At 46.2% G+C, this 72,089-nt stretch overlaps 1 protein-coding gene across 1 annotated transcript; it reads right to left on the bottom strand.

Moving 5' to 3' along the window:
• Nucleotides 1-41,088: 41,088 nt before the first annotated feature.
• On the bottom strand, nucleotides 41,089-48,121 carry SAT1 (spermidine/spermine N1-acetyltransferase 1). Its single transcript, XM_069637271.1, has 6 exons — nucleotides 47,778-48,121; nucleotides 46,885-46,936; nucleotides 46,705-46,788; nucleotides 45,717-45,818; nucleotides 41,956-41,996; nucleotides 41,089-41,603 (listed from the first exon to the last, which is right to left on the bottom strand). Exons 1-6 carry the CDS (start codon nucleotides 47,841-47,843, stop codon nucleotides 41,433-41,435), a joined length of 516 nt encoding a protein of 171 aa, XP_069493372.1. The 5' UTR covers nucleotides 47,844-48,121; the 3' UTR covers nucleotides 41,089-41,432.
• Nucleotides 48,122-72,089: the final 23,968 nt, after the last annotated feature.

Here is a 72,089-nt window from a genome sequence, read left to right as displayed (position 1 = left end):
TTGCTGACACAGCCTGCGACCATAAGACCTGAGCTGACTTCAGCCGCACCAGGGCTCTCCCATGGGAGGGGGAGAGAAGGGGGCAGGGGGGACAGTGGAACTCGAAACTTTCCTTACTGTGGCCGTATACAAGCAGAGTTTTCCTTTAGGATGATAGTGAAAATAGGGGCAGAACAGACTAGAAGTGCTAATCCCAACAAAAGGCAGACCAGCACATTTTATGTATACATTATTTTCATGAAACGTGCAAGTTCTGACATGAATGGAGTTCCTTTTCGCAGGATAGGGGGTCTAAACAATTCCCAATTGTAGGTAACGTTGATATAAGGAAAATAATACATTTAAACATTGAAATAGAAGAGTCAGCCACCTTCCTCAGCCCTCAGCTTGCCATTAGGACCTGTTTGTCTAGGGAGGATAGTTCAGGGCTCAGGGGCAATGTGCTCGCCTTGGAAGCAAGACGACATGGAGCACCACAGGTTCGATCCCCAGTTCTGTGCTTAGAAACCTCTGGGTATTAAGCTCACGTTATAAATATATAAATAACCTATCATATCATATCATTATGCCGTAATTTCACCGATTCTGCTGATTTTTCGGTGGTGAGTTGGAGGATTTACCTCCAGGATTTTCCTGGAGGCAAATCCTCCTCTCCATGCCCAAACCCGTAATTTGGCGTAGTGGTAAAGTTGGCGGTAATGCCGTTACCGCCAACTTTACCACTTACCGCCAAACTCGTAATGAGGCTGATTGAATTTTTCTGCAATGATCAGGTACCTGTTCAGCAGGCTGTCACACCCCAACTGTCCATTCTGCACCAGCAAGCTGTTTTACACCTCCCCTGTCCACCAACACAAATATCACCTAAACAGCATCAGGCATCAAGCCCTCTGTTTTTTTTGCCAAGTAGTGGACAGGGGGCTGTGGGCCAATACTACTTGGCCCCTCGTCTACTAGAAGTAGAACACATTATGCCCCTACCCAAACTCTGAGCACATTTAAGACGGTTACCAAGGACCAATATAGATGGTGGCAATTTAGTCATAGTATATGCCCAGTGGACGCCAGGGGATTTTAGAAATGTGACAAATGATTTGCCAAACATAAGAGAAGAAGCAGAAGGATTTATAGAGAAACGGCAGACTGTCATCCAATGTTACTACTTGCGCAGACATGAATCAGCAAATGGAAGTAATTTTGCTGATTGAAGTTGTTTTTAATAAGACACAGCAATGCCAGAATTACGACAATGATTAATTAAGTGAAACAACTGGACAGCAATGAACCTGGGTATAGGTGCACCATTCAACCCTGCAAGAAACAATGTATTTACAACAATCCCTGCGGATTTCCTGGAAGAAATAAAACAGGGATACCATTCACAATTGTAAACAGAATAAGGTACTCCCTCAGACTTCTTAGACAGAGAAAATACAATGTGTAGTCTGTCATGTATAAAAGCATAAACACTGGGCAGGAGATGATAGCGTTTGCTATTGCCAGAGGTTTCCAAGGCAATATACAGCAACAACTGAAGGTCATTTTTGCAAGCTGGCAAACTAAACCATTACACAACTGGTAGCAAATCACCACATAGCTTTCTAAGAAAATAGAAAGGAAATTACAGAAGCCGGGTTTATGGCATAGTAGCTGCAAAGCTTCCATGGAAGGAAAGAGCGTTTGCCAGGGGAAGTCTGAGAGGGCAGGTAAGGGGCCCAGGGAGAGGGGCAGCAAACACGTCTCAGGGAAAAACACAGAGCAGTTGTACCATTTGCAATTCTTGCAAACAGGAGGGACACTGGCAAATTGAATGTCCTATAGACAACATTGACATTTTCGACACCTGTTCCTTAATCCAGCTCAATGTCCTCAGCCTTAATGCAGCTGCCTTTTCAATACAACCCATTACAATGACTGCTCAAAGGGAAGACCCATATTAGAACTGCATGGATGGAGGAAGGATAGCTCAGGGGCAACGCATTTGTCTTGGAAGGTATTAAGCATGTTATAAAAGAACACTTATAATTATTATGAAAGTAACATTGTCATGAAGCCTTTCATTTCTGTTAATCAAACAAGGTCCCTTTGTGCAACGTGCAATAGAAGGACAATCTGTTACATACCTTGTAGAAACTGGAGCTAGCCGATCGGCTCTTTAAATACTTTTCTGGTTTTCTCCTGCTCCTCTTTCTTCTGCTTCAGTCAAAGCTGTTGGTATTTCCCGTTAACCTGCTGTACATCCTTTGGCTGAACCTAGATCTGTTTCACTGGATCCTGTAGCAGACAAACCTGCCTTTCTGTTAAGTCCCTGTTCACTCGTTAACATGTAGGAAGAGATCTTGTGCAAGTTAAACTATACCATTCATTGCACACCCAGGGTCGGACGGGGCCATAAAATTGTCTTGGGCACCAATGAAAAAGTGGCCCACAGATGAAATGGCTATTCATTCATTTTGTGACAATGTTTGAATAGTAACCACGGGGGAGTTTTTGGATTAAGTGTGATGCAAATTGTGCATTTTAACGAATATTTATTCAACAACACTGGTCCAAACTACTAGACGCGGATTGAATTAACATATCAAACTGGCCCAAATTGCCCCAAAAAGTGGTCCACACCAGTGTTTTGTGTTTTTGGTTCAGCCATGGGCATAATACCCTATAGGCCAGACCGAGACTGTGCAAACCTGATGGGAGTGTTTTGAGAAGTTTCCCTAAAAACATAAACATTGTACTTGCAAGACAGTAGGCACCACTCCAACTGCCAGTCCCAAATAATGCAAATCTCACCAAATATGTCATTGATGTGCTATTCCTAGTCTGAGACTGCCTTTGGTCTTAGCATAACAAAAAAGTAGGTTGCATGCACAACATCCAGTCTGTTAGAATCTGGGTAGGTATCTCTAAAACCTTTCAAAGGACCCCAGCACCCAATACATCCTGAAGCAGAAGAAAGGGGTTGCACCAGTCATTAACTCATTATTGCAACAGGGAATTATTTGCCCAACTACCAGCCAGTGCAACACTCCCATTTTATCAGTGAAGGGACGAGGTAAAGACACAGTAAAATGTATGCAGGGCCTATGTGTTGTAAATTCTGTGTTAGTGCCCTCTTTTAAAGTAGTTCTAGATTCTGCCACTATTCTTTCCTGTATTCTGCCTTCAGCCACCTGTTTCAATATTGTAAATCTATATTCAGCTTTTTTCTATAATGATTCGCCCAGACTACATATTTGTTTGCTTTCAAATATCAAGGTTTACAATACATATGGACTAGGCTACCATAGGGTTACACAGAATATCATACCTTGCTTTCCCAATTAAATAAAGGATCATGATAACATGTTCCCTGGAGAATCTGTGCTGGTACAATATGTAGACCTACTCTAAGCTTCGTCCACTAATGAATCTTTTACCCACCCTATCCATCAAAGGTTACAAAGCCTCTAAACAAAATGTAGTCATGTCAGTTACGAGTACATTATGGACACAATACTTCTGTAAGTACCAGACATTAGAAGGGCACTTGTGTTTTGCCATTGTTAAAATACCCAGATCTACAACTATTATCTAGATCGGATCATTTCTGGGAATTAGTGGATATTTTTGGCAATGGATATTAGGTTGAGCAGTCCTTGAAAATCCATTACAAGATCTCACATGCATAGATACCCCTGAGCCCTTACAGTTGTCACCAAAAACAGAAGAAAGCATTCACGGATATTAAACAGGCCCTAATCAGCACACCAGATTTCCTCCATGTTGCAGGCCTGTATTGGCCAGTGCTCTTGCAGTATAATGATCAGAAAGCTAAGTTTGAGGTTCACCATTCATTATTACAGTACTGCAATGTCACTTCCTTGTTTCTTCGAACAAAAACAAGCATACGTCAATTTTCCAACTAACAAAGTATGATTTTGATAACCAATTCTCACATCACTTTCATCCACAGTTCTGTTTTCATTTCTACTTCTTTATTGCCAGGTCCAACAGACAGGGAACTACATGACTGTTTTTGTCACCTTTAATCTGACGTAACCTAGGAAAGATCTTCTTTAAGACGCCATTACAGCACCCAGATTTTATTTAGCAGATGGTTCACACCTTTGTGATGATAAATGCAAGTTGGTTGGTGGGTATGCAGTGGGTTCCGCTCAAACCATAATAGAAAAAGCACAGCTTCCCAATTTGTTTTTGTTCAGATAGTTGAACGTGTTGCCTTAGCAAGAGCATTTACATTATCAAAATAACAAGCTAACAGTCGCACCACTCCAGCCAAGCACACCCATCAGAAACCCAGTAAACAAGTCTTCAGATCATTTAAGAACTTCCCAGTGAAACCTCTCAGGGAAGACCTTTCTAGTCTCCACCTTACATGGGCTGATATCCCACAGACGAACCAGGATTAATGCTGCACTTCTCCAAAAACTCCCCACCACCCCCACAATCACCATTCCCCAGTTAAAACCGCATCATTAATCTTAAACTGTCTGCAACCTGGTACCTTCAAGATCTCAACCTCAAACACAAAATGATCAGAAAACAAGAAAAAAAAGACTGCAGCAATCCTGCAGCACATCCAACCTCACCCTGAAAAGGAACTCTGTGCTACAGTCATGACGACTGATAACCACTCCCAAGGACAACTACTACCAGAACTCCACAACCAAGGCCAACAACCAAAGCAATGTTTTCTTCAAAGCCTTCATGCATGGCATCAGCGCTCTTCCCAAAAAACCTGTACCGTATCCCATCAAAACATCCATTATCAACACAATCTGCATGATCCATCAGCACAGACACCAATGGCACAAGTAACAGCACACAAAATCCCACTTTGCAATCCCACCATGACATGGAAAACCTTTAAGACATGATGGACGACTTGACTGCCACACTAGCATACCTCTAGGTCACATTGTATCCAATGACATCCTCTTTACTCAAGACCCTTCGGACTGAAGCACTCATCCCTTACTTGGCAATCAACAATTGCTCGCTCACTCAAAGGCACCTGTCCCTCAAGACTTGATAAATCCATCCTCGCCCCTTCTTAAAAAACCAACACTGGACCTGATGACCTCAGCAACTACTACCCCATAGCCCATCCTCCCTTCCCGAGTAAGATGCTGGAGAAAACGGTAGCCACTGAACTCCAACATATGAATGCCAATAACCTTCATCAGTCCTACTAATCCGTCGTCAGACCTGAAAGCAGCACAGAAACAGTTATTATCAAGGTGATATGTGATGCCCGTAACGGTATCTGCAGAAATGATCAAATTTGAAAATACCTACTGCAAAAAAATGACAAAAAAATGTTGGTCGAATTTGTAAGAGATTTTTTGTAAATTTTTAGTAAAAGAAATTAGATTGGGGTGGGCTAAGGGTTTAGCTTAAGGTAGAGGAAAGTGTGGGGGGAGGAGTTGTTGAGGGTCTCCCCCCGCAATATTTTCAGAAAATTAGACCAAAAACAAATTCTGTCATTTTGCAGCTGGTATTTTCTTTAAACTCGTTTTACGGTAATCGGCCCTTAAAAACCTGAAATGATGGCTGTCCTGCCCCTCTGGTTCCACTCAAACTCCCAGCCGCAGTTGAATAAGTAGACTACCAGACACTCACAAGCATTCTAAATACAACAGGGGTACCAGTAAGACCGTCTTCAACTGGCTCAAATCCTACTTGCTAATTACCACACATTTCTCCAAATGGATTCCACCAGACCAACTCTACTCATCACATATGGAGTCCCGCGAGGATCCATCCTCTCCCCCTTAAACTTCAACCTTTATATGAAATCGTTCTGACCCCTCCTGGGTGCACACAGCATCCACAAATATGCAGATGACACAGCCCTACCTCATGATATTCTCCATCTAAGACATTCACAGGCTCAAGGCTTGCTGCACATTGATCCAGTGTTTTGCCGACGCACAACCCCTCCAAGACCGAATTCGTACGGCTGACCAACACCACTGTGACATGCAGACCTGGCTCTCCCCTATGAACCTCAAGAGCTTGATACCCCAAGTCCCTTTGGATCTACATCAACAGACACCTCTTTCAAGGAGAACGTATCAAGAAAGAAACTGCTTGGTACCAACTTTCACTCCTGAATTTTTCCGCTGGGATGAAGGGCTTGATTTTCTGCAGATGTGATGTACAAGCCTTGATCCTCTCCCACATGGTTGTAGGCAGTGACAACTCCACGAAGGTCTTCCTGTGACTGCCCTGGCACCCCCGAGATGTGTCCTAAATGCTGCAGCATGACTCAAAGTACTCCACAAATTCGACCACATCACCCAGACTCATTGGACTGCACTGGCTCGCCTGTGCAAGCACATATCACCTTCAAATCCTGCTGCATCATCTACAAGGGCAGTGCCGTTAAGTCTCCAAGCTACCTCGCTGAGAAGCTCATCATCTCATGAGTCCTACAACCCAACAGAAGCAAGGACATATGTGCAGATGAACTCTGCCTCTGCTGGAAGGAGAGAACCAGAATTAAATCCTTCTTGGTTGACGCACCCGGACTCTGAAATCTCCTCCCTGTCAACACCAGACTTGCCAACTTGCTTCTACATTTCAGGAAGGAGCTCAAGACCTCCTCTTCATGAACTTGATCCTCCTTAACACCTATGTCTGTATAGCCTGCACTCCCCACCTAGCCTGAGACTGAGCAGTCTGCTACCAGGTTTCCTCCCCTGTTTGAATCCCTTTCATTATAGGTCTGACAAAACTCATGTCCATAGTACAGAAGGGAGAGGGGAGCTAGGCAGCCACCTACTGTCTCCCTTAAAATAGTGGAGGTCAGCACAGGTCTTGCAGTCTCGGCAGTCTCCGGCGAGTCGAGGTGAAACTCAATCTAAACGAGACGTGTCTGACTGGTTGTACAGGCATGCGACTCGGTCACCCACCGAAGTCAGCGGTCTGCAGTGGTGGGTTGCAGCCTGGATGAACAAACAGTAAGTGTGTTGGCAGTATTTTGTGGGAGACCATTTTAATTGCAAGTTCTGAAACTTGCCAGCCACCACATTGCTACAAAGTGGATTGTGAAGACGTTTTACACTGTTTAACTTTCGAACACTTCAAACAATTCAAAATTTGCTAAACCTGCACAAAACAACAAATTAGCCCCCCAGCATGTACAAACTGCGTAGTGGCAGGCTCATGATTACGGAAAAGGGTCTGGCTGCTCTAAGAGAAGCAGAAGAAATGGCTTTGTTAGAGGAGGTGTCGAGAGATCAGTTGAACCTGGTAACCCAAATCTGTGGTGGGCTCGCGCTGGATAGGACAGCAACTAGCACACATCTAACACTAGCAACTGATGAAATGGAGCAGGGCAAGGGGGGGCGGGAGGTCAGTGTATCTTTCAATCTGAAACTGGCTCCCCCGACAACTGCTCAAACCACTGCAACACGCCGGCCCCCCACTCCACCCCCACGACTGTAATGAACTGTTCAGATTATTGGGGGAGGCAGTGGTCTAACAAACAAGGTTATGAAACTGAGGCGGGGGCAGAGGGGGTAGTGGCGAACGCATAGCGGCAGATGCATATGAGTCCATCATCCTTGATCATTCCTTCATCCAGCTATGCAAAAACATGGGAAGAATAACTGATGCAGGCTTCAGATCTGCCATTCAAGGGAAACCAAGTGGTACCGACAGTGCGGGGCAGGGCGTTGCAACAAAAGAAGTAGTGGTGAGTTTGCCACAAGGAAGGAAAACAGATCCTTCCTTTGTTAGCGCTAAACCTACATTAAAGTTGCCAACCAACGCAGACTACTTCACCCCTCGAAACACGGACCTGTGCCGCGATTCAAATATCCCCCCAAACGGACGTACTGGGACCTGCTTCAACCCTGGCATTTCATCATGTACTGGAGTCTCTACTAAGATTATACAATAACATCAAGGACACCATAGTGGAGACACAAGGAAGCTGGGTTCTGTGGATCTAAATGTTGAGCTACGTTTGAACTAAATGAACAGAATACAGACTGGTCTTAACCTCAATAGATTGTAAAATTAGGGCTCCAAGGGAACAACCACAAAGATCAACAGTCGTCACCAGTGTAGCTCAATTGTACAGGTCTCTGAGGACATCTAAGCTCAGCAGCTAGATCCACTACCCAGTACTTCATGGGACCAGATTGAGGCATTCCATAGTTATGCACCTTTACTGGAGTGTTGTTCAATAGGGGAAGTTCATACAAAAGCCTAGGAACATTCAACATCAGCAACAGTAGAGACGGAAGTACCGGTCACCGATGATAACCCTCAAATCGGGGTAAACAATCAGTTCTATCAGATCAAGTAAAGAAAGCAGCGGAAAAAAATGTAACGGGAAAGGAGAAAAAAAACACCTCTCAATTTAAACAAACAATCTACCCTCCCAATGTACTGAACCAACGAAATAAAACAAGTCAAAACAAAGCAAAATCACTACGTTTCTAGGAAATCCATTGAAAACGGTACTAACAAGAAGGGCGGGTTGAGCCAGTCCAAAATAGCACGGCAGGTTCAGTGGTTTTGGTACAGGTGCCAATAACAAAAGCTATTGACCAAACTACTGTTGTGGTACCGGGAGCTCAGCACCGGGTGTCTTCGGTAGTAGAAGTTCCACAGCAGACACAGCAGTTGAACTTCTTACGGAAGACAATTGGCTGGGAGCTCATCACCAAAGTACATGGTGTTCTTCCTATGAACAGAGGCTGGATGCTCAAAAGCTTCCAGGAATCCCAGTGCTGCAGAAGACAATACGCTCAGATGACATCGAACGGGTGGCTCTCTCAAAACCAGGGGCTGAGAGGGTGGTTTGTTACTTTACCTCAAATCTAATAGCACAGATTGTCGGGAGGGAAAGAGAAGTACTGCATTCATTGGGTTATAACCTATTTGAGCTTAACCCTCTGGAGGTAATATCGAAATTCCTGGCGAAAAACATACAATCATTATTGACGGAAGTAGAGGGTCTGACCAGTAAATCACTCGAAGGGGTGGTGAATTCGACGACAGAAGACTGGTCTTGGCTGGAAGTGGCCATTAACATGATTAACAAAGTCAAGACTGTGAAGAACTGCCTTTAACAGAGGTCTGTAAAAGGTTGCTTACTGGAACGTTTGTGGATACTCAATTTTAATCAAGGATGCTAAAAGTTGTGTGGATGCTACAAACGTAGCCCTAACTAAGAAACAATGTCCACGTGTCCCTTCGAATTGGAGGGCTTTTACACTTATTGCAAAAAAGCCATTAGAGGCAGTGGGGGTCGTCCGGAGGCAGGTTTGGCAATAGCGGTGGACTTGAAGTTAGAGTACAAACACTACAGGGTGCAAACTCAGAGTAATAATCTCTTAGCCGTCAGTGTAACATTTCCCTTTGCCAAAAAAAGAGTTCTTATTCATTAATCTGTATTGGAACCACACCAAACACATTTTAACTGATTTACATGAGGAAGTGCATGAGCTCCTAACAGGGTGGCTGGAGGACAATAAACCGCACACAATAATATTGGGGGTGGGGGACTAAATTCAAGCTGTGTAGATGGACTTAAAAGGAAACAGCAGGAGAGGGGGACTTTGACGTGACCAGACGTGTCAGCAGGCATTGTGTGGGATCACTTCCTAACGAACTGGGACAGTCAGGGCTTCTACAATTGGAGCAGGGGCACAAGCAGATCAAGGATAGATCATTTCTATGTTTCACATTCTTTTAGACCTTTGTGTAACCAGTGTCCTTGTCTGCTTGTAATAGTGACCATACCCCTCTACTACTAACACTGCAAATACCAATAGATCTGGCTTCAATTAACCTTCAGTCCGCCTTGGTAATATTGGCCGGGGGGAGGGGGAGGAGCATAGCGGTTAAATGGAACTCTGACTGCATGCAGAAACTTTAGTACCGTCTTTGGTCAAATGATTTGTAAGGTGATAAATATGGATTAAAGTTGTTCGGTGGATAGGTTTAACGACACCTTGACATTTTGCCTAGAGGCCCTTGTAAAGAAGTGTAACTGCAGGGGAAATAGGCAGCATCGGCATTACTATGACAAAAGAGTTGTGGAGGCTAAGAGGCAACAAAGAAAGGCCTTAAGACTCACAGGAATCATGCCCGGGGTAGATTATAGTTGAGAAAAGAACAACATTTTGGCACAACACATGGACTTTGTAAAATAGATTAAGTTAGAAATGCACAACAGAGAAAACAAGTACTTCTGAAAACATTGGTGGAAAATACGGAAGGGCTTAGTTCAAGGAGGGAGTCTTCAATACCTGCTCACGTTTGGGAAGTATACTAAAAACACAAATACAGTCGGCCAAAGGGGGAAGTGGATTGTAGTGCTCTAGTTTCAAGCAAGACTGAATCAGGGATCGACCCATGCAATGAGGATGATATCCTCTGGGCAATCGGTCGAGAAAAGGTTATATAAAAGCGATCCGCAAATCTGGCTTAGACCACTCAGTGTGCTATTCAATCAGGTCTACACTACACTCAGGGGTGCCTAGGACGTGGATGGAATCAATTATCATTCCAATCTATAAACAAGGCAACAGTGCAGATCCTAAAAAATGTAGGCCAATTGCCTTGTTAGATGCATCGAGTAAAATCTTTGCATCTTTACTTCTATGGGATCTCAAGCAACAGATCTCGCTTTCTAATACAATCTCTTACTTTCAGATGGGGTTTCGTACAGGGATGGGGACATCTTTCAACACAACTATGTCCCATCTGTTGGCGGCAGTAAAGAGAAGTGTTGTGGGGACAACTTATATGGCTTCAATTGATATGTCAACCGCCTTCGATACTGTCAGCAGGAATAAGTTGTGGAATAAACTTCTTGCCTGGAACATTCCCTTGAAGACCATACAGCTCTTGGTGCTTCGCCATGAGGGCACCTCCCTGAGAGTGAGGTTGAGCAGGGCCGGGGTCTTGATTGGATGCCGGTACTTACCTTTGTTTTGTTAAGGCAGGGTTGTAATTTGGCCCAACCCTGTTCAATCTTTACATCTCTGACCTGGATGGTCTGTGAAACTCAGCAGTTACAAACCCGGTCAAAATGGGTGCATTAAGTTTAGATTGGCTCGCTTTTGTGGGCGATCTCATCCTATTTGACAAAACCCCAATAAGGCTGCACAGGAAGATTAATCTCTTTTACCAATATGGACTGGATAACAACTTGATGGTGAATGGTCAGAAATCAAAGGTAATCATTTTTACCACTAAAAAGCACCCCAAAACATTCAATCGGAAGCTTGCTGCAGAAATAAGTGGAACGAGTCCAATCAATGAGGTAATTTGGGTACAATCTGACAAATTCATGTTCTACAGTTCCATGTAAACTTTTTTTGAAGAGCAAATGTATCTCACTCCTTATCAAAATGAAAAGAATATACTTCCATCTGTGTAGATACTCCCCATCCTGCCCTTTCTAAAATTGTATTTGCTTAAAGTCAAACCCACAATCTTATATGGTCTTGACATTAATACTCTCGTTGACTTAGGCCCTTGTAAACTCCTTGCAGGGCAGGTTATGGAAAAAAAATGTTGGGCAAACTTGGTACCTAACGCTTGTAGTGATACACAAAATTGCAAATTTGCCAATCAGGGCTTTAGATGACAGCATTAGCCACTGAAAGCCAATAGTTTATTCAAAGTATGTGCCAAAAATGCTGAGAGTAGTCTGTTGTAGCACTTCCATTACGCAGTAGTGAGCTACAAGGAATATGCAGGCCTAGTAGGGGTGGTAGGTCACATTATGCATTGTAGATAGACAGGCAGGGCGAAGGCCCCAGCTCTGTAGCTAATAGACATTATTGGAGTGTTTGGAACATTATGGCACCTATATAGCGCTTAGATAGCCAGTCTTAAGCGCTATGAACACTAAGCTATGAGTGTATGCCTTTTAGAGCTTGCTCACATAGGCTTAATTCATCTCGACTTTCTAACTGTAGCCCTGCATGGTTTTGTAAACTAATCTTCCTTTCTCTGGGAAGGCACTGATAAGACATTCCTGAGCTGTCGCGCAGATGGGCTCCAAGCAGGGAGGGGCACAGGAAAGGAGCACAGTGGAAATTCACAGAGTTGGGTTTTTCCATGAGCAAGCCTATATTTTGCACAGGGAAAGTTCTGGAACTGTGCGTCATGGACTGACAGCACGAGATTATAAAAATGCATGCCCACATGACTCAGGTGGGAGATCGATCTGTGGACTTGGTTCGAGCAAGATCAAGTGTCCGGAACCTGTTCCTCTGTCGGCACCCTGCAGCGCTGTCCTCTGAGCGGGGCTGGCTACAGCTAGCTTATGAGGGCCAGGGTCTCCCAGTGCTGATTGAAGGGGCGTAAGACTGTGTTTCTCTATGTTTCTCTAAGTTCTATGTTTCTCTATATTTTGTATTTCTCTAAGTTTGTGTTTTGTAATCTTCTCTAACTTGAATCCCAAAATGTTGCTGAAATTCACTGTTTAGAATAAATACTAAAACTTTTTGAAGGTGTCATTTGTCACTAGCATGAGTTCACTGCTCAGCACAATAGAACCTGTATTTTGGGCTGAATTGGGTAATTTTTGCTCCAAAGGGCTGGTACCGAGGAAGATTTGCCCAATATCAAGACAACGCTGTTATTAGGCATGAGTTTGTGTTAGTCTCTTTGGCAAGGAGGGCTTTGTGGAGGAAGCTGTCTGAGTTTGCAAATGTTTATCTCCACCGGCAAATTCGCTTTACCAAGTCCTTGGCCAGAACTCAATACTCGCCTCAGCGGGCACCATAAATGATTTTAACCAAAGTATGTGTAACATCGTACAGCCGTTTGGGTCTTCGAGTGAAGAACTTGCTACTACACTTGGTGTTGTGAAAAAGAAGTTGATTGTTTTTGACTGGGTTGAAACAACTGATTTGTTAGCTACATACTCTCTGTATAGAGAGTACGCCAACTTCCCCAGGAAGAAAAGTGAAACACTGAAATATATATCTCTTTTTCCTTGGCCCAAAATATGTGTTGCATACTTATGGTTCTGATGAAACCAGTTTCCAACCTTAGAACGAAAAAAGCAAATGGGACAAGCAATCTCAAGACACATTGTAGATTTTGTCCAGGGAGTTACGTGAAAGAAACACTGAAGCACCTAGTCCTACACTGCCCTGAGTTTAGCGATTTCAGAGCTCGGTTTTTAGATTCATATGTGTTGTCTGAGATGATGTGGGTTAGGTTGATTTGGGGAAACAGTGTACATCTAATTTTATTGTTATATGCATTTTTTTATTGTAATGCAAAAACTGGAAAACAGTTACATTTTAGTACTTCAGTAAATGAAGTGTAATGCAATGAGCTGTCCAATAGTGGAAGAAACTTTGTGAAAGGTTTATATATTGTTTATAGACTAAAACACAATAAAACATATAAAATGGGAACAACCCATGCCCCGCTCCAATCTGGAGACTATTGGACAAGTAGCATATTGTGACAAAGTCACTTTGAAGAGGCTAGTGGATGGGGATTTGTGACCCTTGGGGCTAAAGACCAACGCCTGCTCAGTGATGCTAGCCCCTGGGCATCTCCATCACACCACTAGCTTGTGTTGTGCATCACTAAATTATAACAAACCATAACCAAAGTGCCCAAGTTGTAGCATGCAGTCAAAAAGCAAAACATATGGAGCACAGTAAATGCAGAGAACATGTCCATGGTTACAGGACTTCACACAAGCCACACATTGACACCCTCTTGAGCCATGAGCCAATCCACAGCACAAGTAAAAGCACACAGGAGTTGTGGCTCCTTTTCCTGAGGGGAGCTTAACCAAGAAGGGAGTGGTGATGAGGAGAGTGTTGGTGAAATAATGCAAGGAGGAAGCGTTTGGAGCAGAGAGGGAAAGAAAGTATAGGAGGCAGAACATCAATTTAGAGGACAATACGATTATCAGAGGAGCGAGACTGGAGAAGTGGAGGCACATCAATATAGGAAGCAAGAAGAGGAGGAGAAACAAAGAAGGAACAGAGGAAACTGAGTGGGAAGAGGAGACACGAACAAAGAGCCAGAAGAGGAGACCTGAATGTAGTGGCAGGGAGTCATTCGGAGGAAACAGTGAGTTCCAAGACTTACACCAGCTTGGCAGACAGACTGTTAGGCAGAGTTTGTATGCCGTACCCTTTGGGACCACTACACACAACTAAGACTACAGGTATAAGCAAAACCAACCTTTGGTATAAGTCTGTACTACACAGTTTTTGGTAGCGAGCTGAGCAACCAGGCTTATCTCAAGAGGGAATGTGAGCTGTAAGGGTGTTACATAGAGGTCTACAATCACAAGTATTCAGATAGACTCTTATACTCAAGATTTCTTGTTAAAACCTTTTAACTGCCATGGGTTTCCCCCCCCAGTGCCAAGGCCTTTTTTGGTGATTTCGGTATTTCACCATGCAAAGCCTTCTAACATTTACTCCTTCATTAACCCCTTAAGTGCCAAAGACGAGCTATCTCGTCCATGGCACTGTGGAGGTAATCCCAAGGACGAGATACCTCGTCCTTGGCACTTAAAGGGTACTTATACATTTATTCAACAGTCAGTTATTAAACATTCACTAGAAGGAGGCAATAGTTATACACAAATATACTACAGTACTATACACACTTTAGTTTCTGAGGCATTCAACACTACTTTGAAGTGGGAGCAAAATGGCATAAGTTAATAGAACATGAAAAGACTACAAATATATGTTAAACAGTGCAAATAGTTTGAGTTCACCAGAAGAGTCAATTCAATAGGCCTGGGACAAAGTCAATGGACAAGAGTCTTGGATAGGTAAAAGCGGTTCTGGTAGTTAAACGGAAAAGTCTTTGCCAAAGTTCTCATTAGTAGTTTGTAACGAAAAGAAGATTATGTTGGGTCACAAGCTGACTAGGCCTGCAAGTTGGGAAAGTTTGACACACTTTCACCGCGAGAGGTAAGCACTCTGTCGGGTTTTCACAATCCCTTAAAGTGAAGAAAAAGATGCAGCTGAAGACTTCTGTTCCTGGCAGTTCCTGCAGATCTCGCTGTTCCTGAGCGTTAGTTGTGGGGACAAGAGGGAGGACGTCTGGGGACTCCTGCACTGCACGGGATAGTCGAAAAAGCTGGCAAATGGCAATTCTTCGGTTCCGGTTGCTGTAGTCAAGCACACAAACTGGTGTCCTACTCCCTGGTTAACCTTAACCAGCTCTGAGATAGGTATCCAGGTGGCTTAGTGTCGAGTTGATTGGTGCCACCAACTCAAAGGAAGAAGTCGTCCTTGAAGGGCTTCTCTGTCGAGATGAACTTGGCGATTCGGACCTGCAGCAGGGCTTCACTGGGCAAACCAGTGGTCTAGGAGTTGCAGCAGCCGTCCTCTTCCAGCTCGTCTTCGGTTTTTTCGTTCCAGTGGTCGACTCTGCCTTCCAAGCCAAGAGACTCACCTTTTATTTGGTTCTCTTCCTTTCATTCCAGCCTAGCAGTCACTCACCCAGCAGGGTGGCTGTCCTTGCCGGACATTCAGCCAGCCAATCACGTCAGAGTGCATTTTGCTCTCCTAGGAGACTAAGGACAGGGAGTTTCGAGCACCTCCCTCACTTCCTGCCCACCGCAGACACTCAGGCGCCAGAGGCGGTCTTCAGTCCTGAAGCCCGTCAAAGGCGACGAAACAAAGGGACCAAACCTGGTTTGGCGTGCACAGACAAACTCAAGAAAGACCTTTCCAAAAAGAAACAGCAAAAAAAGAAGACCGGCTCCTGTTTTTACATAGGGGTCACAAACGCCATCTTGAAAAACATGGCTCCCGCGATTTAACGCTACCGTTGTCCGCAGTCAGGAAAAATCATGGTAGTTCATTGTAAAACCACTGCCACCAGCCATTTTGATAGGAAATGGTAGCATTTGTCTGCTACATGAGTATCTAGACACAGGTGATACTAGGTAAACTCTAAAACTCCATAATCAAAGAACACAAGAGTAAAACACACATCAAAACACATGAGAGAGTGGGGATAAAAAGGGTCACACTCTCTCCAGGTAAAAATCAAGTCCTCAAAATCCAGAAAAGTTGCTGGGGGTCTCTAAGGTTGAGGGAATTAGCACATTTATGATAATTCTCCCTACCACAGACAAGGGTCCAGAGTCAAAGTGGAAAGAAGAGATTACAGTAAGGGCCCTCAACCACTACCTACCCTAGGTTGAACAGGTCTAAGATGAAGTATTGCTTCTTTCCTTTCACTTTGAAGTTATTAGGCAACTGTGCGCACTGTTGGTTACTTTTAAACCTCCAATAATATACCCTTTGGTCATGGGGGCAGGGAGGGTGTCAGGACTCCTCATGAACAGATGCACCAAATCGTACTTGCTGGTGGAGCCTGGAAGCCGAGTCCAGGAAAACCAACAAGACATCCAGACTAATCCTGCACCAGCCAAGAACAAGCCAGACCACTTGGTAAACTATACAATCCCAGATATTGAGTGACTGAACTGTCCAGGGTGCAGTCTGAGCTAAGGGAGGAAGGGAAGGATGGACAATACATTAAGGTGAGGAATCTGGTAGGAAAGCAGACTGCCTGCTGTATATTTCCCAACCGTGTCAATGATTGTTTAGTTAACCCTAATCCCTGCATTAAAGGAGAAAATGACTACAGAACTCCATAATTGTGTCCAGTAATCCGTTGATACCTCATTTGTTAGTGACAAATCGATTCTGCCCTGCAGAAGTACAAGGAGTAGATGCTAGAATGCCCACTCAACCCTAACACTACTACAAAGAGCAAACACAATCATAAAGGTAAAACAGGCACAGTTAAGAGATATACCTCCTTTGCTTTTTGCGGTAACATGGGCCGAGGGAAGGCTATGCTCTTAAAAGGGGTGTGAATGTGATTCGGTAGTAACCCAAACAGCAAAGCATAACAGTACATAATCAAGATGCTCCCCGAGTGTTGTTGGTGGCGGTGGCTGTAGCTTTGGCATATCGTGGAGGAAGGAGGAGCGGGTTCTACCCTGCCTTTGTGGCGGGACACAGTCTTTTCATAAATACTCTTTTCGGCACAGAATGCTGCAGAGTGCTTGTTGGTTACGGCAAACTGGACATTGAAATATTCTTTAATATCTTTGAGTAGTCCATGTAAAACCTGTGTGGTAAAAGTTAGCGGAATACCGGTGCATGGTGCAGAGCTTTTGGAATCTGCTTGCACCCTGTAACTTCCTGATTCCCCAGTGGAGCCTTCTACTTCGGCAGCAGTGGCTGCCACGATAGTTTCAGAAAAGGGAAAAAAAGCTGTGAAAAATCACTTCCTTCTTTCCATCAGTGGCTAAACAGCACGCGCTTACTGTGTCAGAAAACCCAGCTTTAGATGTGGAGCCAAGGCCAATCCACCAGGAGAAGCCACCTGATCATCTTTCCCTCAGACACTATACTGGGACTAGTTGGCAAGGCGATAAGTAATCTAATGACTCAAGTATTATTCCATTGGGCAGAAACGTCTTGGTCAAGGAGAACAAAACGGAAAAAAACACCTGTCTCATGAGTTAGTGGCTAAAAATCAGACCATGATCAAGCCTCAGATGTTATCGGGGAACGATAACCCTAAGGAGTCAATAAACCCGCTGATAATTTCACACTTGCTGGGACTTGCGGGCTCGGCTCGGGCAGAATGGGTCCATTTTATTTATTTCATTTGTAAAGCGTGCAAACAACCTGAGGGCATCGAGGCGCTGGTTACAGGAGCATGTTTGTTACATTCCATTTCAGTAAAGTATATGTTTGTTACATTCCATTTCAGTAAAGTATACAGTATACAGGCATGTGAGGTTCAGGTGCAGGAGCAAGGAGAAAGTGAGAAAGTCTATTCAAACAGGTGTGTTTTTAGGGCTTTGCAGAATACCCACTATGATTGGTCCGCTCTGAGTGAAGGTGGGAGGCAGTTCCAGCGATGTAAGGGAGGCTTGAGCCTCCCGCTTTCGCTTGTTTGACTTTAGGAACGCGTAAGCAGTGGGCATAAGGTGTCCTGGTAGGTCTAGTAGGGTGGGCTTTAGCTATTTTTGAGTGAGGTAGGTGGGCAGTGTTGGAGAGGCATTTATCAGTGTTGGACAGGGTTTTGAAAATGATGCGTTTGTGGATGGCTGCCAGTGGGCAGCTCTTCTGGCAGCTGAGATGTGGTTTTTTTTTTTTAATATTAAGTGCTGCTCGCAGGGCATTGTTTTGTATGACTTGTAATTTCTGCAGGTTTCTTGAGGAGGTGCCTGCTAAGAGGACGTTACAGTAGTCTATCCTGGAGCCAATGACTGCTTTAGCAATAGTTAGGCAGCTGTCTTTGGAGAGAAAGGGTCTTGAGGCGTTTAGGAGTTTGGTAGCCTAAGCTGCTGAGGAAGCAATAGTGTTCAATTGGCAGAACATGGAGAGGGTGGCATCAAGGTAGACCCCTAGAGTTTTTACTGACGATGATAGGGTCCAGGATGTTGTCAATATTGAAGGCTGTGTACTGGTCATCAAGGTTTTTTAGCACTGTTGGGGGTCCAACTAGCAGGATTTCTGTATTGTCTCTGTTTAGGCCCAGGCTGTTTGCCGCCATCGAAGCCTGAATTGTACAGTAGGTGTCATTGAGGGTGTTGGAGTCCTCCTTGTAGTTACCCGTGAGTGGGAGTAGAATCGGTGAGTTGTCGGCATAGTTGGTTTAGGTTATGCAGAGGGAGTCCAGGATGTTGAAAAGGGGCCTTGTGAAGATGTGTGTAGTGTCAGGGATATGCATGAACCTTGAGGAACCCCACATTGAACGGGGGATGGTAAGGCACTGGCGTTTTCTGCGAATACTCGCATGACTTGTCCTTCAAGAAAGCAGGCGATAGCCATAGGGGAGTAATTGGCAGAGGTGGTGGCAAACGATTTTATGATCGACCAGGTTGAATGCAGTGGACAGATCTAGAAGAAGGAGAAGTGCTGGCTTACCCTTATCCCTTAACTCATCCATCTGGTTTTTTAGGTCCAGCAATGCCGATTCTGTGCCATGGCCTGGGCGGAATTCAGACTGCTGCCCACCGGGGATGTGGTTGGCTTCTAGGAATTGCTGCACTTGTAGATAGGCTGCCCGATCTAGGATTTTTAGCAAGAAGGGGATGTTTGTTATAGGTCTATAGTTGGTGGGAATGGTGGGGTTTAGGGAGTTTTATTTTTAGATGGGGGGAGTACCCAGGCTTCCTTAAGGCTGGCAGGCACTGTGCTAGATGAGAAGGAGGCGTTTATGAGGGAAGTGATGAGCAGTGATAGAGATTCTGAGCAGTCCTTGACAATGAAGGCATTCAATGAAAGTTTGAATCCACATAAAGTGGTACAAAGTGTTCTTTGTGGTTCTGGTCCATTATATTGTGCTGAAATGTCTGCAAATAATAAAAGGGAGTCTTGTGTGATCCCAGAAAGCAGGAATAATTGAAATAATGAAGTATATTGCATTCTGAAGGGCACAGGCTTGACTGGGGATAAAGGCTTGCTGGGTGCCCAAATGAATAAACATCATTGGTGATGAGAGGAAAAGGGGCGTAGCCAAGGTACAATAGAAGTAATGAAAAATAGACTATTCTTGGAATGCATATTCCCTGACGGAAGGCACTTGGTTTTGAATAGATTTAATGTGCTTGCACTGTTCACAGAGATCCCAAATTTGGGGCCATTGTTTCTAAAGACATTGGATGGGTTGAGTTCATTAAAGAACACCAAGGTTACCCTGGACATTGTTTCTAATATTGTCTAGAAAGTACTACTGAAAAAAGCCCCTTAATTGGGACAGATAGGTTTTGATTTACACCCATTTGAACTGGAACAGCATGCATGAAAATGAAAATGCCCCTTGATATAGCCTATAATCTGCTGGATTTACACATCAATTGATAATAGAATGTTAAAGGATATTTATACTGCACACTATCACCACCACAGTGGTCGCCCGTGCTCTGGCGGCTCTGAAAGGTAAGAGGGCGGGGTGTGTTAGTGGAGCAAAGCGGGAAAAAGGTAGAGCAAGAAGATGATGATGTGCTGTTGGCAGCTTCAGTTGGGTTTGCACTGTTAGCTGAGCATGAGTGCGGTTCATGGTTCGAAAGACTCCCATGTGGTGTTGAGCGAGACTACGTGTAGTTTGTTTTGTTGTTGCAGTGTAGTGAAGTAGGTGTGGATTGCTGAGCAAGGATGTGGTTGTGTTTGTTTGAGGGTTGTATGCAGGGTGGAAAGTTGGGGTTTAGCAGTTGGTTAGTGGGGCTTTATTTTGTTTTATTTGTTGCTTTGGACGTTCGGCACTCACTGAGCCACTCACCATGTTCTGCGCCAGTTGTCTCATCTCTTTGAACGGTTTGTGGTGTGAGGATAGAAAAGGAGGTTAAAGCCCCCTCCCCCTTGGTTTGACAGGTGTATGGTATTAGGATTGTTTGTGGGTGGCCAGGGGGTTGCCGGTCATCGCCTCCCTGGGTATTTAGGGCTGGTTCCCTCCCTTCAATTTGTAGGTGGAAAAGAGGTTAAAGCCACCTCCCCCTTGGGTTGTGAGGTTTATGGTATTAGAATCATTTGTAGGTTTCCATTGGGTTGCCCATCGTCACCTCTCTGTGTTTCTAGAGCTGGTTCCCGCCTTCAGAATTCTAGGTGGTCCCTGTCTCACCGGGTCCTTTAATAGGTTAGTGTTCCCTCGTCTGCTGCAAGGGTGCCTATCCTTGAGCGAAGCCTAGACTTGGGTAGTGGTTTGGGAGTGGGTATGCCAAGGGTTCTTCTGCCTTCCATGTGCAATCATTGTGGCCCATTTTATTTTCCAGTGCTGTCTTAGTGTTTCTATTCGTTCCTGTCCGATTCTGAGCATCAGGGTAAGAAAGATGTAACTTTGATCACTCACAAAAATAATTTGGCTTCTGAAAGGGAAGATTTGTCCTAGTTTGCAGGAGCATTACATCCCACGAGAAACACAAAAAAGGCACCCAATTCAATCTTTAGCCGTGAATGGAATCTATGAGTCGCTTCATGGAACGCAAGGGGTCATAATGCCTTGTCCAGTAGCACTGATTTGGTTTGTGAATTAAAAAAGAGATTCATTGATCTTACAAGAAACATGGTTGATGGAGCGACCCCTTTAAGATGGATTTAAGATTGAAGGAAGAACATCAAGGGTAGACAGTGAAATCAGGAACAGATTTGATGTACTGAATACAGCTTAGAACGCAAGCCCTCGTTACAGAATTACAATTGGTGTGTGAATTTTAAAAAGGCACCCGTATTCGTGGTCAATTTATATTGGCATTAAGGTGTCTCATATTCTTGGAGAATTTATATAATCATATTTTTGATTGGCGGGAGAAGCATAGAAATGGTTTGATTGTGGTGGCAAGACATATTAATTCTTTATGCTCCAATAGGGAGGATCTGGAAGATGGGGTCCCAGATATCGATAGAATGTACTCTGTTTCCCGTAAGGAATGGGGAAAGGTAGTCTGCATTATTTAGGTTGCTAGGCTTAAAAATGTTGAATGCAAGAGTGGGTGAATTGGGCAATTGTAAACCTTGATCAATATTAACAGTGGGGACGTTGCCATTACTATTGCCAAAGCTAAAAGATCAAGAGCGGGTGGCCCTAACAGATTTACTAATATATTATTGAAATCCAATGGGGAGAATTGAGCATTAATTCAGACTTTCTAGTTTAGTGGAATAATCAGGACGGTTAGGTTTCCGATCTCATGGGGGACGTCTTTTGTAATCCCCATTTATAAGAAGGGAATTGGATCAGATCCCAATAACTATCGCCCCTTCATGTTGATGGATGCAGACAGTAAGGTATTTGTATCCATCATCCTTACCCATCTCAATGAATGGGCCGAGAGTGCCGGTAGACTTAAAACATTTCAAACCGATTTTCAGAAAAACATCATGGCACAGCTCTCAACAGATTTCTGGTGAAATGTTTTCAAGATATGGTATGGGCTAGGAAATACATTGCAACATATGTTGCAGCCATCATCAGCGGCCTTTGATCTTGTTAGTCGTAATCAACTGTGGACGAAGTTGTATGCCTGAAGCATACCAGAGGCTGCTTAAGAATCTTGATAAATATTCAAGTAAGATTAAATCTAGAGGGTGACCTTTCAAGGGAGACCTTTAACACATCCGGTCTGAGGCAAGGATGTATCCCCGCCCCTAGCTTATTAAATGTATAAGTTTCAGATGCAGAGCAATATCTAGCAAAGGTTGCCTCCCCCCCGCCACCCCCACCCCCAGAACTCGTAGAAATAATTTCTTCATTTTATTTATTGGATACTTATAAGGAGATTATACAACAAGACAGTGTTTCAAACCGCCACAAGGCACAGGTGAACAGGATGAGGGGGAGAGCCAGAGGTGCCGGTTTGGCAGGCAATGGGTAAGGGCAAGGGGTAAGTGCATGGGTGGAGACATCACAAGCGAAGAGGGAAGTCTACTGCCCAACGGGTAAGTGCAGCACAGAGGCAAACCACCCGACAGGTGGGAGTGGGCCCAAGGGCAATGCAGGGTGTGTGCTGGGGGCGATTGGGCAGAAGGCCAGGACCTTACTGGACTCTTAAGGATCCAGGCCGCCAATCTCAGCGACAGAGGGAAGGTTAGCACGTGAGGGGGAGAGGGAAGGTGAAGGAGAGGAGAAAGGGTTTGAGCTGTAGGCAGAATTTGAGGTGGTTCGGTTCAAGGCTAAGAGAGAGGGAGGCTGTTCTAAAGAAGGGAGCCAGTTTAGGAGAGCGATCTGCCCCCGTTTGATCAGCAGAGAGTTGGAAGCAGATCAACGTGATCTGTAAGAGAGTATTTAATGGGAGAGTTGCAGGTAGCATGGTTCCAGGCCACAGATAGACTTGCAGTGGATGCCAAGGGTCTAGAATTTGATCCTTGCAGCAACTGGAGCCAGCGGAGAGATTTTAGAGCTGGAGAGATACAGTCCCAGGGCTTGAGGCCAAGAATATGTCTTGCAGACCTATTCTGGATTAGTTGAAGAGAACGGAGTGAAGTAAGAGGCAGATTAAGGAACAACCTGTTACAGCAGTCTAGACTGGAGAGGGGAAGGTGAGGAAAGGGAGAATGCCCTGAAGGAGGCGAAGTTGAAAGTGGGCCTTCTTGGCAAGGCATTGTCGGAGGCGGCCGTCAGTAGGCAGTGCGGCTTGACGCTTGCTGGGCGTCCGTGACCAGATGCATTGTCCATTCCTCTAGCTGGATGATCAGACGCACAGAGAACGTGGAGTACGCCTGGAGTTTTCGGGCGTCTCTATTCCTCAACGACCACTTCGGGGAAGGCATTGGGGACCATTCACAACCCTTCACCTTCTTGACAGCCTGCAGTGGTTGCCCCATGGCTTACCGTGACTGCTTAGCTGCCGTTGGCCAACCATTGGAAGCCAGTTACCGGACGCTGCTCGCCCTCTCATTACAGCGGTGAGCTCTGGTAAACTCTCTGCTGTGTTTCTTTGCCGCTGTCATTCTGCCCTCCTTGTAAACTTTGCAGCTTCTATGGCCACAGTGCTTCTCGCTGCCCTTACCCGACTTGTGTCAGAATAATGCCTGTTACTAGGGCTAACATTCTGAATAATATGAATCTGCTAACTAAAGCTGCCACTGATATGCTGTTACAGTCTAACTACCCTACATCTGTGGGTAGGACAGAATCATCACAAGGAACACCTTCCTCCCCACCTGAATTCCCAGTCCTTTGCGGGAGCTGTAGTCGATTGACTGAAGTTTTGGCATTTAGTGCAATAAGGAAACAGACTCCAGAAAAAATCCCTTCACTCCACTAATAAAGCTATTAGAGGAGACGTTGATTCAGCTGGGGATTACTCCCCTAAATGCATGCAGCCAATGAATAAGGTGACACCCTCTCATGTTGTTCAGGTGAGTGCTATTGGGGACCTGTCACGGGGTAAGGGAACTACCAGTCCCGAAGGTTATGTGCCTGTGCCGGTTCCAGTAACACCATTGCCTTTAGGAAAAACAGAGGCGATTACCTCTGATGTTCCTGAGATGGTGAATGGTGACCCAAATCATTCAGGAAGTTCATTTCATTTTGAGGAGTGTATCATGCAGGAGCTTGATGCCTGTATAAATGTTGTAGATTTTCGTGCATAGGTTGATTCCCTGGATTTTAAAACTCCTATGGTACACCTGCCGAGCATGGATGAATGTTTTCAATCTGAATTTACCAGTGGGAATAAGACTTGTCAAACCCTTTACACACAGAATAGGGTTCCTCAAGGTTGACAAACAAGCTCTGAAGTGTCTCCTAGCAAACGATTGATTCCTCATGAAATTGTAGCCAGGCCTGCCCTCTAGATCAGTGGGTGAAGTCTCTCATGGTGGTACCTCTACACTTGCTAAGTCTGTTACTTTATCTGATCATTCATTCTCAAAGGACATTCGTTCAAAAAAGTCCTGTATGGCAAGAAGAGCTGACCCTACTTTAAGGAGTTTTGCCATGAACTCCAGAAACATTATACATACCAATGTTGAAAAGCTCAGGGAATATAAATCCATTGAGATGCTTAAAAAAATGTTTTTAGCCTGGCTACATCAATGAGTGGGCTATAATTATGTCAGAACCCAAGATTTGAGAGTCCTTCGGAGGGTGCAGATTAATAACTGGTGTTCCATAGACAATACAGATTGCATTGTCATTGGATGTGGACGAAGCAGTTTACCCTTGTTTTTGAACAAAAATATGAACTTGCAGAGCATGTCGCTTCATACTAAGCTAAGAATTATTATGAATTGATTTTTTGTATGACTCTGCAAGTACTTTCTCACGCTGCTCTTTATATTGACTATGTTGTTATGTATGTATTCTATGTTGTTTGTACTATTGTTTTTTGTTCTGTCAGCGCACTGAGGCCTTATGGCGTGCTGCGCTATATAAGAAACTAAGGTCCAAGATGTGAGGAGTAAAGCAGAGGGAGGAGTCGATGTTGGCCCAGAGGTTTCTGGTCTCAGTGGTAGAAGAGGGAGGAGTGTCCATAGAAGACACCAGATGTAGAGAGTGGTGGAGGGGGAGAAGGAGCCTAGTAGCACCTCGGAAGGGCAGTCAGTGAGGAAGGGGGTCAACCACTCCAGTGCCCAGTCTGAGATACCAAGAGTATCTTGGAGCTGCTTTACGAGGATAGAATCAATAGTGTCAAAGGCGGAGGAGAGGTCAAGGAGAAGGAGAACAGCAGGAGAGTTAGAGTCAAGATATACAAGCAGTTCACATGTTTTTTTTAGGAGAGCATTTTCCATGCCTCTGGATGCTCAGAATCCAGAATGGTCATGTAAACAACCAACAAGCTCAGTGTGTTGGGTCTGTTGGGGGATGAGAACTTCTCCAAGAGTTTCCCAAGGAAGGGTGTAGAAGAGATGGGGCGGAGGTTGGCCGGCCACAAGGGGTCGGCTGAAGGCTTTTTTAGGAGGGGGTACACAAGGGAGCGTTTGAGAGAAGAGGGGAAGAGCCAGATGCTAATGGGTGGTTGCAAATGTCAGCAAGAGCCGGAGGTCTCTAATGGTTCTGGAAGAACAGGGAGACACTGGTTTGGATGAGGCCTTCATAGAACGGACTGCTCTAGAGATCTCAGCTGGTGTAGGTGAGAAGCTGGCGAGAGTAGGAGGTGGGAGGGCAAGGCGGGGGCATGGAGGAGCAGGAAGAAGAGAGAGAGGTCAGAATGTCCTGGCTTTTAGAGGCTACATGGGTGGCCAGTGCAGTACAGAGGGCCTGAAAAGGACATGGTGAGGTGGAGACTGCAGATGGATTGGCCAGTTCTTTGCAGATTTTGAAGAGTTCAGCCATGTTATTAGAGACTCCAGAGATACAGGCCTTTATGTGAGCCCTCTTCTTGGACTGGAAGAGGTATACGTGCATTGCATACGCCAATGATTTCCTTTTATTTGATAGTATGCCAATCGGCGTAGAAAGGTTGATTACATCCTTCTCTAAATGTGCACAGGAAAATCACCTAAAGATAAATCCAACTAAAACTAAATTCATGTGTTTAACTGCTTCACAGAAAGCTAAAAAATGTAATTGGGTTTGTTAAATAATATGAAACTAGGAATATGATTTATTCAGAGTTTGGATTAGGCCAAATCAAAGCATCTCCATGGAATATCTGAGAACCAAAGCAGTTGCATTTTGGAAAATGCAAAAAATCAGTTACAAATATTGAACATTTTCTATCAAGCTGCTGCTGAGAGCAAGTTAGTAAGTGCCAAAACTATTATACGGTTCATATTTATTTAGCAACTCACTATTGGATGAATAAAACCTGGAAGGAATAATTTGGAGGAAGTGCCCGAGTGTATCCAACTGTGTACCAGTATGTGTGATCAGGTATGAATTGGGTTTTAAATCATTAATAATTCATGCCAAATGATGAACCTTGTCTTTATTATAATATATTGCAGCCTCCAAAAGAAGCCCTATATGAAGATTTGTATACATTACTGCACATCAAGGGGGAAACCAGTGTCATTGTTCTTGCACAATTTTGTAGGGCCATTTTAGATCATTTGGGGAAGAAGGAATCAGATTTGTTTGGTAATCCTTGCCAGATTAAAATGTGTTATACCAATTGGATTGGAGGAATACCATTGAGACTAAGCACACTTATTTGTCAGCATATTAAGCTAAAATTAAAACTAACCAAAACAGACTGAAGACGGACAATCGTCTGCCCACTCCAACTATGACTGTTCCCTAGGCTCCACCCAAGGACAAACCATTTGCCTTCTCCCCACTCACCACTGCTGAAGTGGAAGTCCTCATCAATAGAATTAAACCTACCAATTGCCAAGGAGACTCCTGTCCTGCCTCCATCATCAAGGAATCGGCTCATGACCTTGCCCCTTTTATAACGGCCTTTATCAACTCCTCCTTTGAATCAGGTATTGTTCCTGACAATCTCAAGGATGCCTGGGTGATTCCACTGTTAAAAAACCCCACCTTAGACCTGAGTATACCAACCAATTACAGGCCTATCACAACCGTCCCGTTCTTGCTTAAAATATTTGACCGCGCAGCCTACCTGCAGATTCAAGATTATTTAGAATTGAACAAACTCCTCGGACTAAGACAATCCGGCTTTCGTCCCAGGCATGGGACTGAAACTGCTCTGATAGATTTGAAAACTCAAATTGAAGTCCTAAAAGATAATGGAAAACTAGCCCTGCTACTACTCCTAGACCTATCCGCGGCCTTTGATCTGGTCAATCACAAAATCTTATGCCAGCACCTTCGCTCTGCCACCTACTTCTCCGATTCAGCCAATGCGTGGATCAGCTCCTTTCTCAGCAACAGACACATGAGGGTCTTCTCCCCATCAGCTGCCACTGACCCCGCCCCTATCCATTGCGGGGTCCCTCAAGGCTCATGTGTGTCACCTACACTCTACATTGTGTTTACCAAACCACTCTTTGATGTTCTTGATTATCTGGGTGTCTCTTACAGTAATTATGCTGATGACACCCAGATACTCATCCCTATCACAGGTGACCACATTGTGGACACCAAGGCACCGAATGAAGTTTATCTGGTAATCCAGGCTTGGATGGCCCAACATGAACTCTGCCTCAACGATGACAAGACAGAGCTCCTCATCTTGGGCTCCTCTCAAGGGCTTAATAAATTAGACCAATCCTATCAGTCCTTCATCATTGATGGCAATGTCATTAAAGTGTCCAAGGATACTAAAACCTTGGGCATCTATCTAGACTCCACCCTGTCCCTGACAAGACAAACCAATGCCGTCAGATCAGCATCGGCATATCCCTGCAGACTTATTGCGGCCTGCAGACCCTTCCTGACTACCCTTAATAGCATCACGCTAGCTAGAACGCTTATGTCTAAGATAGACTACTGTAGTACCCTCTATCTGGGTACTAGTAAGGCTAACCTCAACAAACTACAAATCACCCAGAATAACGCCATTAGAGCAGCCTTGAATATTCCAAGAAACCAACATATCTCCGATATCAGGGCTAACTTGCACTGGCTCCCGGTCAAACAGAGAATTTCATTGAAAACACTTGCCCTTACTCACAAATGCTTGACCAACAAGGCCCCTCTATCTCTCCAACCGCCTTACAAGCCACACTTCCTCCCGACCCCAAAGAACTGCTCAGACACAGCCTATCTCTGCCGAGATTCAAATGTTAAAAAGCTGGAGGAGTGAGCTTCCCTGTCCTGGCCAAGAAGCTCTGGAACACTCTTCCGTCCACTATCAGATCTCAGCCCTCATTCAATTCCTTCAAGATGAAAACGAAATCATGGCTCCTCGCTCAAATCTGATTCAACCTTCTGTTTGCAGCTGTCACCCAGACTTACCTGCCCCGACCAAATCATGTTCCTATGAAACTGCCTAATGTGACTATCTAACACCATTTTGTTTCTGACACTATCAGCTTGGCCAAGTCTACATAGGCTGTATAGTACTATGTTTCTTGTAAATTTACGCTCGACTATTTATACTACTTACCTCTGTAACTATATCTATCTTACTATACCCGACATACTTAATTTTGTACTATACTGTAAATTTACGCTTTGTTGCATATCCATATATGTTGTACATTTATGTAACTGCCTATTAAGTTCTCACGCCCGGATGCCCTTGGGCCTGGCGTGCGCTACAAAAAATAAAAATACAAATAAAATATCAGCGATGAGCATAAAAAGATGGGAATGGTTGCTCCTTATTTAAATCTTCACCCGAGTTATCTTAAGGAATGAGATTTTTAGATTTAAGTTGTAAATTCATCCGACAAGGCACATTTTATATCGCAGAGGTAGAAATTGTTAAAGAAATGGCTTTTTGTAGATTTTGCAAAGATAAGAAACTTTAAAGCATTTCTTTTTTTATTGTACTGCACTGATCGCACCGCACACTTTATATTTCCAAGACATGTCCATATATTTGATGTTATAAATATAGGCAATTTATAGCAGCATTTATTAGAGGGCCATCCCACTTCAGTGGCGGTTGCCGTTGTAGGTTATCTAAAGTATTTGAATCTGGATAATGGGATAGGGAAGTAAAAGTACATTTCCTTGATGGAATTTGTAAAAGACAAATACTTTCTTAAACTATATATGGATTGTTTTACTGAGGAACTGTGATTATGATATACCTTTTATTTTATTCATTCACGTTGTAATTTTGTTTTAATGATTGTAATTATTTTTCTTTTGTGGCGTTTGTAAACAGTTAAACTGTTTTAACCACATGCAAATAAAAAAAAGATTACTTTATTAAAACACACCATTTGCAAAATAACTAAAATAGAAAAACTCTACACAAAACCCATCCTTGAGGAAAGAACAGAGAATGACCAAAGATAGCACAATGCAGCACTCGGTAATGAATCAGTGGTTTAAGGCAAGTAAAAGTACAAAGTTCTTTAAAATGGATGTTTCTTGGATGAAAAGAAAATTGATTAATGATCGGCTCCAAAACTAGAACAAGGGGGCAGTTAATTGTCAATAGTACCTTCTTGAGGTTCTTGCCGGTTCAACAGCATCAAAGCAGGCTTCAAGCGGGCCGAACCAAGTTCGAGGACTGTGCATCGTAGTTGATCCAAGCCTAGAGTAGGCATTGAGCCAAGTCGAATATGGGGCTCAGAAGTTCAAAGGTTGCACTTGAGTGATGCAGGTGGGACTGTGTCGCTGGGTTGGTTCAAAGTCAAACCAGTTTGAGATGAGTGAATCTGCTGGTTAGGATCAATGAGTGACACTCCAGCAGTTCGCGTTGAGGTCTAGTGTTGGTTAGAAGCAGTGACCTTGATATTCCAGTATGCCATTCAGCGAGGCAGGGATACAAGCAAGATTGACTCATTTGGCCCAACAGTCGAGTCCAGAGCCAGCAAGGAGCAGTTGATTTGTGCCAGGTAGGTAACTGGCTCAGCAAGGTACGAAGCAGGGTGGAGGTGGCTCGATCATTGCAAGCAGGTCGAGTTGAATAGTTTGAGGGCAGCATCTGTGTGGTTTGAGACAGCAAGCAGGTGTGAGCTGGGTTGAGGCAGAAATACGTTGCAGTTTGAAGCAGTGCTTTTTGAGGTGCATGTCGGTTCAACTGTCCAGGTGGGGTAAGAATACTGGTGACTGGATGCGCAGGTAGGTTCAACCAGGTGTTTGAGGTTCGAAGGAGTCCCTGACGGCCTGGTTGACTGTTGAACATTGGCAATGAAGGAGCTGGTGGTTCGTAGGCTGCAACTGCAATGAAGATCTTCTGGTCCGAGACAAGGTAATGTGACGTTCCGTTGGTGTGGCCACAAACTTATTTGAACATGCAGCAAAGCTGGTTGAGGTAGTAGAGACCCAAAGGCCACTCCAGAGGGTTTTATATGTTTAAAGGAGTCAAATCGGGCTTGAGTCACCGTTCAAAGTAGTTAGACTGGAGAACACAGGATTCCTAGCTGGCTTGGTACTCTGCGAGTCCCGATTCAGGGATTCAAGGAGTAATTTTGGTCCTTGTTTGTGTTCTCCCAAGCACTAGGGAGGCTGGTCGACAACTGCAGGTGTCCTACAACACAGTGAGGTACTGGATATTGTTCCAGTAGGAGGGGACCCCCAATGGTCCCTGCGGATGGTTTGGAGACAGCTCACCTGTGCCTTTGACTCTCAGTCTTCACCTCCCTGGTGAAGGAATTTGAAGAGATCAACCCTCCCAAACATAGGCCAAATAAAATGTTTGTGAAAGGTTGAAATCCCAAATGATTTTTTTTTTACCGTGGTGCAAGACCTTCATTTAAAGGTAAGTCCACAGATGATTGGAATAAAGCTAGTCAGTTTGCTTTCGAGTTCCAATGCTTGTTCTTGAAATAAATGGATTTTGCCCTTCTGACATCGCACCCAAAGTGCTTTGTGCTAGAGGAAGTGAAGGGGGCAGGAAGTAGAGAAACAAGATGGTGGACAAGTCAACCAACGGTACAGCACTATCCCAGTCTACACTAACTCTGCCCCTGCCCTTCTCAATAGAATCATAGGCCTTTAGATACACAGCAACCTGGTGTGAGGACAAGCCTTTTGCGAATGGATGTGCCCTTTGGTTCCTGTGAATCAGGCGACTGGGCCTGGGGACCACTCTGCAATGTAATGTAACATGGCATTTGTATGGCGCGTATTCCCATTGGTATGGTCTCAAAGCACTGTAGGTGAACACCCTCGGGGGGCTTAAGTCAGTGGAATGGGAGATTTGTCAGGAGTATAGAATGCGTGTGCATATTTTAACCAATAAGGTCGGTAGGGGGTGGCCAAGTCCCTTGCTAGTGACGCATAGCGAGATGGCTTGTATGGGTGCTGTCAGGTTATAGGGAGAGCATTGTAGTGGCAGAGGTGTTGTGCAATGTGTCTTCGAATAGCGTGTGATTGCAGATGAGTGCGGGCGGGTAGCCGTGCCCACGGCTATCCTCCATTGACATGTAGTTCGATATGTACACAAGTTTGTTTTGTTTGCTCCGGTCCTGCTGGAGTCCTTTCTCTTTGTTGCCCAGTACTTTATTTGAAGGGTACATTTGCTACCCCAGCCCGTTTGACAGGGGGGCAAAATAGCATGAGAAGCGAAAAGGGCTAGTCAGCCCACAGGGGGTGGGAGGGAGGGTTAGCCATAATCCAGTGGTCGATTTCTACGAGGAGAGGTCAGGAAGGGGGTTGGAAGAGGTCTTGAAGATGATCTGGGTGTTTGCGTAGTTGTAGCAGGTAAGGTTATGTGAGCAAATAGGAGCAGGGTGGGGGCTCAGGTAGAGGTTGAAGAGCAAGGGTGATAAGGTAATACATTTGTGATAGGGTGGGGTGAGAAGGGAGGAATGAGGGCGATTTGTGAACTGTTAACAATGGAGGAAGTCCATCTTAATATGTCCCTGATGCCGAGCAAGTGGAGTCCGTCTGTGAGGGTGCAGTGGTGGATGGTTTGAACAGCCAGCCGCTGAGAGGTCAAGGATGACAAGTGTGGCACAGCCTTAGTCTCTGGTTCTGTTCGGCCAGTAAGTTTAGCTATGAAACGGTTATTGGCGATAGGTCTGTAACTGGCCGGTAGGAGGGGGTCAAGGGAGTTTTTTTTTAATGGAGTTTGATGTCTTAAAAGCTGCTGAGAATATGCCTGAGGTAAGGGAGGAGTTAATGATAGATCTAGAGATGCTGGCTGCACAGGTTGAGGAAATATCTTTAAGGTGGGTGGGGGGTGGTGGGGGTAGGGGAATGGATCTCCCAGGGATTTGGAAGGGCGGCTGCTAGCAAGTACCTTCAGGAATTCTGGTTGTGAGATGGGAGAAGGCGTAGACAGGGTGGGCAGTAGGAGGGATTTTAGCATCAGACACATGTGGGCAATCAGCAGGAGAGCACTGCTAGTTTAGTGCCAATTGTTTTTCAACAGCTATGTTGTGGAAGTGGTCCCAGATGGCATCATAGTGCTCGAGTGTGGGAGGAAGTGCAGGGAGGGGCTTTAAATTCAGAGATTATCTTGTGGAGTTCTCTGCTGGCGTTACAGGCGTTAGAGATTCTGTTCCAGTAGGTTTTCCCTTCCAGATTTCTGCCTTATAGGTTTTGATCTAACTGGCGCATGCAGATTTATTCTGGGGCGATGAATCACCCAGCCATCTGTGTCCCAAGGTGTGGTTAAGTGTTTTGAGGGAAGAAGTGAACCATCTAGGGGAAGGGCCTGCTCTGTGGGAGGATGATCTGGGATGGGTGAGCGGTCTGAGGGCATTGGAGAAGCATAGGTCAAAATGATTGATGTAGGGGAGACCGCCCTGGAGTGAGAGATTGAGAGGGGAAATAAGCAGGGAGACAGCCAGGTTCAGGATTACTGTAACCTTGTTCCACAGCGGGTAGCTGGTGGACAGTCCAGGGCTAGTCAAACTGGGAGGGATTGCAGTCAATAGCAAGAAGAGGATGGCTGATTGGTCCATCCAGATTAGTGGGCGGAGCTGGAGTGTGGAGATAAGATTGGAGGAGCTGAAGATCACATCTAGGGCAGGGGTGTACAACTAGTTTTGCCAGAGGGCCGAACGTGCCTTATAAGCTGTCTACAGGGGGCGGATTGTTCATGTGGGGTAGGCATGAGGGGCGTGTGGTGAATTTACAACCCCCTTCAGACATTTGAACAAACAAGCATTTTGAGGTATGCTTGTCTTTATTGCTATATGGGCTTTCAATTCTGCAGCACATTTATTAACCAATACAGTTTTTCTAGTGCTTAATATACTACACAGTGCTAGTGTTAGTACACATTACCAGGCCAGAAGAAAAACTGACTGGCTTGAACAGGTTATCCATAGTGTGAGAACAAAATCATCCCTGTACCATCATCAGCAACCACCTAACAGAGCTAGCCGTCTTGCAGGTTTAAAGGAGCTGTGCAGATGTGGCCGACAAGTGACCTGCCCAAATTAATAACTACATGAGAAAGCTTTGCCTCTGGATCTTAGTAGAGAATGAACCTCCAACCCTTTGCATTGTACAAAATTGCAGTATGGGCAGATTGGGAGGCCATCAGCAGCATAGGATATCATCCCATTTATTAAAATAAACTAAAGGAAAAACCTTTAAATGTGCATCCTCCATACGCCACCACAAAACACCTATGCATTCAGAAGTAATGCCACCAAATACTTCAATACCCACTGTTAGCATAGATTTGTCACCAGGCCTTCTTTTTGCAATACTTTGTTCTGAAGCAACATACAAAGGTGGTGTGCACAGGCAATGGAAAACATACATAACTGATAGTTTTTCTATACTGCTTAGTACCATACTTTAACCTGTATTTGTAAAATTGTGTACTAAACCCAGAAGAAAAACAATTACTGAGCCCGAATATTTCATCCATTGTGAGCGCATACTCCCAGGCACCCCAGCAGCATGCACACAACAAACCAGGTGCCCCACATGTGAACAAAAGCTGTATAGACCACAAGCCTGAGGGGAGACGTGAGCAGGCTCTGTAATGGGGCCTTCCAACTCTTGCAAGTGAAATAGAGCCCCCACATTGGGGGTCCCTCTATGACTTGACCAAATACATGTGCAAGCGGTCTTTTAGGTTCTGACCATCCCCACTGGCTGCTTTTCTTTGCTCTTTCGTGCAGGGGAGAATAAACCTGTTTGGTGAAACACTGCAGCTATTAACCCCCCTCTCCCCATTGCTTTATCTAGGTCAGATGTGTGCCACAGAAGTCCAAGGTGGGGCTGGTGGCATGCACATATTTTCTAAGGAGGCTTCAGTGTTCACATTCAAATGGCTGTCGCACTGTAAACGTGCCTTTGCTGGCCAAAGATAGGCCTCCCCAGAAGGTATCCAATAATCAGACACCTTTAACCCTGCTTTCAGCTCTTTGGTGTGAAACAGCAAGTATAGTTGGAGATTGCCTATTTTGGGATTGTGTGTAGTTACCTGGCAACATGTCCCTTGAGACTTGTGTAGAGTACTATGCAATTTGAATATAAAAACAACTTTCCCACCCCTAGTTATTGTGCTTGCGGCCAACAATGAAGATCATGGTGTTTATGATTTGCAAATATGCAAAATGTACTAGTACAGTAAACAAGTCTCACAAATGTGCAGCTCCTTTGGCACAGTGTCAAAAATACTATTAAAGTTTAAAAATTGGTTAAAATGAATCCATCTGTTGAATTCTAGAAAAATGACATGTAGCACTTGGCCGTACACAGCGTCATTCAGTAGAGAGCTATATCAATTTACAACAATCCGCCTCCATCCCACCTCCTGTGATGCTCAAATGGATGTGAACATGGTGGCACTATGCAGCACAGCCTGAGCTTCTCTCCCCACCCCCAACCATCCAGCATCAGCCATAAGTTTACCTTGTTTATTGTTTTATTTATTGGGTATTATTAATGCACCTATACACAATGCATTTCAAGGCACACAGAGCCACGTGTGGAGACGATGTGCAGATTGGGAAAGAGTTAAAGCATACCATGGGGGCAAGGCACAACATGTAAGGGTCTTCCGTTCGGTCCACAGTATGTCAGGAATAGCTTAACCAACCCCAGTGGTGGGTCTCACATTGCAGTGATTTTGAACACATTAAGGGACCCATTGTAATGCCCTACAGCAGGGTGCTAGCAGGGTAGCTCAGAAGGCTGAGTGACTGTTGCTAAGAGGTTATATATTTAAAACTTGCTGCACATCTTACCACTTTTTGCAATTCAAGGGTCATCAAATGTGTTTGCCCAGGAAGTGAATTGTTACATTTCTGATTCTGCACTTTAGTTTGGTTTCTTTGAGATTCATCAGATACAAATAGACTTGCCTAAGAAACTGGCCTAACAACTGAACATCCATGCCAAGCGATGTCGCCGAGCAGAGCACAGAACAGCTAAACTGTGGAACGCTGTGAGGCCACAGACTGGCAGGAACAGCCCCTCCTGAGAAGTACAGAGAGGATATTGCTGGCTCAAATACCAAGGCTGCCAGATGCTGCCTCGCAGAAACAGCCTACAGTTACTAAATGAACCTTCTTCCCCCCCTGTTCGGCAAAATGACCTGTTAGGATACGTGCTGTTAATGGGTGGAGAATAGATGTAGCTACTCCATTCTACATAAGGTTGAGCCAAAGCTGGGAGGCCAGAGCAGAATGCAGACCTATGTACTGTTGCGTTTGTATTACAGAGCTTTTCACCAGACTTCTGGTGTTTTGTGTATTTGTGTCCGAATGCAGAGTGCCTGGAATGCAGGCAGATGGCGTGAGGGAGCTGGATGACCAATGGTATCGGGGGGAGCAGGTCGAGCCTGTAACAGATGGTGCCGAACCCCAGGCGCTCTGCTTCCTGATGTGCATGACTGGGATTTACAACAATAAAATGGGTAAGTGAAAAAAGTGTTTTTCGCTGTACCAGTTGCACCTTTGACTAGTGGAATTTTGAGTCTTCAGGGAGTATGAATAAAACAGATAGTGCCTCAGGTGATACAGTACAGGGGTGCAAGTGCAACTACAGGACTACAATCACATCAGAACATTCTTAGGCACCTGTCATACAGTCAGAGCACCTGTCGTGGAGAGACTAAGGTCGATGCTATAAAGGGCACAGGGTAGGCGTGTGAAGTCGGAAGACTGAATTAAAATGCAGTAGGATAGATACATGTTCAGATTACAGTTACAATATGGCAGATGCCGGTGCACTGACCAGGCAAGAGGCGTGGGAAAATCAGTTATACAAGTCGGGGTTGAGGGCAGTGCTGGAGAGGTTTAGCATGGTGACAATTGGGATGTGGTCCCCCAGTCGGTACAACGGAAGGCGGTGGGGTTGCCCAGGAACAGCAGTTACAAAGGGTACCAAAGGGAAGGGACAGTGGAGATGGTGCTGAACTACAAGTGTGGTGCTGAACTACAATCGGAGCACAAATTTATCACAAAGGGAGTGAAGGTAGAGAGGATCAGAGACCCTCCGATTTTGCAGTAATGCTTACACAAATGTTCATGACTGCCACAATATGGCGGCTGTTGCCAGACGAGATGAGGGTGGAAGGGAATGTGGAGGAAAAGTAAGATCCACCCAGGGGTGGCCATTCATTCTGAATGCAGCTGATGACGCATGGCTGAGAGTGAGAAAAATAGCGCCAGTGAAGGAGTACAAGGAGTGGGAGGAGGGAGAACACAGGGGCAGGATTGTGAGGTGCTAGCACCAGTCCCTGTGGGGGCTGGGGTTGATGACCCAGAACGCTGTGGGGGTGGCTCCATTTCCGAGAAAGGGGAGGAAGAGGGGGGGGAGACACAGGCTGCATGGGTACTGGGGGAGGCAACTGTGTTCAACAGATGGGAGGGAAAACATTTTGGAAAAAGTGATGCGGTGACAGATTTGGCAAAGCGGTGTCTGCAGGCAGAAAGAGGTAGGGTACAGGTAGTGCCAATGGTTGTGGGGACGGCAGCTACTAGAAGTACCACTCTTTCTGAGACAAAAACTGGGTCCTGGCAGCATAGGGGGTGGGGCGGAGAAGACATGCCTGGACAAAGGGGCAAGAAATAAACTGGATTTCAGGAAATTGGGTGATTGCAGTGCGCACCTTCGATGGGGCAGTGAACAAAATGCCAGTGGAAAGGGTAGTGTCAGGCAAATGCATGTCAGATTGTCAAAACACAACACAACGCTTTCAGGGCATGTGCACCAGAGAAGGACATTGACAGGCCTGCATGTAAAGAAAGTAGTCAGTGGCAGCATAACTCAATAGTGTTTGGGGGGGGGGGGGGTGAGACCAATCAGTGGTGTTGGCTGTAAGAAGACGAGAATTCCATCCGAGCAAGAATAGCCCATGACATCTGAAAATGACTTACAGCCACAGCTAATGGCATCCATAGAAGAAAATGAGTGGCATATGTTAAAGTTAAAGGACATTTGTACCGCGCACTATCACCACCGGAGTGGTCCCTGGGTGGGAGGAAGCTGGAAAAGTGAAAGGGAGCAGTGATGTGCTGTTGGCGGTCTCAGCCCAGTGGGACCGTTGGCTGGGCCTAGGAGGTTTGCGGGCAGTAGTCGTGAGAGTGTGTTTTTTGTTTTGTTGTTGCAATTTTGTGAAGGTTCTGCTCTAGGTTTGTGGTTGTGTTTGGAGTTTGAGAGGTGTATGCAGAGGGGGAAATTGTTAGTGGAATTGGTTAGTTGGCATCTCTATCCTGAATTGAGGCGCTGGGCTTGCATAATCTCCCCAGATGGGGTGTGGGAGTGCCTCTGCGCCTCTGTCCTGATCTGGGCCCGTCCGGCATTCAAGGTCCCCTTCACATCTGGCCCCCACCTCTACCAGCCTCCCTCACAACTCCACCTGACCTCCCTTCCTACTCATATGGCCAGTGCCACAGCCAATGTCCACAACTCATCTAGTGTGGCGATTGCCCATATCCCAATAATTCCACAACACTGTGGTACCTGGTAGCAACTAAGGGGCGAGTGAAGATGTTGGGTGGGATTGGCTGGGGTTGTTGACTCAGTCTCCATGGGTGTCGCCTGTGTTCCACTCTACCCGGCGTGTCACGTCCAGGAGCCGTGGGAGCAGTTCTGTGGCGGAGGGCCCACAGTTTGAAGCAGTGAAGATTATCCTACAGAAGAGCAAGGAGGGTCAAAGGAAATGTGAGCTGCTCCTGGCCAATCCAAAAGGAGAGATTGAAGAAATGACACCATATCAAAGCAGAGAAAGATCAAGCTATAGTATTTCAGTGCCCAACAGAGATGGCCTGGTGGCCCACGGCAAAAGGTGGCTGGCAGGAGCACATTGACATTTGTATGGCTTATTAGAAGAAAAAACAAAGGAGCCAAAGGAGGAGCAGTTCAAACAGATGGGTGTGAAAGGCACAGTGTGAAGATTGTCCTTCGTTTGTTCTCCATGGACTACTGAGAGCGATCAGCAACCAGGTATCCACCACGCAAGATGCTATTTGGGAAAACTATGACAAGTACTGACAAATTATTGCCAACACTAACTGCGGGTGCACCGAAGGACTGGAAGGTCTATGTACTGGAAAGCAAGAGAAACATTGACTCACGTTTGTGTGCACTGTCCAAATCAGACACCAGAAAGAGGCGCTGCTGAATGTTAGCGTGACAGGGATGCTCAGAGCTAGGACGGGACATGTAGTTATTACTGTTTTAGACACACCCTAGATTGTGGCCGATTCTAATAAGTGGGGTGTTTATGCAATACAGTACAGTGAATGAAAGGTTTAGGATGGGTTAAGGCATAAATAAGTTGTCTTAGTTTTATTTTTTGCTTCCTTATTGAGTTTGTATCTGAATAGTTTCATTGCAGTGTGCTTTATGTAGAAGTAGTGCAAGGCTTTGGTCAGCAAATCAGATCAAATGAGAAGAGGAAAATTGGGCACGTTACATTTCGGATTCTGCACGCTCATCGATATACTGTGTTCCTCATCACATGAATAAAATAAAGCTGTACTTATGCACGACTAGAGAAAATGTCAGGGAATGCAGGTAAAAGTGATTACAAGAATGAAGACTGCATACATTGTAAAATGGCAAAGGGTTACCATAAGGCACGCATTATGGTAAGAAGTTCAGAGCCGATGAAGAGGTAGAGGGGATATAAATAGGGAAGGAATTCCTGAGTTTGGGAGACGTGAGAAAACGAAAACGGTAGGCAGCACAGAGAGGCTTGGGAACACAGGAAAACGTGTGGGGCCAGACGACTGAAACCAGACATGGACGGAGCACGACCATGAAGGCCTTTATAGACTGTGCAAAGGAAATTAAACTAAGTGTTTTCAAATGAAAGTAGGGACGCACAGTGACGATGGGAGGAAATCGAAGCATGATGCAAGAGAACGCAAGATTGAGTTTTAACATGGAGCGGAGAATGGTTAAAATGGGATGCCAGGACGTCCACCAGAAGGAGCAATTGTGAAGTCAGGAGAGGATTTAGAAGACATTTAGTAGCATGGGGATAGTTAAGGACAGGCACGCGAGAGCAGTAGTGGAAATATATGAGTAGTAAAAGGAAAGTGAAGCATCAAAATTAAATATTTGACTGTACTGAGCATTGGAGAAAAGCAGGTGGAAGGGAACACCAGAAGGGATGGGGCAGGAAAGAGTAGTTCAGTTTCGTTTTAGGTTCAGGTGAAGAAAATGGTGCGAATCCAGTTTAAATAGCAGAGAAGTACGCAGACATTGGCCTGAAAAAAAATGTGCCATCTGTGTAATATGAGGAATATTAATGGAGGATACAAGACAAACTGTCTAAAGGAAGAAAAGGGAGTGCCAGAAGTGGAGGCAGCCCAGGGCATTTCAAGCGCCATTCATGCAGTTAAAGAGGATTCATCAAGGACGGTACATGAAAGACCGTGTGAGGGATGGAAAAATAGAAGTGAGGTGATCTACAGTATCAAAAGTTGCTGATCGATCAAGTATGAGAGCAGAAGAGTGCGCCTGAGGGTTTAGAAAGTGGGTAACACGAGCGGCAGAGTGTGTTTCGTTAGGAAGAAACTTTGACATAGACGATCAAGCAATGTAGAGAGAACATAGGGCAATAATTGGAGCAAAATAGTTGGAGCAGGAGGTCAAGTTTTTTTGAAAGAATATGAATAGCCAACACAAAATTCCGCTGAATTTACCTCCTGTGCTTATTGCTTATGTTAACTTTGCTCCCGCGGCACTAAGCAAGCAAAAGCCCCCTACTGGGAGCTTTTGCTTATTACAGCCAGAGAGCAGAGAATGTTGTCAGGTACCTGTGGCTGCTGGCGAGTGATGCCCCCACCTCTTTCATGCCGCTTCTCCCAGGATCCCAGTCCCGGCAATTATAGTACCAAACTATGTGCTGTGAGCTGCGTTTTACTTACTCAGGCACTCAGCCGAAGAGGGTCAGAAAAACGCACTAGTCGCACCCACTCAGGGAAGACAATCTCACAGCATCACTCACGTTCATCCAGGCAAGGGGGCAACAGCCCACAAAAAGAAAAAACCTGATGGATAGTCAGCAGGAGGCTCCATCAACCAAGGGACTAGTCTCAAAGAACCAGAGAAGCCAACGCCCACACTATCATTGTGTAAAAAGTGGCAAGCCTTGAGAACCCCACCCCAGAGAAGGAAGACCTGTCAACCAGGTCATAAAGGACAATGCAATGGTGACCCCACAGTTGGTCCAACAAAGGGTGTGTTCTGTGCATCCATCGGAAGAGGTACTATCAAAAGAGGGTCCCCCGAAAGAAGGTCAGTCACTTTGTGACACCAAGAATAACTCTGGCAAAGGGCTCTAAAGAACGGGCCATATCCGTGATGCATAGAGTGACCTCTGGTCAACGCCTGTTCTGCACTTCACCCCAACCCAAGAGTTGCTTTATCGACATTCACTGAGCAGGCTACAAGACAATTTACACCAGATTACACACCATACTTTTCAAATTCCCACCATCAAATACTTTGGCCCACACAAATCACATGGATTATGGTCTCGTCACATCATACATCAAACTTGCCGAGTTCATAATTAGAGACAAACGATTGCTATGGGTCAAATTGGTAAAACCCCCCCGTGGATTGCAGAAGGAAGAAATAATTTCCAGTTTAAATTATATGCAAAGCTTTTTACTACCAATTCAACACATACGAATGTAGCATTGGATAAAACCATATAAAATTAAGAAACAAGGGTAAAATTCTTCAGTTTATTTGTGAAACAAAGGTATACACAAACACGACATACCAGTGTGTACATTGTACACATTTACAGGAAACTCACAAGAATGAAGCTTTAAATAACTGAAGACTGCAGGTTCAAATCTTTTTGTAAAAAGAATAATGTTCAAGAAACTGGCTTTGTTTGGAACCTTTTGTGCGGACTGGTTTGTACCAACTCCCATTTCACGGAAGGAAAAATGGCAAGCTAAAATGTCACTGGTAGTGAAGCTTAAATGAATGCCCGTGTAAATAAACGACTACACTACTAAGTTGAAAGCTAAATAAACAGGTTTTAAAAATAGTGGACAGCAGTAACTTCACTCCTCGGATGCCATTTTACTCAAGTATTCCTTGTCAATTTTGAAGAGACGCCATCCTTCCTCGCTGGAGAGATCAGAAGCACCACGTCGCTTATAAAACTTAATAGACGGCTCGTTCCATTCTGCCACCAAAAAGTGCATGCTGCTACAGCGATACCTTATCGCCAACTAAGGAAAAAAAGCAAGTAATATTTAGGCATACAATATTTACATCCCATAAAAATGCGCATTCACGGCAGAACCGAGCACATGAAATCCTGCAAGTTAAAGTACTGTAGGAGTAGTGACTAGATCATGGTTTCAGTGATTTATATCTGTGCGCCATTTACCCCCGCGCATCCCAGCAGGCCAATTATATTTACATGGCCAACACTAACCAATTTCACTCACTTCTAGTACACCCAACATAAGCTGAATGGATGTTAAAAGCTTGACGACCACCCAGCAAGATCAGCGAGTACTTTCAAAAGATGACCAAGTATCGGACTCAGTGATTCAACAAATACTTTTATTTTGTTACCTGACTCAGTCTCTTGAAGATTTCTGATCCAATGCCAGACCCTAAAAAGAACATGCCATAGGTGAGATATTAGCTGCAGTGCAATTGCAACAGAAGTAAAGCAGTCCTAAGCAGCATCAGTTCCTCCCACCATTAAGTTGTGCCTAAAATACGTTTTTACTTAGAAATATTCAAAATTTCTGCTCCACAGAATTGGGACACTGAGTTTTGTCAAGTCGCCCTCCCTACTTTATGCAGGACTGAAGGGGAGCATAAGGTAGGTCGTTTTTATGCATCAAAACTGTTGGTGGGCCTAGTGTCTCCAAGTTTCTCCAAAGTGCACATGGTGGTGTCCATTTAGTAGCAAATCCCCGGATACCTAGCCACTTAACCATAGTTGTGTAATTATAACCATCGCCCCGTCGGTGGGGGGTAGGCAACCAGTAACTTCCAATCACCTAAAACGTAGGGGTGGAGGATGGGTCTACCCCGAGGCTCGTTAGGCCATGCAAAGCGAAGCCCTCCCACCCCACCCCCAAAAGGGAATAGCTTTGCATGGCCTACCGAGGTTCAGGTTAGACCCACCCCTAAATTATTCTTATCCCAGGAGCCTGGTATCTTGCAACACAGGAAAATCTACAGTCCTAGAAAAGATGGCCACCATAGTAAATAAAATGGAGTGTATGTTTACGGTGGGCCACAGTTTTGAGGAGCAGCAGCCAGACAGAAGTATTAGGACAGCAGCTAATGGGGTGGGGGGCAGGATTTTGTGGGGGCCAGGGCAAAGGAATTATTTTTTAAAAAGCCAGCACCCATGAAAGGCTCAGGTTGCTGGTGAAACGTAGGTAGGGCACTGGCTTGCTCGAGTTTCACAAGCACCCGAAGGCTGAGCCCCCCCCCCACCAAAGTGTGAAAAGCCCCCTTTGAAAAATGAAATTTAAACAGCACTCCCTGGTGGCAATCACAAAATATGAAGACTTCGGAAAGAGACTAGGCAAGAGCTCAATGCTTAAAAGGCATTTTTATGGTTGTGGGTTTTAAAATACACAGGTCTGCCACTGCTTCAAACTTATTTTGCGTTTTTTAAGCGAACATTGTGGTACGATCGCCACAAATAGTTTCATAACTACTGAAAAAAGATGCTCCCTCATTTCGCCTAGTCCTACTCTTCCTTGTCACAGAATTACCTGCAAGGTCACCCACCGCCATTCAGGAACGTGCCTTGCCTCCGGAGGATGCAATTCCCTTTACTTCCTAGCTTGCCTCAGTTCATTCCTGCGACCCATTCCATACAGGTCAGGCACACAAGAGCCACTGACTAGGAAGAGGACTGGAGTAATTAAGATTCATTAGTTTATCAATACATTACCTCCATGCCCCTCTTCCTTGTCGCAGTACGTGAGGTACACCAACTCTGATGTATGTATGGGCTCAAAGAATCACCCATACCACAGAGCCTATGCACAGTTGCCATCACAAGTACATTAAGAATGTACCAGATTGAGACATAGGACTAGCTTAGCACCAACCCCGTTTGTGAAAATGTAAGTGATGGTGCTTAATGAACGGTTGATAGCAGCAGATAAAGGTCCGACACTCCTTGAGCCAGCATCCAGTGCCCTCGTTGATACCCCCACCCCACGACCCCCAAGCCATAGGCAGAGGGCTGAAGCCGGAGGACTCATGATAGAGGCAGCTCCCTCAAGTCAGTGACCAACTATGGGTACTGCGACTTTCTGTACTATGCAGGCACCGCTGAACATCAAAAAAATAGGCTGGACTGCCCTCCTTCGATCAAGTACACTCCATTACACTTCGTGGGAAGGGGGTTAGAAAGTACAATCTCCCGTAGCAAGTGAAAATTCGATACAACATTGGAAGACAAAGCTGAATCCCCCCCAAAAAAACAGGACATATGCCCTAGGCACTAGATGGGAAAGTTGCAAAACAGATTCCCTCCACATTCCAGTGGAAGCAATGGCCTCCATGACAACCATCCCTTCCACTGCCTCATTGAGGCTGCCTGTAAAGCCTTTAAAAAATAGAGATCTTAAAGGGGTAATCCACACAACCACAGGCCTAGAGGGAAAACAGTCCGGTTACCAAGACATGATCACCGGAATTTTCTCCCACTAAAAATCGGAAACGCACAGGCCCCCTCTGGCCAATGCATCCCCTCCCCAGGTTTTTGGCCTTCGAGAATCTGGTAACAACTAGATCTCCACCTCGTGGGGTCCAAAACTTCTTGAAAATGTTCTGCCCGATGCAGTTCCCATGCAGCAGGAATACTCTTAGGTTGTAGGTTTCCACTGCTAGACCTTTTCCTCATCCCTTCGCCCACCCGGGTCTTGATGCACCTTGAAAGGATTCTGCTGTATAGTGTGCATTACAAATAACCAATAAATAATGGGCAAAGTCTCAGGGTTCTGGAGCATGATCTCTAGTCTGTTGATTTTATAGTTTTGCCTGAACCTAGGTGGCTTTTCCCTTGGAACGGGAAAAGGTAAAATGGGGGGCCGAGATACTGTAGCCAATTCCCTCCTCTGTAGTAAGAATGGTTAAGGTCTGAGGAAAATTCTTCAAGGTATTTCCCAATCAAAGTCTATTCCACAAACCTCAGAATTGGAGGAATCGACATCAAGACCTCAAAGAACTAAGATCTTCTTCCACAGCTTGTAAAGTTATGTAAGTGAGCAACGAAGCCTAAACAAATATAAACACCCTAGGCAAGGTGTCCCTGGACCTCTAGAAATAACGCAGTCCCCTGTGAGGGAAGCTAGAAGGGCGAGGATCTCCAGCTCTCATCTGAAATCTTGCAATAACTGAAGAATCTGTAACGGATGAAAATGGGACCAGCAGGTTGCATGTGTAATATTTCTTGTGATTGGAGGTATCAACCCAAGAACATTTTGAGGCATGCTGGGACGTGATTATACCCGCAGGCAAGGACAAAAAAGAGAAGGGAGGTGGGTGACCCGACAGTACGGGACGGAAGGTAATGATATGCAAGGCTGCCCATGGTGGTGCCATTACCACTACAGCACTCCACCCTTTATAACCTTTTCCACAGGATACCAAATTTAAACTATCTGGCAGGAGCTCCTGTATCTTTGGTGCGAGCAATAGGGGTGCTTGGATATAGTTCTAGCGATTTGGGAAAGTTACACCAGTTATCTGTGCGCATTGAACTGCCAGAACACGCATAGAGTCCCACAGGTAGAAATCTGAGTAATCAGTGGAGGGTTGCGTCATCATCTGCACATGATTGCTTTTGATTACACACACGAGACATGATCCAACAAATAGACGATCAGGTTTTTTTAGCCACAATCATATTTGAGGATACTTTTCTGCCCCGGGGAAGGCTGGGTTGCTTCCATTCATTTAAACCCTACAGTCGAAACTCGAATTGGCAAGACAGACTCAGACAATAATTATATATGGAGAATGGATGGGGCTGTAGTTACAATCCTTTGGCCTTGGCAGCATAGAAATTAATTAAAGCTGTGATAGGCTGTATTTATGTTTAGGACATTTGCACGTTTTTCACACCAGAAGCCACACAACAGCTACAATTAAGGTCACTGTTGTAGTGCATCAAAGGCTTAAACCCATCAATGTGATCAAACCATGCAACTGGTCTCGTCACTAACATATCGCTGCATAAACCTATTAAACCCCTTGTGTTCTTTCTATACCAAAAGTGTGATAGAGACAGCAGCAGCTGTGAACCAATGCCAAGAAACTTAAATACATACGAGATTACAAGGACAAAGCCATACCTCGCAACTCGTTCATCACGAAGAAGTCTTCAAGATACAGCAATTTGCCAATCCATGGATCGTAAGTGAAGTAATACATTGCAAATCCAACGATGGTGTACCCTGGAATTAGAACAACCCGAACATGTCAGTTGAACAAATGGCATATTCAAACATTTGGTAGAAGTGTTCACATCTTCGGTTTGCCCCACCCATCATGCAACCGAACTTATTTTGCAAAAACGTTGCTGCACAACTAACATCTTCATGACATGCATAACGATTTACTTCGAGCTTCGGTCAATAAAAGTTACACACTTCGTGACGCTTTAAGCCAGTAAAATTGTTGTGTGGCAAAACGGGATACAGGGTACGATGCGACTTTTTACAGTTCTCATACCCCTTTGAGTATACAGGACACTTTAAATTACTTCCCATTTACACGGCAGATCAGAAAGGAGTCAAAATCATAGTTGCTTTCAAGTCGGGAAATCAATGTCTTGACCTGGTCTTGTGCATTAGGTTTCTAAATTCTTCAATCAATCGAACAGGCCATGTTTCTGACAAATCTGACATTCCATAAACAAAAACACTACTGACCTGGAATCCACAAAAGGCCCGTAGCACAACCCCCGCCACCCACCCCTTAAAAATTGGCATTTCAAGAACGAAGGACGTGGGGATAGGTTTCTGATCTACCGTGTTACTTAGGCGGACAGTTTTGGGACTGGCACTTCCTTAGGCCTTACCTCAAAGGTTATGATCATCTACTTTATTGTGTAACGGATCTTTTAGTTACCTCCCCGCCCACCCATGTACACGCTAGGGCCATGTACATGGCGAAGCTAGAGACTGTAACCTGAAGATTGGGGACAAATTAAAGAAAAAACATGGATTCAAAAAACTGTACAACCGTAAATTATGGTCAAACAAAAAATGCTCCAACGCGAGCATTTGTTAACGAGCTGATTACCAGAAAGGCCTGGAAAACAAAAAAAAAGTAGGTTACCGTCAGCCGTTTGATTTTCTTTAGGTACTTCTGCAACGAGACAGTGGTAGAAAGGGTGCTCCCCAAAGCCATCTTCAAGAAGATCTTTAAAAGAAAAAAAAATGTAGAAACGAATTGAAAGTTGAAACTATTTGCCCGACAGCAACAGGAAACAAAACAAGACTTCACGCAACTGGATACCTTTTTCAGTCAACACTACTTGGTCCTCCATGTCTTCATATTTAGCCAGCTCCTAGGGGAAACAAAGCATATTTGTTAACACGGGCCTAAAATTGCTCAACAACCATATTTAATTTTCTGTTAAGACACCTGCGACACAACATTCGTGCAATAAAACAGTATTACGCAACACCGGCACTTTACCGAAAAAGCCTCGGGGACGACATGGAGGTAAAAACCACGAAAGAACAGTTGGATAAATAAAGTTATTGTGCATGTGAGGTCTTTTGAAATAGATTATGTAACATATCTATAATCTATCAAGAGCGGATGCGAAGAGACTAACATTTCTTTATACCTGGCATAAGGCACAGTGGCATCAAATAAGTAAATTACCCCGTCTAAACACTAGTAGGACACATACGATGACCTATGTAGAGTTATGGAGGTCGATCACCCTCCCCCCACCCCGTAGTTTGTGACTTACAGGCAACGTAAGCAATTAACGGCAGAAAATAGCCCTAAACCAACAAAAATGCTGCCCAACATGGTGTCGAGATGTCAGTGTTCTTTAAACAGCGTACGAGGGTTTGGGTTTTAGCATGACATTCACCAAATATCGAGGGAATCGCTGCCCCGACATAGCGAACTGTGACAGCACCTGTCAAGGACTGTTGACGACCATATTGAATGTGGATAGTCGAAAGCCGTAAATAAATACGAAGACGTCAGACTGCGGCGTAAGATTACTTTTGAAAACGTGTACGAATTGACAAGGGAGCTAAAGCGAACATAAAGGAGAATGCCACGTTTAAGGAGCCAACGGCACTACCTGAAATGTAAAGTACGTCACTCCAAAATGGCCGACGCGAGTGACATCGTATAACCACTGGATTTGTGTTGTTGGTCATTACCTTTATCAATCTTAAGAGGTCACTGCAGTCTCCAGGAACGGCCGTCCGCACGACATAATTGGCCATTTTCGACGTTTGCTCTTTTTCCCTCTTCTCACGAGTCCCCTGTATTTGAAGAGAAGTAAGAGGTATTTCTTCATTCGCGTCCCCAGCGGATCCACTCCTCAGTCAGTCTGGGAGCCTGACCCGGCGAAAAACATCCAGCTGCAGAAATTGATCCACTTTGGAATCTGAAATATTGCCCAAAAGGACCTGAAAGAGCCTTCAGCTCCTCATATTTATAGAGGTATTCTGCTGCAAGCCCCGCCCGGAGACGTCATGCCTACTGTGAACGTCCTCCAACTGATTGGCCTAGGGCAGCGGAAACCTGAGTAGCGGGAACGGGGAGTGGTCCTGTCGCCTGCTGACATCATCGTTTCCGGCAGTGCTGTTGGACTCCTGGAACCTATGACTCAAAAGCGAAGCCTTTTTCCTTTTGTAGATTAGGGCTGAAACCAGTCCGCCATCTAGCGTTCACTTAAAGAATGGATTTAACAGTTCTCAAAATGTTTATTTTATGTATTTATTGTGCATTTGTAAGGCTCTTAGTAAATTGTGTTTCAAAGCCTGACAGGGCAATATGGGAAAGAAACACAAATGTAATAACAATAAAGTGTACGAAAGAGGCGTCTTACTAGGCCTTGTGAGCAATTCAGAACCGGCAAGTGTGGGAGAGAAAGGAGGAGGGAGGGTGGACGTGCTAGGAGTTCCACTGAGGGAAGTGCCAGAGAGTAAGTTGCAAGCAGCTGTTAAGTGCCTGGCAGAGATCACTTGGAAAGAGTGGTCAACTGCCAATACATACCATTAATAATGATAATGATGTGTTATTTATATAGCGCCGTTATCCAAAGCGCTTTACAGAGCACATATTTACATACAATATCACCCAACCGAAATTGGTACTGGGGGTTAGTGTTCATATAAGCGGCTGTTTGAAGGTACAGGCAGGGCCCTTGCTTACCAGCGAAGCAGCAATAATCCAATAATATGATACAAGATCATTTATTGGCATGACAAGTTAGATAAATATTACTAAAGCAAATACATGGTATGCAGAAATGTTACATTCTCCACTTCAGTAGTGATCATTTTGTTTTTTCAGCTTGTTTTTTAGTTTTGGCAAAGCGCCACAAAATTGCTGAAACTATTGTTAAAGAAGAGTGAGGGAATGGGGGATGCCATGAATCTGTCAAATCACTACAATATATTTTTTTAAATGCTCTTCTTTTCTACCCAATGTCAGATCTGCTTTTTTGTCCTCTTAAGACTGCCTTTCTACATCCACTCACCCCACACCCACTCTCTGTGCCCCCACCCACCACACTCCCACTCTCTCTACCCGCACACACCCATCCCAATTACATGTGCTGGGTGTGTTTTGTTTGGGCTATTCTGGGCTACTTTGACAAGCCCTCCTAAGGCTGCTTTGTCCTTCATGTTGTTTACCCTCAACTAACTACCATCACACATGGGCGTAGGACATGGGAGGGACAGGGGGGACAAATCCCCCCACAATTTTAAGTGGGGGGGATGTAATGTCATTTATCCCCCCCAGAATATGTGTTTGGTGTGTCGTGCAGGGATCTGTTTTTAAAGTGGGGTGAGGGGCTGCTTACTATGGAAACTGCCCTCTCCCCCTTGGCCCCCAAAGCATGGGGGCAATACCCTGGGGACAGATGGGTGATCATCTGCCCCCAGGGAAGGGGGGGAAACAAAAAAAAACATAGTTTTGGGTGGTGCGGGTGGAACCATTAGCCACCAGGGATTTTTGCAAGGGGGGTGGCCCTCACACCCCACCCTAACTGGATGGGGGACACCTTATGTAGCCCTCCCTGGGGGCAGATTTCTCCCCCTAGGAAGGGGTACATGAGATGCTCTCGATCCATTTCGGGTGGGGGGGAGAGGCCACTGCAAATATTGGCAGAGCCACCCCTCCCAAGCCTGGGGCAGTATGTTTTGACCCCCTTGGGGGCAGATGACCACACATATGTGCCCATCTGCCCCTAGAGAAGGGCAAAACAAATATATATATATATTATAACTTGTTTTGGTTGGGGGTGGGGGGCCCACTAGACCACCAGGAGTTTTGGTGTTTGAAAGGGGGGTGGCCCTCTCCCCCCACCCTAAGTGGATGGGACACCTTACGTAGCCTGCCCTGGGGGCATATTTCTGCCCCTAGGAAGGGGTACATGAGATGCCCCCATCCATTTAGAGTGGGGGGGAGGCCACTGCAAATATTGGCAGAGCCACCCCCCAAGCCTGGGGCAGTACATTTTACCCCCCCTCCCCAGGGGCAGATGGCTACACACATGTGCCCATCTGCCCCTAGGAAAGGGGCAAAACAAAAATAAAACAAATTATAACTTGTTTTGGGTGGGTGTGGGGGTCACTAAAGCACCATGGATGTTTTTAGTGGAAAGGGGGGTGCCCACGGATGTCTTCTTTTCGGAAATGCATGGGGTTCTCTGTTTTCCTTGGTGGCTTCGACACCCTAGGCCCAAATCTGTAGGTTGTCCACATGAGGAAAATCTGCTTTGCCGAAAGGCTTGGGGTTATCAGTTAGCCTTTTCCCTTTGCGCAGTGGTAGGTGCATCCACACATGTGAGGTACGGTTTTCGTTGGGACACCTGCGGGAACGCGGGAAGATAGGACATCTGTTGTTGGCGGCAGGTTTCGGTGGGTGGGCAGAGGGAAATGTCTCTGAAATTTGGTGGAAAAACCACAATTTTCAGACATTTCACTCTGGCCACCCACTGAAACACGCTGCCAACAACACATGTCCTACCATCCTGCGTTCCCACAGGTGTCCCGACAAAAACGGTACCTCACATGTGTGGGTGCACCTACCTGGGTTCAAAGGGAAAAGGCTAACCCACTGGTAACCCCAAGCCTTTCGGCAGAGCAGATTTTGCTCATGTGGACAACATACAGATTTGGGCCTAGGGTGTCGAAGCCACCAAGGAAAACAGGGAACCCCATGCATTTCCAAAAAGAGGACACCCGTGGGAATCCGCAGAGGTCTGATTTGCGCAAATCGCTCCAGATTGTATTACCCACAATCCCCGGCAAAATCTGAAATGTGGTGAAAAAACCAACAATTTTCAGACATTTCCCTCTTGTTACCCCCTGAAACACGTCGCCAACACCACATGTCCTACCATCCCGCGTTGGCACAGGTGTCCCGATGTAAACGGTACCTCACATGACTGGGTGCAACTACCTGGGTGCAAAGGGTAAAGGCTAAACCACTGGTAACCCCCAAAAGGTTTGGGGAGACAACCTACAGATTTGGGCCTAGAGTGTCGAAGCCACGAAGGAAAACAGGGTACCCCATGCATTTCTGAAAAGAAGACACCTGTGGAAATCCACAGAGGTCTGACCTGATTGAATCGCCCCAGAATGTATTACCCACAATCCCAGACAAAGTGAACATTGTGTTTTTTCCACAAAATTTCAGACTTTGTCAGGGATTGTCTGTCATAAATGATGGGGAGATTTGCAGAAGTCAGACCTCTATGGATTCCCACGGGTGTCTTCTTTTCAGAAATGCATGGGGTTCCCTGTTTTCCATTGTGGCTTCGACACCCTAGGCCCAAATCTGTAGGTTGTCCGCATGAGCAAAATTCCTGAAAATCTGCTGTACGAAAAGACTTGCGGTTACCAGTGTTTTAGGCTTTTCCCTTTGCACCGAGGCATGTGCACCCACACATGTGAGGTACCGTTTTCATCGGGAAACCTGTGGGAACGCGGGAAGGTAGGCCATGTGTTATTGGCTGCGTGTTTCTGTGAGTGACCAGAGTGAAATGTGCGGACATTGTGGTTCTTTTCTGTCATTTTCCCGATTTCCCACCAAACTATGGAATCTTTCCCCACATAGTTGTTACCTGACCTGTGCAAATCACCCCTTCCTAAACTTGGAATATTGTCTACTTTTCAGAAATGTATGCATTTCGGGCTTCTCATTCAGCTTTCCTACCCTTTTCTTCCATTCCGTCGATGCATGTCCTTTTGGACAAGCATATCAAAATATGTTATTTTGGTTTCCACTCAATCTGTTCTTGAAAGCCTCAAAAATGGCAAATCCAGCACAGCAAACCATTTGTTCCTAGCTCCTACAAGGAAAACACCAAAGGCTTCTTTGTACAACATTTTATTGCTATTTTCGGAAAAAACCCGCAAATGGGCAACTTTGGTCGAGATATCTCATGTAACAAAGAAGTTACAAGGGATTGAATGGCGACATAACGAAATCACCAAAAAAGGCCTTGGCACTGGGGGGAAATACCCATGGCAGTTAAGGGGTTAAGACAGTAAAGCCCCAGAGGAGATATCATTTGTAAGGTAGCTCAGTTGTTAATTCTCCAAATGCAGATTGTGCACAGGAATATGTAACACCTGTGTTCAGCACCTGGCTTAATCTTCCGGTGGAATAATAGGCAGAGTGAATGCATTCAGCTTCCGATGCAACACAGCATTTTCCAGGTCAATTGGTTCAGAAAAAGTGGTGGAAAACACTATTACTGTCGTTTTTTCTAATGGGCCAGATTTTCATGTATTTTCTGGCTGGAGTTCGGGAGCCGAGTGGACACACCAGGACCCCCTGTATTTTCCCCTCCACCAGACAAATGCGGCCTTACTGTCATCATGGATTTTCATGCTGGAAATGAGGAAAGGGATTCCTCTGGGATCTGCTTGGAAATGAAACCTGGTAAAAGCAGGCAGAGTCCAGAGGAAGCCATTGTCAATTCCGCCAGCAATCGCTAATTGTGTGAGGTATTTACACTCTTCCAAAGTGGAAAAGCAATGTGATTTCACCTGCCTTTTATGTTAAAATCTTCCATTTTGTGGCGGAAAAGTAAAAATGTGCGTCAATGGAAGTGGTCCACTCCATGCAGTTGACTTTGCGCCTTGATGCTTGGAGGTTTTGTGTGATGCTACACATGTAATAAATAAATAAATACATTTAACATGACCCCAGATAAATGCCAATTCGTGATCAGAATGAGTGAGCATGACATGTCGCTGGTAAGAGGGTGTCCTGTGCTTCTTGAGTGCGTTGGCAAATGCCCTTAATTGCCATCTCGCATTAAGCAGGTGCTGAAACCCATCAGTGTGGATTGCGCAATAATTAGTCGACAGAGATATTTCAAATGGCAAATTGCGCTCTTTGGGTGACATTGTCAAAGTGGGAGAATGTTGCCCAGCATGTGCCACTTTCTCTGCGCAGTGAATTGTGCCCACCCCGAGGAAGAAGTGTGAAAAACCCACAAGGGCACTGTGCCCTTCACTTTCTGTGTGTCTCTTCCCCACAGGGAGACAGATGCCGACTCAGACATGGGTAAGTCTCAGGTGACAAGCCTGTACCCTAGTTGATGTGGCAAATGATTCCAGACTTCTGAGGCTGATAACATTAGTAGCATTGAGTTACATGCCACCTGACAGGTATGTGTGATAAAGTTGCAAAGCAGAGCTGTTAGTGGGCTAAAGCAGGAGGCAATGTCTGCCCAACCTCAAAGGGTACGTACAACCAAAAGTAATAGGCCCCTCCCCCATCATGGCTTTAGGGGCCAGGCTCCAAAACAGGGCAAGAATGCCCTCCAATCATCCATGCCCAAGAGTAGGGTACCCCTTGTGCTCCAGGAACCCTGTTGAGCAACCTCTGTGCTTTCCAGGTGATACTAATGTTATTTAAAGCCAGAAGTCTAAAAGGTAATCGCTTAATTACAGCTGGAAATTAGCTCCTGGCGCGATTAAAATGGCTTAACCAAGTGTGACATCATCCCCCTCCTTTATAAGCAATATGTGTGCTCTCGTGTTTCTTCATCCAGTGAATTAATGTTTGAAACAAAGGCAAGTATTGTGTCTCTTGTGTAGGCATTAGGAAGGCAGTTGCCAGCCTTTGGCATAATATACCCATGTTCTTCCAATATTGGCTAGCTGTTGCCCTCTTATGGCCAGGTAGAACCATCATGGCAGTGACTGGCAAATGCCTTTCCTCTGCCGACAGAAAAGCGGAAATAAGAGGCCAATTCAAGACACAGAACAAATAGAAGGTAAGACCGACTGCAGTTGCCTTTGCTGTGTTAGGGAGAATATGTTGAGTGTTCAAGCAAGTAGGTATGTATTAAGCAAACAAGCAGTGAGACAAGGGAGAGGCAAAAAAAGGCCAGAGGGGCTCTTTGAATAATGTAACAGGGCAGAGGACCCATGCTCTGCCGTCCTAGTAACATATTAGAGAATCAAATAGATCAGGCTTTGCAGCAAATGTTAAACGAGAAAGGAACAGAGTCCAGGTCTGCATTCAGAACAACGAAGGCAAAGAAAGGCTAGGCTCTGAAGCCAGCATGAGATGGAATAAGAGGGACTAGACTCATCGTGAGAGGCTGGCCTGGCACTCACAGGGGCGGTAGAGGGGCAGCCCACATAGCAGGCTGCCCCTTTGGCCACCCCCTAGGTCCACATACACCCCACCTACTAGGCATCCCCCGGATCCAACACATCCGGACGCGGACTTGGGGTGTGCTTATAAGGGGGTGGGCTTGCGATCGCTCATCCTCCTTGTTTGCTGTATCCCCCCACCCCCCAGAGGACAGTCAAAGCAGCAACATCACACACCTGGTCCCTCTACTCCCCTAACAGGGCTTACTCAGAGGTACAAACAAGATGTCCTCTTTCTTTGAAACCCTCATCTTTCCAATCCAAGAGACGCACATGTCTCCTTGCCCCACACAAAAAAAGTAGCAACTTGCAGTTGGTAGAAAAGGCTTCAACTCCTTTATTTGGCAGGAGTCCACTTACAGGTGATCTGCCTCTTAACGAGCTGGCGTCCTAGCTGTGGCCCACTGGAAGTAATTGTTATTTCCTCTCTCTTACCACGAGCTCATAGTCAGATGAAAAATCCAGAAATGCAACATACAAAGACATGTTCTTTGCTGCTGCATCCTTTAATTTTCTTCTTTTTTCTTTTCTTCTTTTCTCTTGTTTTGTACAGTGATATTTGTAATTTAATACGTACTGCTATTTTAAGTCAAATTTTGTGAAGTCAAGTTCTTTGACTAAAATACAATAAATAAATAAAGCAAAGTCCCCAAGATGTCCCCTGTCCCCCCAGATTTTATGTGTCTCCTACGCCCCTGCCATCACACAACCACACTCTCTCTAACCCCAACCATTCTCCCACCTTACCCACCCACTCACTGACACAGAGCACCCTCCTCATACTAGCCCTCCTTCCCTAACCACACCCGCCCAATCCCCACTATTTCTACCTCATCCACCCTACCCCAACCTCTCTACACCCACCACACTCCTACTCTCTCCACCTATGCTAATTCCACCCTCTTTACCCCACTCTCTGTACCATTGCCCCACTCTCTCTACCCCATCCACCACCACTCTCTCTACACCTACCCCCACTATCTCTACCCCACCCACACTACCTCCACTCTCTATACCCACCCACCATACCGTCTCTCTACCCCCACCCACCCTACCTACTGCAACCACCCACCCTACTTCCACTCTCTCTACTCTCATATCCACACACCCAACCGCCACCCTCTCTACCCCCACACACCCTAACCCACTCTCTCTAGCCCAACCAAACCCCCCACTCTCTACCCCTTCTCATCCTTCTTCTCACATGGTCGCTTTATTCCTTACACTCTCAACCTTTCTTGCTCATATTTCCTCTTGCTCATCATCAATGTCACGCTCTCTCAATCGTTTCCTGCCTTGCTCTATTCTCCTTCCTTCTCATAGTCTTGCACAACAGCGTCCCTTATCGCATCCTCCTTCGAAACGTTGTACACTCCTCCTTGCACTGTAGTGCGAAGTGGGGGGGAGCAGTGGGAGCTGTCAGGAAAGATTTCTTAAATTGTGGGTAATTTTCCTTCCATGTGGTAACATCTAAACTTTTTGCTGTTGTTTTCACCATGATCTAGACTTTGCCGCACTCCGCTGGGCTTTCGCTCCATTCTTACGGGGAAACTGACATGCCCTTAAGACAGTCAGTACCGGGAAACGTTGTTTTCCGTAGTTTCTTTATCATGTTGCAGCTCTCGCGCAACATGGCACAAGAGGGCACTGTAAGCTAAGTTACTGCTCTCTTGGGTCTCTAGTCTTCTACAGGCCCTAGATACTCTCTTTGGATTGTAAATGAACGGTGCAAGTGAATCACAGACGGGATTGGTGGCAGCGATCGTTTCTTGTGTTTTTGAGCTTCTTTTGGCGTTTTAAGCGCGTTTCTCATGCTTAGCCCAAAATGGTGGCCTGGCTCCCAAAATGGCCAGACCACGAGGCTCTTTGTCCTGCCCGCTGACCGTCTTGCCCCCTTCACGTCCCCCAGGTTGAGCCGACCCGGGGCCTTCCTTATTTGGGCATGTACTTTCCTGCGAAACACAGATGCTTTCACAGGCTTCTACAGGCCTGGTGTGTGCCTCCAGGATGGGGGCTGGGATGTCTGGTCCCAATACACATCCTGGGCGCCAGAGAGTCTAGGGTGGTGGCAATGCCTGGGACACCCGTGGTCCGTGATGAGATAAGAGGGGGCTGGAAACGCCACTACCAGTTCGATCTCCTGAGTTCTCACGAACAAAGGAATACAGGAGCCAAGTATCCTGCAACCACGAGGCTGAACCGAGGAATCGCTGGTGACCCGCTGAAGGACTGCTCCGCTGCACTGCTGTCGCTTTGTGAAACACTTTCTACCTCGGATCGAACGAGAAGGCCTGTACTGGTACTTCGACCCTTGGAATAGTGGGAACAACTATTCTCGGCATCTTCACTATCTCCTGCACGTAAGCCTTCGGAAGTGTCTCTAGGCCATCCAGCAGACTGACCAGCCTACCCAGGAGTCTTGCTCTGTAACCGCCATCAGGTTGTGTGGTATTACGAGTCCTTGTCACTCTCACACGATTCGTACACTTGGCATTCCCAGGTCTGAAGTGAGTAGTGTACCTTTGGCTGAAATACACACGGCCGCTCCGTTGCCCTGCTGTGGTAACAAACTGTGCGGGTTCACTGCGTTTGGGATGCCCTCAACTCAACTGCTGCTGCTGTAGAATCTACACAACGACGAGACGTCCCCTGCTCCTATCTGAACCTGCCAGCACTGAAACTGACGCGGAGAAGCCTGGGTCTGCTTGCATCGGGGACCGGTGAGTAGCATCGCTAGGAACTGGTCGCCCTCCTGCAGGAGCCCATAGCTTTTCCCCGCTGTGTCTAACAGCATGCCTTTCCGGACTCGCGCTCTGCTTCTGCCCACAGGGAAGGCTGCGCTTGAGTCGCGGAGCTCTGTTCATCTTCATTTGTTCACCGAACAAAACTGCCAGATTCCCACGAAGAGACTCCCATTTTTTCCCGTTGGCACCAGCGTGTGCAGGTACTTTTGAGCACAAGGCTCCACTCTTCGTAGGGCTTGGACTTCCTTTTAGTTAGGTGCCTCTGAAGGCGGACTGGGTCTAATTATTATTCGCACTGCCTGTTTTCCTCCCCATCTAGGTGTGTCTACACATTTTGTGCGTCTAACTCATTAGACTTGTTTGTATTTGTATATTTATTGTATTGGTTTGGTATGTGTTGGTTTACTTGAGTTTTATTGTGATTTCTCGCTACGGTCAATGTTACAAAGGCCTTGTAATAAATGTGTATATATTTTTAATATAACACCTGCTTGGAGTAATTTGTAAGTGTCCTGGCTTTGTGTGCTCATTGCGGGCTTTCAGTCACCCTCACCCCTCTTGAGACCTAGTCTTGACCGCCGCGATCGCTACCCTGATTGGTCTGGCTTGTCCAGAGGTTACCCTGTTCCAAGAAACTAGGCTGGCCTTCTGAACCTCTGCCCCTCCAGGACAGAGTTCAGAAATCCGTCTTAACAAATTGGTGTACAGCGGTGGGATACGACTGAAGGTATCCAGTGTTGCGCACGAGCGAAGGCATTTCAAGTTATTCCTACCAGGACACGTAGTGAATTGTCATAGTATAACTTTTAAAAGGCCATAGTCCTATCTAACAGTATGGAAACAAATACCTTGTTAACTTTAAATGCTTCTAAATCCGAAACATTGAAAAAGATGTGTGCGGAGAGAGGTGTCTCCTCTCAAGGCACCAAATTGGATATGATCCAAAGAATCGTGGCGTGGCAAGAAGCGCAGCTTGACGCTATAACTTCTGAGGACAGCGCAGAAGGAGGTGGGGCTGCTCTCACTGGTAGAACCGACTGTTCTGCCGCTGCACTGATCCACCGCGACCACGAGGAAAGGGAGGATGAGATGTCTAATGTTTCCTCTGCCAGTGTTGATGGGGAGGCCATGCTTGAATTCAAGAAGCAAGAGCTGCGGTTTAGGCAGAAGGAGCTTGAGTTCAACATAACCAAACAAAGAATCGAACAGGCCGAAAAACAGAAAGACAGGGATCACCAGTTGGAACTGGCCAAGCTTCAGGTTGCAAATGGATACATGGGTCTGGGGCCTCCTCTCATCCACGGTTTCCAAAAGATCTGCTCAGTGTGCATGAGGAAAAGAATGACATTATGGGCTGGATGAATACGTTTGAGTATGCATGTGAAGTTCAACAAGTTGACAATGCTGATAAGATTGCCTGGTTACTCAGCAGACTGCCCCATTCTGGCTTTAGTGCCATTATGGAAATGGCGAAGGCTGAGCGAGCGGATTTCGCAATGTTAAAGCAAACTCTCATTTTAAAGTTTGGAAAGACTCCTGCCCAATATTTAAAACGATTCCGAGAGTATAAGAAAAAAGAAGGTAGTACTTGGGTATCTTATGTAACCGAATCCTTAAAAAACTTGACTGGCTGGGTCGAAGGTTATAAGGTTTCTACCTTTGAAGGCATGATAAGTCTTGTCATGCTGTAACATATTTTTGCATCTTCTTCCCCGGAGCTTAAGCAGCATTTGGCCGATTCGAAGGAGAAAGATCCTAAGAAGCTGGCCATTGCCGCAGATTTATGGGTGTCACATCGAGTGTCCCATAAGGACAAAACTCATCCTGGCAAGCAGAAGGAAGGAAAAAAGTCCAAAGATAAGGAGGGTGGAGAATCTGATAAATCTTCTTCTCAAAAGGGCCACAAAAAGAATAATAAGGGTAAGACACAAGAGAACTCACAGGGTAGTGGAGGTCAGCCTCCGAAACAGAACTCTGGTTACAGTAAGCGTCCCTATGTAAACAGACCCAATGGATCTTGTTTTGCTTGTGGAGCAACTGACCACGTGAAGGGGGATCCCCGGTGTAAGGTTAAACCTTTGGGGGTCCACTCCGCTAATCTGGCCTTCTCCTCCTACGAGGAAGAAGAGATTACAGGAGCATCCTTCTCCTCAGACTCCTTCCCTAGCGGGATAGAAGCTGAGGTAGTTTTAGTTTCCCTAGGTTCCTGGGAGCCTAAAGTCGCAGAGGCTTATGCTAGGATTCCAGATAATACCAAGCACTACTTTAAAGACAGTGTGCTGATCAATGGAGTGGAGACTCCAGCTCTTAGGGATAGTGGGTGCAGTCGAACTGTAGTGGATTCTACCTTGGTAGACTCAGAGGAAGTTGCCAGAGCTACTCTGATGCCCACTAAGTTGGCTGACGGCCCACCTCGCATGTTCCCAGTAATACCTGTAAATCTTACTTTAAATGGTACAGCAGTCAGGATTCCAGTGAGCATTCAGAGAAACGTCCCAGGAAAGGTCTTGTTAGGCAATGATCTCAGAGCTTTAGGGCTCGTAGGAGACACTGCCGACAGACCCTGCACACGGTCTCAAACACGGGCAGCATTGGCCAAGACCAATACGCCGCTCCAGCCGAAGGGGAAACCCAAGGCGAAAGGAGTAAGCAAGTCAAGACGAGGGAAAGAGAGCATTCCCCCAAACTCGCCTACCACTGCGGTGGAGGAAGTTGGTCAATCGCCCGGGCCTGACGAGGAGGTGGCGATGCCTGAAGTATTTGACCCCAACGACCATCCGGAACTAAAAGACTTGTTAGTAGAAGGTGGTCCTGACAGGGAAGAATTCAATAAAGGCCAACGTGAGTGCCCATCTCTGGAAGGCCTAAGGAGAAAGGCCTGCTCCCAGCTTGAGGGTGAACCTCCTGGGACGCTTTGGATTTATTGGGATGGTGGACTCCTATATAGTGAGCCCACAGAGTCTACGGAAGGAGACCATAGGAGGTTGGTGGTTCCCCTTGCTGTAAGACCCTTCCTCCTGAGGTTGGCGCATGAAGTACCCCTTGCTGGTCACCTTGGTATTAAGAGGACCAAGCAAAGGTTATCCATGCACTTCTACTGGCCCAAGATGGGGGTGCAAGTAGAAAGTCACTGCAGGAGTTGTGCCTCCTGCCAGTTATCTGGTAATGGTGGCTCAACAATCCAAGCTCCATTGGTACCACTCCCAGTTGTGGGAATACCATTCGAAAGGGTAGATATCGACATCGTTGGTCCCCTTGACCCGCAGACATCCTCAGGCAATAGGTTTATCTTGGTGCTAGTCGACTATGCTACCAGATATCCTGAGGCCATCCCATTGAAAACTGTAACTGCCAAGTCAGTTGCAAAAGCGTTACTTGGCATCTTTACTAGGGTTGGCTTCCCTAAAGAAGTTGTGTCTGACAGAGGCAGCAACTTTATGTCAAAGTATATGCAGGCTATGTGGAAAGAATGTGGGGTCACCTACAAGTTCTCTTCTGCATAACACCCCCAGACCAATGGTCTGGTGGAACGTTTCAACAGAACATTAAAGAGCATGATTGGGGCTCTGGAAGAACCTCCGAGAAGAAAATGGGATCTTCTTTTACCATGCTTACTGTTTGCCTACCAAGAGGTACCACAGGAGGGTGTTGGCTTCAGCCCCTTCGAACTTCTGTTCGGTCATCCTGTACGGGGACCCTTAGCCATAGTCAAAGAGGGATGGGAGATGCCCACTCCCCCTGTTACTACCAACGTAGTAGATTATGTGCTGGGGCTCAGAAAACGGATGGTACTCCTGATGGGCTTGGCTAGTGATACATTGAAGGCAGGACAAGCGCTGGTGAAACATTGGTACGACCAGAAAGCTTCCCTCATCAACTTTACACCTGGTCAGCAAGTCCTGATCATGAATCCCATAAGGCCTCGAGCTTTACAGGACAAATGGTCAGGCCCTTACACAGTAGTGGAGCCCCTGGGTGAGGTTAACTATTTAGTGGACCTTGGAAGGCCCGGACAGGCCCCAAAAGTGTTCCACGTAAATAGGCTGAAGGCTTTCGTCCCAAGAGTCGAAATCGCAGCACTGCTACTGGCTTCCGATGTTGAGGAAGAGGAGTCTGAACCTCTCCCCGACCTATTCCAAAGCGGTCCTTCAGATAGCTCCTTTGAGGGTGTCCGAGTGGCCCCTCACCTGACTTCTAATCAGCAGGCTGAGGTGAAAAGGTTGCTTAGGCAGTTTTCCCCCCTGTTTTCACAGTCGCCTGGTTTGACACCTTGGTGCAAACATAACATAGACACAGGAGACGGTGTACCTACCAAAAGTAGGGGATACAAGATGTCAGACAAAGTACGGTCTTACATTAAGACCAAGGTCAACAAGATGTTAGACCTTGGGGTGATTGAACCCTCTAGTAGTCCTTGGTCCAGCCATGTGGTTTTGGTTCCAAAGGCAGGCACTTTCGAATTGAGGTTCTGCGTGGATTACAGGGCTCTGAATGCTGTCACCAAGACAGATGCACACCCCATGCCTCGAACAGTTGAGCTGGTGGATACTTTGGGTGCCTCCAAGTACCTCAGCACGTTTGACCTCACTGCTGGCTATTGGCAAATAGCTTTAGCAGAACATGCCAAGGAGAAGACAGCGTTTTCTACTCCAGACGGCCTTTACCAATTCAGGGTAATGCCGTTCGGGTTGAAAAATGCACCTGCCACTTTCCAGAGGCTTGTGAATCATGTGTTGAATGGGTTGGACGAATTCTGTCTTGCATATCTGGACGATATAGCAGTCTTCAGTGCCACCTGGGAAGACCATGTGAAACACCTCGGGATTGTGCTCCAGGCTCTTCAGAAAGCACACTTGACCATAAAGGCTAGTAAATGCCAGATTGGACAAGGCTCAGTGGTTTACCTTGGACATGAAGTAGGTGGAGGGAGGATACAGCCTCTTCCCAGTAAAGTACAAGCAGTACAAGACTGGCCTACCCCCACTACACAGACCCAAGTGAGAGCCTTCTTAGGACTCACAGGGTATTACCGCAACTTCGTGGCAGCCTATGGCATCATAGCTGTCCCTCTGACTGCCCTCACCACTCCGAAGAAACCCAAGAAGTTAACTTGGACCGACGAGTGTGAGAAGGCCTTCAATGGCTTAAAAGACTCCTTGTGCCAGTCCCCTGTCCTCAGGGCCCCTGATTATCAAAGACCTTATATTGTGCAGACGGACGCCTCTGACACTGGGATAGGAGCTGTACTATCGCAAGTAGATGAGAAGGGTAAGGAACACCCTATTGGTTTTATTAGTCGCCAGCTTAAGGACAGAGAGCTCAGATGGTCCACAGTGGAGAAAGAATGTTTCTTTTTTGTGTGGGCCCTACGGAAGCTGAGGCCCTACCTCTATGGGACCCACTTCACTGTGCAAACGGACCATAAGCCCTTAAAGTGGCTAATGAACATGAAGGGAGAGAATCCAAAGTTGCTTAGGTGGTCCATAAGTCTACAAGGCTTCGACTTCACTATTGAGCATAGGCCATGTGTCCAACATAGCAATGCTGATGGGTTGTCCAGAATGTTTAACCGACCTGAACACGAGACTCATCCAGGGGTGGATTAGTTCCCCCTGTCCATAGTCTGGGAGGGGCGAGTGTTAGGAAAGATTTCTTAAATTGTGGCTAATTTTCCTTCCATGTGGCAACCCCTAAACTTTTTGCTGTTGTTTTCACCATGATCTAGACCAGGGGTGCACAACTGATTTTGACAGAGGGCCGAAAGTACCTTACATGAGGGCTATAGTGGGCCGAAAAGTAAAAGTGGACGGGGCGGTAGGCGGGACATGTCAGGAGGCTTTTTCAACCCCCAATTTGTATTAAACACATGGAAAAAGATGTTTTTGAGGGGTAACGATTTTTATTGCATTTCAAACTTACATTTTGTACTACACATTTTCCATTGCTATCATTTATTTCGATTTAGTTATTGTATATCGTCTGTTTAATTAAATTATATATATTTTATTGACCCTTGATTGGACATTCCGTTATTTTGGACTGCTATAGTTTGCTGTTTGGGTTACCCAAGAGGAGTATGGCCTTCGTTGAGTCAGGTTTCCTCAAAAAAGCAAAGGATGTACATCTCCTAACTGTGCCTGTTTTAGCTTTATTATTGAGTTCACTCTTGGAGTGCAACACTATGCCCCATGGCTCCCATCCCCAACCAAACACTATGCCCCATGGTCCCCTCACCCCCAACCAAACACTATGCCCCATGGCTCCCATCCCCAACCAAACACTATGCCCCATGGCCCCCTCACCCCCAACCAAACACTATGCCCCATGGGCCCCCTCACCCCCAACCAAACACTATGCCCCATGGGCCCCCTCACCCCCAACCAAACACTATGCCCCATGGGCCCCTCACCCCCAACCAAACACTATGCCCCATGGCCCCCACCCCAACACTATGCCCCATGGCCCCCACCCCCAACCAAACACTATGCCCCCTGTCCCTCACCCCCCAAGCAAACACTATGCCCCCTGTCCCTCACCCCCAACCAAACACTATGCCCCATGGCCCCCTCACCCCCCTAACCCCCAACCAAACACTATGCCCCATGGGCCCCTCACCCCCAACCAAACACTATGCCCCATGGGCCCCCTCACCCCCAACCAAACACTATGCCCCATGGCCCCCACCCCCAACCAAACACTATGCCCCTTGGCCCCCTCACCCCCAACCAAACACTATGCCCCATGGCCCCCTCACCCCCAACCAAACACTATGCCCCCTGTCCCTCACCCACCAAGCAAACACTATGCCCCCTGTCCTTCACCCACCAAGCAAACACTATGCCCCCTGTCCCTCACCCCCAACCAAACACTATGCCCCCTGTCCCTCACCCCCCAACCAAACACTATGCCCCCTATCCCTCACCCCCAACCAAACACTATGCCCCATGGCCCCCTCACCCAAACCAAACACTATGCCCCATGGCCCCCTCACCCCCAACCAAACACTATACCCCAAACACACTCTCAAGCATGCACCCATACAGACCCGAACCCCCGCCCCCAACGCAGCACACACATTCTCAAGCATGAACCCATACAGACCCGAACCCCCCGCCCCCAACGCAGCAGACACATTCTCAAGCATGCACCCATACAGACCCGAACCCCCCACCCCCCAACTCAGCCCACACACATGCACCCTTACAGACCCGAACCCCCCACCCCCCAACTCAGCACACACACATGCACCCTTACAGACCCAAACCCCCACCCCCCAACTCAGCACACACACATGCACCCATACAGACCCGAACCCCCCACCCCCCAACTCAGCACACACACATGCACCCATACAGACCCGAACCCCCCACCCCCCAACTCAGCACACACACATGCACCCATACAGACCCGAACCCCCCACCCCCCAACTCAGCACACACACATGCACCCATACAGACCCGAACCCCCCACCCCCCAACTCAGCACACACACATGCACCCATACAGACCTGAACCCCCCACCCCCCAACTCAGCACACACACATGCACCCATACAGACCTGAACCCCCACCCCCCAAATCAGCACACACACAGACCCGAACCCCCCCAACCCCAACTCAGCACACACACAAACATGCACCCATACAGACCCGAACCCCCACCCCCCCAACTCAGCACACAAAAAACATTCAAATCAAAACATTCATACACATCCGACACCCACCCCCACCCCCGCATCTCAACATACACATAAAATGCATTCAAATTCCAACATTCATACACATCCGACACCCCCCCACCCCCCAACTCAGCACACACACATGCACCCATACAGACCTGAACCCCCACCCCCCAACTCAGCACACACACATGCACCCATACAGACCTGAACCCCCACCCCCCAAATCAGCACACACACAGACCCGAACCCCCCCAACCCCAACTCAGCACACACACAAACATGCACCCATACAGACCCGAACCCCCACCCCCCCAACTCAGCACACAAAAAACATTCAAATCAAAACATTCATACACATCCGACACCCACCCCCACCCCCGCATCTCAACATACACACAAAATACATTCAAATTCCAACATTCATACACATCCGACACCCACCCCCGCATCTCAACATACACACAAAATACATTCAAATTCCAACATTCATACACATCCGACACCCACCCCCGCATCTCAACATACACACAAAATACATTCAAATCAAAACATTCATACACATCCGACACCCCCCCACCCCCGCATCTCAACATACACACAAAATACATTCAAATTCCAACATTCATACACATCCGACACCCCCCCACCCCCGCATCTCAACATACACACAAAATACATTCAAATCAAAACATTCATACACATCCGACACCTCCCCACCCCCGCATCTCAACATACACACAAAATACATTCAAATTCCAACATTCATACACATCCGACACCCCCCCACCCCCGCATCTCAACATACACACAAAATACATTCAAATCAAAACATTCATACACATCCGACACCCACCCCCGCATCTCAACATACACACAAAATACATTCAAATCAAAACATTCATACACATCCGACACCCCCCCACCCCCGCATCTCAACATACACACAAAATACATTCAAATCAAAACATTCATACACATCCGACACCCCCCCACCCCCGCATCTCAACATACACACAAAATACATTCAAATCAAAACATTCATACACATCCGACACCCCCCCACCCCCGCATCTCAACATACACACAAAATACATTCAAATCAAAACATTCATACACATCCGACACCCCCCCACCCCCGCATCTCAACATACACATAAAATGCATTCAAATTCCAACATTCATACACATCCGACACCCATCCCTGCATCTCAACACACACACAAAATACATTCAAATTCCAACATTCATACACATCCGACACCCCCCCCGTCCCTCCATCGCAACATACACACACAAACATAAAGTAAAACAGACCCGACACACAAACGCAAACAGACCACTTACCGGAGACGTGCTGGAAGGCAGGCAGGTAAGCGGCAGGTAAGCAGGAACGCTGGAATCGTACTACGGCTGGCGTGGTCCAAGGCTGAAATGCCTTCCGGCATCAAGCCTTATGGACCACGCCAGCCGTAGTGCTGGCCCTCCATTGGGTCAGCACACACACACTACGTGGCTCGTAGGAGCAACGTGGTGCATGTGGGCTGAGCCAATGACGGCCAGTGTTTTGTCCGGCCCGGAAGACAACAAAGACTTTCCTAATGGAGGGCGGCCGCGGGCCGCCCTCCATTAGGAAAGTCTTTGTGCCTCGCGGGCCGGACAAAAGAGCATGGCGGGCCGCAACTGGCCCGCGGGCCGTATGTTGTGCACCCATGATCTAGACTTTGCCAGAGGAGTGCAGCCTTCTGCCGCACTCCGCTGGGCTTTCGCTCCATTCTTACGGGGAAACTGACGTGCCCTTAAGTCATTCAGTACCGGGAAACGTTGTTTTCCGTAGTTTCTTTATCATGTTGCAGCTCTCGCGCAACATGGCACAAGAGGGCACTGTAAGCTAAGTTACTGCTCTCTTGGGTCTCTAGTCTTCTACAGGCCCTAGATTCTCTCTTTGGATTGTAAATGAACGGTGCAAGTGAATCACGGACGGGATTGGTGGCAGCAATCGTTTCTTGTGTTTTTGAGCTCCTTTTGGCGTTTTAAGCACGTTTGTCGCGCTTAGCCCAAAATGGTGGCCTAGCTCCCAAAATGGCCAGACCACAAGGCTCTTTGTCCTGTCCGCTGACCGTCTTGCCCCCTTCACCTCCCCCAGGTCGAGCCGACCCGGGGCCTTCCTTATTTGGGCATGTACTTTCCCGTGAAACACAGATGCTTTCGTGGGCTTCTACAGGCCTGGTGTGTGCCTCCAGGATGGGGGCTGGGATGTCTGGTCCCAATACACATCCTGGGCGCCAGAGAGTCTAGGGTGGTGTGAATGCCTGGAACCCCTGTGGTCCGTGATGAGGTCCACAGATGGTGTGAGTGTTTTATGAGCGGATCTCCCATTGGGTCCCCTCCGTTTTGGCGTGAAGGGAACCGTGGATAAGAGGGGGCTGGAAACGCCACTACCAGGTCGATCTCCTGAGTTCTCACGAACAAAGGAATACAGGAGCCAAGTATCCTGCAACCACGAAGCTGAACCGAGGAATCGCTGGTGACCCGCTCAAGGACTGCTCCTCTGCACTGTTGTCGCTTTGTGAAACCCTTTCTACCTCGGATCGAACGAGAAGGCCTGTACTGTTACTTCGACCCTTGGAATAGTGGGAACAACTATTCTCGGCATCTTCACCATCTCCTGCACGTAAGCCTTTGGAAGTGTCTCTGGGCCATCCAGCAGACTGACCAGCCTACCCAGGAGTCTTGCTCTGTAACCGCCGTCAGGTTGTGTGGTATTACGAGTCCTTGTCACTCTCACACGATTCGTACACTTGGCATTCCCTGGTCTGAAGTGAGTAGTGTACCTTTGGCTGAAATACACACGGCCGCTCCGTTGCCCTGCTGTGGTAACAAACTGTGCGGGTTCACTGCGTTTGGGACGCCCTCAACTCAACTTCTGCTGCTGTGGAATCTACACGACGACGAGACGTCCCCTGCTCCTATCTGAACCTGCCAGTACTGAAACTGACGCGGAGAAGCCTGGGTCTGCTTGCATCGGGGACCGGTGAGTAGCATCGCTAGGAACTGGTCACCCTCCTGTAGGAGCCCATAGCTTTTCTCCGGTGTGTCTAACAGCACGCCTTTCCGGACTCGCGCTCTGCTTCTGCTCACAGTGGAGGCTGCGCTTGAGTCGCGGAGCTCTGTTCATCTTCATTTGTTCACTGAACTAAACTGCCTGATTCCCTCGTTAGACTCGTTTGTATTTGTATATATATTGTATTGGTTTGGTATGTGTTGGTTTACTTGAGTTTTATTGTGATTTCTCGCTACGGTCAATGTTACAAAGGCCTTGTAATAAATGTGTATATATTTTTAATATAACACCTGCTTGGAGTAATTTGTAAGTGTCCTAGCTTTGTGTGCTCATTGCGGGCTTTCAGTCACCCTCACCCCTCTTGAGACCTAGTCTTGACCGCCGCGATCGCTACCCTGATTGGTCTGGCTTGTCCAGAGGTTACCCTGTTCCAAGAAACTAGGCTGGCCTTCTGAATCTCTGCCCCTCCAGAACAGAGTTCAGAAATCCGTCTTAACAGGAGCGGTGCTCCTCTACGTTAAATTTAAAAAAGTGTTACTGTTCCTATACTTGTAATACTTTTATTTTAAAAAGAAACCATTCCGGAATGGTTTAGTTTTATGATAAAAGTCTAATAAGAAGTTCAAACTTGCACTTCAGTGCAATGCATTTAACATTCCTTTAAATAGTAGGTATGTTTATTTGGGAGTTTGGATTGCGTGGGGAGGGTCGGCTGATGATAGGGTTTGTGGGGAGCGGGGGCAGGCCAGCAGGGAACATAGTTCTACTACTTCCTTTAGTACACTTCACCCACTGGTGTTGCCTATAAATGCAAAATGCAAAGAACAGCAGTAAAAGCCCAAACTATTAGCTTTGACAATGCTTGTTTAAGTTGATATTGCTTTATGATATGATATGGCATTTATAACGTGCCTGTGCACAAGTATTTCTAGGCGCGACAAGACAAGGAGGGGAAAACAGAGGGAGGACAAAACAACGATCTTACCAGGCCTTGTGTCATTCAGATCGCACAAGTGCAGGGAAGTGGATGGGGAGAGATGCCAGGGGGCGGGGGGCTGAAGGGGAGAAGTGCAGGTAACTCAATTAGTGCACCCAGCAGGTGGCCCATAAGTGCAGATAGAAGGGACTGTTGGTTTGCAGATACAGACCACAAGTGCTGGGGGAGCCAGGAGGCAGTGTGAAGGCCAACTGGACATGCAGGAGCCTGGGCCCAAGTTCAGAGCGTAGCCAGGTGACCAGTGTGAGGAACAGTTGGGACATCAGAAAGCAGAAGCAAAAAGGAAGGTCTTGAGTTACTTCCGGAACCAGAGGTGGTTCTGCTCAAGTTTCAGAGAAGCAGGGAGGCTGTTACAGAGGGAGGCCCCAGCCGAAGAGAGAGATGTACCTCCAACTCTCTGCTTGGAAAAGCGACTGACCCTCAGAGAGTTGGAGGTGGATGAGCGGAGAGCTCGAGAAGGGAGATGTGTAGGAAGAGAGAGTTGGAGGTAGTGCACTCCCAGGCCCCAGCAAGCCTTGGGGACGATGCATAGAGTCTTGATCTTGATCCTTGCTGCCACAGGGAGCCAGTGAAGACATTTCAGAGCTGGCGAGATACGAGCCCTGTGCTTGAGGCCAAGGACAAGTCTCGCAGTCCTGTTCTGGTTAAGTTGTAGAGGTCGGAGAGTAGAGGCAGGAAGATTTAGAAAGAGGCTGTTGCAGTAGTACATCCTAGAGAGGACCAAAACTCTGGAGACAGGTAGGAGCAGGAAGAGGGCCCAGAGTGGGCAGTGTGAGAAACCTGAAGATGTCTCCCTTGGGGAGTGGGAGTGGGCCACCGACTGGTGAGACGCAGTATCTCCCTTCTTTCAACACCTTTTCCCCACGTAGGATATTCCAATATTCCAAAACACTACCCCCCTTTCCGATATGAATACTTTTGCACAACAGGTAAGACAACAGACTAACACCAGAGCCGTTTACCTGACATGTCCCAATACAAGGGTCAGGCAAAGCAAGGTAATTGACCAGAATCACACACACGTGACAGCCCTTTTCTTTTCCCCTCAGGGATAAAAGGTGGAGCACAAGAGCACAATGGCCAGCTTGTGTTGCAGCAGATGTCTACGGTACATGTGTCCCTCTTCCGCTGATAACCAAGCAAAGGAGAGATGCAGGTCTCTATAGTACCAAGTTTGACTCAAAAGAGAAGAAAGCCAAAGCAGTTCATCACCGCCAGTGAGTAGAGGGAGAGTCAATAAGAAAACGGACTGTGCTAAATGATAAATAGCCAACGGCTAATTTGAACATTTGAAGAAGCAGAAAGAAACTGTTGATAAGAGAGGGGGAAAACCAGCAACAGAGGAGTCTGGCACCACGTGGGTGTTTAGGCAGGAATCTCTGGGCGATTACCGATGGTAGAAACTACTGTAACCAGAAGCCCTTGGGAAGAGGCAAGAAGAGGTCAAAGTGGTAATACAGGTCATACAGGGGTCTTGTAAAATCCTCTTTACCATCGAAAGTCTTTGACCGACAGATGATTACGAAGCTAAGGGAAGTGAGTCCCGTTGGTGAAATAAGCATATGAAAAGTGTGCTGTAAGAGTGAACAGAGGGAAGCCGACAAAAGGGGTGGAGCCTGAAGAACAGTTTAAAAGGACATTTAGATTTTTGTAATTAAGAAAAGCTGCGGTGGGAGGGACTAACATCTGAAAGGGGTCTGAGCCCGAACGAAGGAGATCTGGGGTGGAGAATTATCACCCAAAGTTCATTGAAAAGGAACAGTTTAGCTGATTTATTGAATACATTTTGTGAAGGCACTACGCCCGGAAAAGGGAGACCCAGGGGTGAAGCCATCATCCAAAGTATAAAAGGAACTGAACTTTGTGTGTGTTTGTTGAATACATCAGGCCTCGAAGGCAAGGAACCTTTAATTGAAAAGAGACTTGACCAGCGAAGAACCTGATAGCTAATACAGAACTGTCGGCTCGTGCTGGGAAAGTTTGAGCATGTGCTGTACTCAGGAGACCCACTTTTGTCCCGTGCTCAAAACGTGGGGAACGGAGACCCCTGGCAATCACATCCTGACTTCTTATTTATGAACACTTCTTTCTTTATTGAAACCCTATCGCACACTCTTTCTGTAATTAGTTGTAAGGATTTGACAATAGTTATTTTTTTAGTATAGGCCCTTTTATTTGACACAACGCCACTAGGACTGCTTTATTTTTCTTTTGATGGTCAACGCTTGCGCCAATCATAGATTTAGGTTTAGGTTAGGTGTTTTTCCACCCTGCATGTATAGTTCCATAAACACCCTTGTGATTACTTGTGTCTATCTTTACTTTTGCCACCATGAGTGCCTTACATATGGTGCTGACATATGATGTGACTCAATTGAAACTAATTGGGGAACCCTAAAATTTCAAAAACCTAGTCAGAGAGCCTCTAGCTATTCCATCGCCAGGAATCAATGGGGTTTGATTTCTGTAGCAGTAGGGAAGCTACCATTCCCCCTGGGAAAAAAGGAATTATTCCTACCGACTTGGTTTTGATACCCCCTCCGGGGTGTTACATTCGATTGGCCCCAAAGTCTGGCCTAGTGTGGAAGTTAGGGATAGATGTCTTAGCAGGTGTCATTGATCCCGACTTTAGGGGAGATGTGAAGGTTCTCTTACAAAACCATGGCGAGATCCCTTTTGAGGCACGTTGGGGAGATCAAATTTCCCAGGGGATTTTGGAAAGAGCTCTATTTCCTCAGTTTAAATAAAGTGAACCAGATAAACAAAGAGGTAACTTAGGGTTTGGGAAAGTTGACGAATCAATTAACATTGAAGAACGAAGCAAGAGGAAACCACCATCTATCCCGACCTAGTCTTCGCCCAGAAAAATTATCCAGTTCTCGCTGAAGCGTTTTTGCAAGCCATTCCAGAAGAAGAAGGCTAGAGAAGGGAAGTCCCTTTTTCTTTCTAAGACAAGGATTGCTTTACCGTAACGAAACCTCCTCCAGAAGGTATAGTAAAAATGCAATTGGCTATACCTAAAAGCCATCGAAAGGTTGTCCTAGAAATCGCACATTCCCATCTTACCGGGGGGCATTTAGGACAATCTAAAACCGACGCGCATATTGGAGGAAAGTTTTACTGATCAGGTATCCATGCCGAGGTAAAAACATGCATACAAAAAAGTGCAAAATATGTCAAAAGACCAGCATGCACCTTCCATCACCTGCCCCTCTGAACCCATTACCGATTATAGAAATCCCCCTTTAAAAAATAGGTGGGGACATAGTTGGACCACTTGAAACCTCCAGATTAGGCAATAAGTATGTCCTTGTGATCATGGATTATGCAACCCAATATCCCGAGGCATTCCC

This window comes from Ambystoma mexicanum, chromosome 7p, assembly GCF_040938575.1.
Source record: "Ambystoma mexicanum isolate Mex_15411 chromosome 7p, UKY_AmexF1_1, whole genome shotgun sequence".
Classification (NCBI taxonomy): domain Eukaryota; kingdom Metazoa; phylum Chordata; class Amphibia; order Caudata; family Ambystomatidae; genus Ambystoma; species Ambystoma mexicanum.
The sequence above is the reverse complement of the archived record's forward strand: the minus strand, read 5'-3'. Positions and strand labels throughout refer to the sequence as shown.

Coding starts and splice junctions, on each gene's coding strand:
- SAT1 (XM_069637271.1), bottom strand. CDS start 47,843: ATGGCCAATTATGTCGTGCGGACGGCCGTTCCTGGAGACTGCAGTGAC. Junction 46,789..46,884: donor AGTAGTGTTGACTGAAAAAG/GTATCCAGTTGC, acceptor TTTCTTTTAAAG/ATCTTCTTGAAGATGGCTTT. Junction 41,604..41,955: donor TCTTCAAGAGACTGAGTCAG/GTAACAAAATAA, acceptor TTTTTTCCTTAG/TTGGCGATAAGGTATCGCTG.